Raw genomic sequence first — 72089 nt, 5'->3', positions numbered from 1 at the left:
TCCTACCGGTAGGAATGGACCAAGTGGGGGAAGTTTCTCCTTGAAAATTTAAAATTACTATACCTTTTAGACTTTTGGTACTAATAATCTATTGAAAATTTATTTTTACCTCTTAGAGTTTTGTAAGTTCAACCATTCCTAAAATTTAAAATCTCTTCCTCATAATATAAATTCCTATGTCTGCCCGTCTTTTGTTGACACAAAGACGATGCTCAACTTTCAGCACCGACCATGTAAGTGTACAAGATCCCAGTGCCTAACTCATCCCATGCTTTGTATTGTCTGCAACAAATTCTTGCACTCGTCCACGAGGACCCTTTACTCTAGAGAAGAGCTTAGAGTACTTGAGCCTTAACCTCAAATTCTAAAGCCCTAGCCATGCACAAAATGTAAACTTTTGGAATCATAGAAGCCAACATACTTGAACTCATCTAGCAAAATTCCCATATTCAGTAACTTCAGTTTTAATGATTGCCAAAGATAGCACAGCCGAGAGGAAAAGTGGTGTAGCCTGTTCATACTCCATAGCTACACTCCATAGCAAAATTCCACGAGGACCCTTTACTCTAGAAAAGAGCTTAGAGTACTTGAGCCTTAACCTCAAATTCTAAAGCCCTAGCCATGCACAAAATGTAAACTTTCGGAATCATGGATGCCAACATACTTGAACTCATCTAGCAAAATTCCCATATTCAGTAACTTCAGTTTTAATGTTTACCAAAGATAGCACAGCCGAGTGGAAAAGTGGTGTAGCCTGTTCATACTCCATAGCTACACTACATTACTTCTACAAAGACAATCTGTTTTTGAAATTTATCCCTAAACCCAATTTTCCGTATATATGAAACAATTGTCTCTGTATTGGGCTATTGCACATCAACTGAAATCGAGCTTCCTACTGGTTGTGACAGCGATTTAAATTGTGATACGGTTGCATAACGTTTACCGTTATTACGGTCATTACAGGTATCACGGTCAAGTAATAGCCATTTTAGACGGGACCTTTACCATTATATAACGAACACTGTTCCGATATCAAACCACTGTTTAAATTCTAGGTTGTGGCTCATAGGTAGGCAGGCGTGGGCAGTAGAGTTGTCTTTCGCCAAGTTTGGGGTTTGTATTGCATGATATGGTTGCCACTTTGCAGTTATCAAGGTTTGGTGAAGTGAAATTCACTTCACCACCACACGTTAGAAATGAGAAAATGTTTCTTCCAAAGAAAGGGACACTGAAAACATACATCTTTCAATGCTTCCAGGATCATGCCTTGAAAGCTTTCCAGGTTTTTTTATTAGTTTACAACCAACATTGGAAAGTTTATGAATTCTCAGGTTATTGCGTTTGCCCACTATCACAAGCAACTTCCATACCCTCTCCCAATATATAAATAGGTAAACTACATATTTGGTCACCCACATATCACTTAGTTTCTATTTGGTTACTCGACTATTACTTTTTTAAAAGAAACCATATCAAACTTTATGTTTTGATCACCCGCTGTTAAAAAATTAACGGTGATGTTGACATTATATATATATATATATATATATATATATATATTAATATTAATTTATGGTGACACGTTAACATCACCATTAATTTTTTAAAGGAAAAAGACCAAAACATAAACTAAGTAATAAGTGGATGACCAAATAAATAGTTTACCCTATATAGATATACATTTTGGTATAAAAATTTGAGGTCAATATAATTTAGATATTTTTTTAATTGATAGATCAATTCAATTGATAAATATTGTAGGATGTTGTTATTGTATTTTAAGAAAACTATTTTTGAATTATTTTATAAAACATTTTAAAGGTAAAAATTTTTAATTTTATTTTAGAATAATGAGATTAAGATGATTATAAAATAATACATGTTTCTATTTTTTTTATTCCTTAATAATGTATACACATTATAAATACAACTCTTTAAGTCTAAGATCTTAAAAGGAATAATATTTTTTTATCCACTAACACCGCTTAATAAATTTTATTTTATTTGTACTCATGAATCACGTCAAACTGATATGCATATTCGATCAATCGACAATTTAGAAAAGGAAAAAGAAAAAACCAAAATAAGTAATTAAGCAGCGCATGTTAATCATGACTAAAAACAGTGAAGATGTGACATGTAAATTAACATATTCCAAACACCTTTTAACAAGTCATTTCAATATTCAATTTCGTCTTTAAAAGTAATTGGGTTTTGAGTTGTATTACTGGGCATATAAACATTTATATTATTAACTTTTGTTTCCTATTAAAGGGTATTAATAAAATATTTTTAATCACTTCAAATTATTTAAAAAATATTAATCAAATGTTTATTCACACTTGTAGTTTAGGTGAACAACTGCTCAGGTTTCAATCCCCACAAACTATCCTCCAATCAAATGCATGAAGAGTGGATTTTGATGCTCTCATAAGTCGTATGCAAAGTATTCATGATTTGGGCTGCATCTAATATTTGTGTTTAAAATATGTTTTTTTAAAATAACGATCAGGTTCATAAACTCTAATGTCTTACTCATCTAAAATTAAAATTTATAAATAAAAGTTAAACAATAAATCTTTAAATTATAATTCGGATTAGTCCAACTTATTAAGGGTAAATTACTTTTAATTGAATTTTGTTTGTGTTTGTGTTTTGGTTACTCAACTTTAATTTTTTTTAATTTCATCACTAATTCTTTTAATTTCTCTCTTTTTGAACACTTGACAGTTTATTTATAATTTTTTTCCTTAAATTTTAACCTTCTTCTTTCTCATGGCTAGAATGCTTTATTGTTCGGCCGTTGTCGATTATCATCTGTGACGCAATTGGTATTAAAATATTTGTCTCTCTCTTCTCTTTCTTCTTATCAGTATTGTTTTTTTTCTTGAAATCCAAAAAACCAATCAAATGTTCGACCTTATCTTGGTTTGATGTGCAATCTCCATTATCTGTTAGCATGGAAACGATATATATTTCTTTACTTCTCATTTACCTTCCTATCGTTGAGATATAGAAGAAAATATTGTAGCGCCAGTGAATCAAATGCAACCTATAAATTTGGATTTGAGATGAATGTTTAAGGTTTTTTTTTCTTTTTTTTGCATAATGTTATCAAAAATAAAAAAAGACTTAATGGAAGAGTGTTCAGAACATGTAAAAATTAAAAGTTCAGTAATAAAATTTAATGCTTTTAAAATTGAATGATCAAAGTATAAACACAAACAAATTTGAATAACCAAAATTGTAATTTACGTTTGTTGAATATCTTGTTCAAACTCTAATTATTGTATGCATATATTGTTTTTTAATCTAAATATAAATATGTGAATTCAACTATTGATATAGTGGCAAGAGATTATGATTGCTTTCAAATTTAAACTTACATCTATTGCGATATTTAAATTTTGATCTCTCTTGTTATTGTCTTGTTGCTAGCTATGAAATATCAGTTTTGATCGCGTATGTCGGGGATATTAACTGGGGGTGTTAAAGAATATTTGATTCGGATAATTTGATCCGCCAACCCGATCAAAAAAATTCGGATATATATATATTTTTTAAATTTCAAGTTCCGAGATAGGCCTGGGTCACAAAATTAAATTTTTTTAGATACCCGGTTACATTTATTTATATATATGGTATCACATATTTAATTAGTAATAATTTTATAAATTAAATTAAAGTAATAAAATTAAAAAAACTCCCACAGAAAAAAAAATCACTTTTAAATTATATATTTGGATGTTGGAGTATGCAATTCAAACATTTAAATTTGTGTATGTTTTTTAAAATTAATAATTTGAAAATGATAAAAATCGGGTACCCGATTACAAGAATTATGGGTATCCGCAACATCCGGGTCGGGACACGGGCCGGTTAATCAACTACTCGAAGACCTGAGTACCGGAACTTCAGGTACATGAAAACTCGGGTATCTGGATTTGAACACCCCTAATATTAACGTTTATTGTTAAAGGGTTAATTTTTTTAAAACATATACTATCTTGTATTCACTTCAGATTTATCAAAAAAAAAAAAAACATTGGAGGTTTAATATTAACTTTATTGTTAAAGGGTTAATTTTTTTAAAACATATACTATCTTGTATTCACTTCAGATTTATCAAAAAAAAAAAAAACATTGGAGGTTTTCCATGAAAGTGAATGAAAGAAATATATATTTCTTGATAAATTATAAATTTAATCTTAATTATACTTAGAGAGGAAAGGAAAGAGGGACTCTAGGGGAAGAAAGTGGAGTGTTCCTAATAAGTCTAGAACACATAACCTAAGAGAATATGAGAGAACAAAGATGAGCAATTTAATCAACCGAAGAAATGTGCTTGCCCGGATGAAAGAAACACACAGACACGCATACACACACATACATATATAAAGCATAGTTATTTAGTCAAAGCATTAATAATTAGAAAATGATATTTCTATTTAGATTGACCTTTGATCCTAAGCAAATATTGACGCAAGATTTTATGTTAAGAGGTAAAAATAAATTATCAATAGAAAATAAAGAGAAACTATTCAATATATATATATGAATTTAAAATTTTGTAGAAGTATGACCACTTTCGGTCTCTCCCCCTTCCATGCATCCTTCATCTAATTATTTAATAAACTAATCACTTGAGGCAATGCTATATTAGGTTTTAAGTAATGAAGTTAAAAGTGTCACATTGTGTAACAATGTAACACCCTAATCCAGTTTGACCCGAAGTTCCATGGATTACAATGTTACACAGGACTACCGAAATAGTAACCAAATTTTTTTTCTTTAAAACTAATTCAAAACCACTTTATAAATGCGTCCATAATAAGTAAGATAAAACATAATAAGAATGTGTTTACAAAATATGGGGAGCTCCCAAAAATATATATTCCCAAAATAATACAATACTGAGTACAAATCAAAGATACAACTGATTACACATAAGGGTTCATAGATAGTACATGCCCTCTAAGAATGACTTAAGACGTACTCTGATAGTCTCTGATGATCTGATCCATTGCATTGGAATGTCTGTGAAGATAACTCCCCACAAACAGCCTCCTAAGAACCTGTGTACGAAAATACATTTTGAACACTAAGCTTACGAGCTCAATGCCTCACTAATAACTGTACTATACTACATGCATTCACTAAATGAGCTGGCTAGTGGCACATGTGTGAAACATGCAAAGCACTGATCTACTAAGTTGTGGCTGGTATCATGGTATGACTAAGGGTTCTACATCTCGGAGCTCTTGCACCCCTTTAGCCTATCGAAATACTCTTGGGTACTATGGGGTGAGATCCGAAATTTGAGTCGAAAACGTGTACCCGCCAACTTACTCTATTGAGTCTTGGGGTATCTACACCTAGTCTACTGTTGAAATACCTTAGCACTAACTGAATATCCACTGAATGTCGTATTCTGCTAAAGTGAAACTCAAGTATCCTGACTGTTTCTCGAGTGCCAAACAGGGCTAGTTTTATGTAATCATAGTTGTTACTATTTCTACTGTTTTGATATTATTTAATGCTCTCACTTGTAGTCTTATTTGCTTTTATATTGATTTATTTGGGCCCCTTGAGTCTAAACCATTAACCCCTAGATTACTTATCTAAAATTGCTTGTGGATATCGATATTGAACCCTGAGTATCGATATTCACCTATTGGTATTGATATTGACTTCTTAGTAAAGGTTGATAATGAATGTAGTATTGGTACTCATGTCTGAGTATCGATACTCTCAAGCTCGGGTATCGATATTGGTCTGAGTATCGATACCGACCTGAGTATCAATACCAAAATTAGGTTTGATGTTTTAAAAAGTAGCTCAGTATCGATACTCATATAGGGAGTATCGATACTCTACCCTTGGTATCGATACACCCTTGAGTATCGATACCAAAAATGGCTACTGGAATCTCATTTATGATCCTGGTATCGATACCACCATGTAAATATCGAAATCGACCCTGTAGTATCGATACTTCCCTCCTAAAATAAGGAAATTTTTACCCTACCGAAGAATAGTATCAGTATTGTTCTTCTAGTACCCGATACCCCAGCTCGAAAATACCATATTTGCCACAAAAGATGCCAACTTTTACCCCAAAACATCCCATTGAGGGTATCAACTGATATTTAAGTCTTATGTAGGTTTAATGGGATCATAAAGAGGTATTACAACATGCTGAAAATCAAAAGATGCAATCTACCATGAATATGCTTCAAAGCTAATGCAACATAACAAAACACACTTAATGATCGACATGTGGTAGAGATGAGTTAGAAGTGATTTATCTTACTAATCTAGGCTGCTGAAAATGTCCAAGGTTCAACCTAAGTTAAGTTTATGCTTCCCTAGTTTTGGAGTTCTCTCCAGCTTCCCTCACTAAACAAGAATTAAATGATGAATTACTAACTTAATTTAAAGGTTAGGAAAGGTTTAGAACACTTCATAAGACCTAAACTTTGTGAAAACCAAATTAAATCCTCTAGGTTTCTTAAACCCCATAAAATTCATTTTTAGATCCCATGGTTAAATGGTGAAGTTAAGGGCTTAAATGAAAGCTATCAAGATGTTGATTTCTGTTCTTACCTTGATATTGATGGAAAAGCTTGAAGGAAAATAAAGTTCTCACCTTTAACCAAGAATGATATGGAAGAAATGGAGGTTTGGGAGAGAAAAAAGGAAAAACTTGTAAAGATAAAGATATGAGAATGCTTCAGATGTGAGATCACCAAATTTCAATGGTTTTCAGCTTTAATTTTGAGTAATGGCCTAGTTACTCCTTTGGTCTCCTGATTTTGGTTGCAAACTAAAAATAACATTTTTCTCTCTATTGGGCTTAATCCAAGCCCAAAACAATTTCAATTTGGGTCAAAGCTTTCTATAAGCTAAGTAATACTTCAAAGCCCGTCTCGAGTTAGCCCAAAACTCCTAACCCATGATATGGGGCGTTACAACTCTCCTCTCCTAATTAAAACTTTCATAGTCATAATTTATCTGGATAGAATGATACTGAAGCTGCATGTCCTTATTGCTTTCCTAAGTTACTTCCTCCGCGCCATGGTTCCTCCACATCACCTTTACTAAAGGAATCCTTTTGTCCCTTAATTCTCTTGCATCCATCGCTAGGATTCTGACTGGATCATCTGTATAGGTCATATCTAGGCTGACCTCTATCTACTCTAAGTGTATGACATGAGAAGGATTGAAACAATATCTATTGAGCATGGATACATGGAACACATTGTGGATGCGATCCAATTATGAGGGGCAGAGCTAACCTGTAAGCCACTGGTCTGACTCTCTTAAGTATCTCATAGGGGATAATAAAACTTAGAGTCAACTTTCCCTTACGCCCAAAGTAGAGTACTTTATTCCAAGGGGAAACCTTGAGGAATACCTTATCCCCAACTGCGAACTCAATGTCCTTACACTTCAAGTCCACATAAGACATATGCCTATCTAAAGCTTCTTTTAGTCGATTCTTAACCAACCAAACTTTTTTATTTATCTTTCTGATTAAGTCTGAGCCTACTATCTAACCCTCACCGACCTCTGTCCAACATAGCAAAGTCCTACACTTGCACCCATTCAAGGCTTCATACGGAGCCACCAAAATGGTCGACTAAAAATTATTGTTGTAGGGAAACCCCACTAAAAAAAAGTGATCATTCCAACTACCCTCTAGATCAATAAAAGTATACATGAGCATGTCCTCTAGAATCTGGATAACTCGCTCTGACTGGCCATTTGTGTAAGGATAGTAAGATGTGCTGAAGTGTAATTTGGTACCTCAAGATTCATGGAGGGCTTTCCAAAAATGAGAATTAAATCGAGGGACTCTATATGATATAATGGAACTCGACACATCGTGTAACCTCACTATCTCACGGATGTACAACTGAGATAAACTCTCTAAGGTATAATTCATCCTAACTAGGAGAAAATAAGTTGATTTGGTTAAACAATCTACTAAGACCCGAACTGTGTTTTGTCTTTGTCTAGTCATTGGTAACCCGGTCACAAAGTCCATGGTCACCCTATCCCATTTCTATTAAGGAATCTGAATGGGCTGAAGTTGATTAAATTATTCGAATATCAAAAATATTACTCCAAGTTTTTCAAAGGTCATGTTTAATCGCTACTTAAGTGTAAAATTGTGCTTGAAACTTAAAATATTTTTGAAACAATTTTTACAAAGTATTTCGAACCATAATTGAGCCAAAAATCAATTTTACAAAGGGATGTATCGATACACTCTTGGATGTATGGATGCACACCCTAATTCAAATGCATTTTGTGTACCGATGCAAAGCCATGCATCGATGCACTCCTAATTTTATTGAAACATCGAATGCATTTTATGTACCGATGCATAGACCATGCATCGATACGCTCCTGGCTCTTTTGAAACATCGAATGTTATTAGTGTATCGATGCACCCCAAGTGTACCTGTTGAAAACATTTTGATGTTTCGATATAACAAATTAAGTTAAATAAATTTTAAGATTTTACAAAAGATTTTCTAAGTATATTCAATATAATTATTAGAATATCAAAAATTACTCCAAGTCTTTCAAAGTTCATTTTAATCCTTACTAAAGTGTAAAAATATGTTTTAATCTTTTAAACAAATTTACAAAATATTTCGAGCCTTAATCGAGCCAAAAATCATTTGTTAATAAAAATCAAACCAAAATGGGCAGATTGCCCAGAGGGAACCGATTCCCCCCAAGGGGGTACCGATTCCCCTTGAATGGTTTGGCTCCGAGAAAATTAAAGAATGCACGGAGGGAACCGATTCCCCCCAGGGGGTACCGATTCCTCCCTGTGTAACAGTTGAAATATTTGAATTTTACACTACAGGAACCGATTCCCTATGAGGGGGTACCTATTCCCCCCATGCTCCAAGCAATTTTATTAATTATTTTCACACTTAAATGGCTCCATTGACTCCACTATTCATCTTCAACGTTCAGAATCAATTGAAGGAGTATTTAAACAAGCTTAGAAGCCATTGATCAACAACAAGAAATAACAATCAACAAGAATCAAGAGAGAATCAAAGAGAAAGAATCAGACCTCAAGTTTGAGCACTTTCAAGCCTATTTCATTCAATATTTATTTTTGCTTTCAAGAACACTCATTGTGCCCAATTGTATTATTCTTGAGTGTTCTTTCTTTGTTCTAGAATTGTTCAAACACATTTGCCTTGTGAGGTTTTTCATTAAGTTTACAAATTTGTAATATTCTCTTTGAGAAAGAGTGTTCTCAAGAATTGGGGTATATTCTTAAGGGAGTTGTAAGGTTATCTCTTTGGCCTCAAAAGAAAGAACAAATTAGTGAATTTGTTGGAAAATCCTTATTGTGGATAGCTAATATAGTGGACGTAGACTTTGTTTGAGAAAGTCGAACCACTCTAAATCGCTGTGCAATTACTTTCAATTTTCTGCAAAAACTTCCACCAAATTTTTAATTGCCAATTCACCCCCTCTTGGCCAATTCCATCGATCGGTTAACTCAACAGTACCAATGCACTAGGTCAACTAACGATCGAAATATTTTAATTTTACATAGTGTACCGATAGACCCTTGAGAGTGTACCGATGCACCTACGCTCCCAACTAGTTTTTTAATTGATAATTATACAATAACAGCTCTATTGACTTCACCAATGATCCCCAACATTCAAAAGTGATTCAAGGTGTATATAAACAAGTTCTGAAGCCATTGATCAACAACAATTGTGAGAGAAACAAAGAGTAAGCCTTAAACATCAAGTTTAAGCAATTCAATCCAATTTTCATTTTACTTTCAAGAATACCATTTTGCTCAATTGTATTCATTCTTGAGTGTTCTTTCTTTGTTCTATAATTGTGCAAACATCTTACCTTGAAAGATTTCCTGTAAGTTTGCGAAATTTGTAATTTTCTCTTTGGGAGAGAGTGTTCTCAAGAATTTGGGGTATAATTCTTGAGGGAGTTGTAAGGTTACTCTTTGTCCTCAAAAGAAAGACAAATTAGTGAATTTGTGGAAAATCCTTAGTGTGGATAGCTAAGGTAGTGGACGTAGACTTCGGTTGAGAAAGTCAAACCACTCTAAATCGTTGTGCAAATATTTTCAATTTTCTGCAAAAGCCTCCACCAAAATTTTTATTTCCAATTCACCCCCTCTTGGCCGATTCATCTATCGATTAACTAAATAATTGGTATTATAGCTACACTCATTTGAAGGTTTAACCACCTCTTGATTCAATTCGGGAAGAGTTATATCGATATTCAAGTCATCAATGGCCTCTACTTCAAACGTTGACTTCGGTCTTGATTCAATGCCCGTCAACAAGCCTCCTTTCTTCAATGGAGCTAATTATACTTATTGGAAGAATAGAATGAGGTTATTCATTCAAGTAAGTGACATGGGATCATGGAATATCATAGAAGACGGATACATCATACCTTCCACTCACTCAAGATTATGGAGTGAATGAGAGACAAGAATGTTCCAGCTCAACTCAACGGTTATCCATATTATATTTTGTGCTCTTGGACCAGATGAATACGGGAGAGTTTCATCTTGTACAACCGCCAAGAAGATATGGGATAAACTCACTCATGAACGTAAAAACGAGGTAAAAGAATCTAAAATTAGTCTTCTAACTCATAGCTATGAAAATTTAAGGATGAAACCGGATGAAGACATCAAAGCTATGATGGATAGATTTTCCGTGATTATTAATGGTCTCAAATCATATGGAGAGATCATTCTAAATGATAAGCTCATGAGGAAGTTAGTTTACTCTCTTCCTAAAGCTTGGCAATCAAAGAAGATGACAATTATCGAGGCTAAAAATTTAAAATATTTAACCCTTGATGAGCTTATTGGTTATCTCCTCACTCATAAAATGATGCTTTAAGATGAGGTAGACCTCGAGAAAAGGGATAAGACAAAGAAGGAGATAGAGGAGAAGAAAAACGTTGGAATTGCTCTCAAATCCACAAAAGATAAGAGTGATTCGGATGAAGATGACGATGACGAGGAAATGACATTATTTGCCAAACAGTTCAAAAAATTAATGAAGCCCAACAGAGAAAGAAAATTCAAAAGAAATGAAGGCTTCAAAAATGAATCAAATGAGAAGGACCCGATCATTTCTTACGAATGCAAAAAGCCAGGGAATGTCAAATACGATTGCTCGTAATTAAAGAAAAATGGTCAATCTAAGAAGAAGCACAAGGCACACGTGGCTACTTGGAGTGATGATGAATCATCAAATGAAGAGGAACAAGAAGTAGTAAACTTGTGCTTGATGGCCACCGGGGAAGATTCTCAGGTAACCTCTAACTCATTTGATTTCGAAGATTATTCTTTTGATTAGTTAATAGAGAAATATACTGGGTTGACTTCGGATTATGAGAAATTATTTTTGAAACACAAAAATGACATTTCAAAATTAAAAAACGAAAATGATCTCATATCCAAGACCAACAATGATCTTGAAAGTAAAATTAAAGAATTGCAAATCAAAATAAAAAATTTTGAAAAGAAAAATATTGATTTGCATAACTTACTTTCAAGAGTTCATGACAATCATCAAAAAGAAATTGATGATCTTAAAGCTTCTTTCAGTAAAGTTGGAAAAAACGTTTTGAAAATGGAGAAAGTTCAGAATCCAACTTTGTTAGAAAAAGTTTTAAAAACTACAATCATAGGGGTCCCCAAAGAACCTCTAATGGTAAACTCGTTAGAAGTATATGGGTTCCTAAAGAACTCATTTCTACTAAAGATAAGAATATCTTACACAAATGGATATCCAAGGGGACTAGGATTTTATAAACTAATGAATATGGACCCAAAACAAATTGGGTACCAAAAATAAAAAATTAAACTATGTTTGTAGGAAAAGGAGCATGACTACAAGGCGCAAAATACAAGTTTAAATACATGGTTCCTTAATAGTGGATGCTCAAGACATATGATCGGAGACAAGAGTCGGTTTGTAGAGCTTAACGACAAAAATGGAGGAGTGGTAACCTTTGGTGACAACTCAAAAGGTTACATTGAAGGTATAGGTACTATAGGTAATACCTCTTCCGTACAAATAGAAAAAGTATTATATGTGAATGAGTTAAAGCATAATCTATTGATTATTAGTCAATTATGCGATAAATGATACAATGTCTTATTTGAAACAAATGGTTATAAAATTGTTGACATTGCATCTAATCGGATTATGCTTGTTGGTCATAGAATATGAAACATTTACATGGTGCATTTAGATTCAATAAATATGACTAATTTGTGCCTAGTTACTAAAGATGAACATGATAGATGGTTATGGCATAGGAGACTAGGACATACTAGCATGAGTGTTTTACAAAGACTAATTCAAGGAGATTTAGTAAGAGGGCCGCCAAAGCTAAAATTTGATAAAGATAAAATATGGGATGCTTGTGCTAAAGGAAAACATCAAAGAGCTTCCTTTAAATCTATTAATGACGTATAAACTAGTAGAGTATTACAATTGATCCACATAAATCTTTTTGAGCCAATTAGAACTATTAGCTTGGGTGGAAAATAATATTGTTTTGTATTGATAGATGACTATTCTAGATATACTTGGGTTCGATTTTTAAGTACTAAAGATGAAGCATTAGAAAAATTCATCACGTTTTCAAAAGTAATCCAAAACAAAAAAAGTTACTCCATAACTAGTGTTAGGAGTGATCATGGTACTGAATTTGATAATCTTGGATTTATTGAATTTTGTAATTCTAATGGTATTAGCCATAATTTTTCAGCACCAAGAACCCCTAAAAAAATAGAGTTGTTGAGAGGAAAAATCGAACTTTAGAAGAAATGGTTGAACCATGCTTTGTGAAAATAATTTGCCAAAATATTTTTGGGCGAAAGCCACAAATACCACTTGTTATGTTATAAATCGAGTAATGATTAGGCCAATTTTAAAGAAAACTCCATATGAACTTTTCAAAAATAAAAAGCCTAACATTAGTTATTTTCATCCTTTTGGATGTAAATGTTTTATTTTAAACAATAGTAAAGAAAATCTTGGCAAATTTGACGCTAAAAGTGATTAAGGAATTTTTCTGGATTATTCCTTAAATTCTAAAGCTTATCGGGTATTTAATAAAAGAACTTTAGTGGTAGAAGAGTCTATACATGTTTTTGATGATAGTCCCCTTCCGAGGAAGGATTCTTGTGTTGATGATGACGTAGGCATTGTAAAAGCAAATGATGTTAAACATGATGTTGGAGAACCATCATCAAAGGAAGAAACAAAAGATGAGGAAACTCGCGATATCCTCGAGAATCCAACCATTGAAGAAAGGAAAGTCTATTACCCAAGGGAATACAACTATGTCAATGATGGTGAGATAATAGCTGATCCATCCAAAGGGGTAACAACTCGATCTTCTCTTAGAAATATATGTAATTATGTTGCATTTATCTCATTCATAGAGCCTAAAAATATTACAGAAACATTAAATGATGAACATTGGATTATGGCTATGCAAGAAGAGTTAAATCAATTTGAGAGAAGTAAAGTATGAACATTAGTTCAAAGGCCTAGTAATAAATCTACTGTATGTACTAGATGGGAATTTAGGAATAAACTTGATGAAAGTGGTAATATAGTGAGAAACAAGGCTAGACTTGTTGCTCAAGGCTATACTCAAGAAGAGGGCATAGACTATGATGAAACATACGCTCCTGTAGCTAGGATGAAAGCAATAAGAATGTTACTAGCATTTGCATGTTTCAATGAATTTAAATTATATCAAATGGTTGTTAAAAGTGCATTTTTAAATGGTTTTATAAAAGAAAAAGTGTATGTAGAACAACCTCCTGGTTTTGAAGATTCAAAATTTTAGATCATGTTTTTAAATTGACAAAAGTGCTTTATGGTTTAAAACAAGCTCCTGGAGCTTGGTATGAAAGATTGTCAAAATTTTTAATTGAAAAAGGGTTTTCAAAAGGAAAGATTGACACTACATTGTTTTTAAAACATAAAGGTAAAGATTTATTAGTAGTTCAAATTCATGTTGATGATATAATATTTGGTTCTACTAATGATGATCTTTGCCAAGAATTTTCTAAGCTAATGCAGAGTGAATTCAAGATGAGCATGATGGGGGAGCTCTCATTTTTCTTGGGACTCCAAACCAAGCAAAGAAAAGATGACATCTTCATCAATCAAGCAAAATTCGTCAAGGATATGCTCAAGAAATTTGGATTGGAAAATGGGAAACCTCATGCCACTCCAATGAGCTCATCTACAAAGCTTGACAAAGATGAAGGAGGTAAATGTGTGGATATTAAATTGTATAGGTCAATGATTGACTTTTTGCTTTATCTAACCGCAAGTAGACTGGGCATTATGTTTAGTGTTTGCTTATGTGCTAGATTTCAATCATGCCCTAAGGAATCACATTTATTAGCCGTTAAGAGAATCTTTAGATACCTTAAGGACACTCATAGTTTAGGACTTTGGTATCATAGAGACTTTAGCTTGCATACTTTCTCTGATGTGGATTATGGAGGATGCAAAATAGATAGAAAAAGCACCTGCGATACTTTCCAATTCCTAGGAAATATGTTGATTTCATGGTTTTCAAAGAAACAAAATTGTGTTGCATTATCTACCACTAAAGCAGAATACATTTCAGTCAGTAGTTGTTGTGCACAAGTTTTATGGATGAAGAAACAACTTTTAGATTATGGAATTGAAGTTAGTACCATACCTATCATGTGTGACAATACTAGTACTATTTGTCTCACTAAAAATCCCATCCAACACTCTAGAACTAAGCACATTGAAATTAGACATCATTTCATTAGAGATTATGTTACTAAAGGAGATGTAGTTCTAGAATATGTTGATACTTTGCATCAATTAGCGGATATATTTTACAAAACCTTTAGATAAAGAGATATTTTGGACATTTACAAGAGAATTAGGTTTAACTAACCTACCTTGACATAGTGTTTAAAATAATTGTAGCACTTTTAATTAGTTTTGAAAAATGCTTATAAAAATAATGTTTTTGATTGTATTCTTTGCTAATAGTTAGGGGGAGTTTATGATTCTTAGTGAAAATTAATTGTATGTTCAAATAAAATTTAATGAAAGATTTGATTGATTGAACATTGTTAATTTTCGATATATGAGTTGCCAATACCACCAGAGCTAATTAATTTAGCATTTTTAAGTGTTTAAAATGGATTTTTAACATTTTTGTGAACAATGCATTAATACACTATGAAAGTGTACCGATGCATTCCTTGAATATGCATCGATACACTATGAATGTGCATCGATGCATGCCTTGAATGTGCATCGATGCATGCCTTGAATGTGCATCGATACACTATGAAGGTGCATCGATGCATGCCTTAAATGTGCATCGGTACACTATGCAGTGTACCGATACACTATGCAGTGTACCGATACACTCGTCGGGTTTTAGGCTTAAATCCCTAAAAATCTCTCATTTTCTCAAAATTCCTAAAACCATAAACACCCTCCGTTCTTATGCTCTCAACCTCCTCTCTCTAAAATTGCTCAAAATCATCGTTTCAATCGGAATCTACTTGATTTTCAACTCCTAAACCTTCTACTATCAACAAATTCATGCAAACAACATCACATTCTCACACAATCCGAATTTTCAAGGTAATATTTCAAAAATCCATGTTTTATTGATTTTTGGACTTAGAACTAGATTTGATTAGTTCTAGGTTGAACTATATATTGGGCATTGATTATATGATGTTTCTAAACTACATTCTACAACTAATTTCATCAAAAACACAAGATTTTATCAAATTTTTCAAAAATTTAAAAAAAAATGTTTGTTTTGATTTTAAAATTGTTGTTTTTTATTTAATTATGTTGTTTTGAAAACTCCATATTGATTTTCAAACATAGTTTTCAAAATTTCCCATTAGGATTTATTTTAGAGAACCTTGAAATATTGATGACTCATTTGAGTTTTGGGATTGATATTGTTGCATACATATATTTTAAGATTGCAGGTATCTATCCTATTCCGATTTTTTGAACCATATCTCACTCTAAATGCCCTAGGATGTCATCTAGTCGTTCAAACTAAAACCGACCTCCTATTCCACCTTCACCTCAAAATCCAAATCCAAACGACCCGGATATGACCATTTTAAACTCCTATTTTAATACGCCTGGTCGTAGACAAGATCTCTACCATAAGTAACATAATTATTTTGAGTCATATAAAATCCGGGAAGAGCGTATTCCCTCTATGCAAGCAATGGTTGATATGAATTTTCAATATCTTTCTACCCTTACATCCTAGAAATTTGATAAACTCTTTTACCTTAAACCGATTGTCTATCACCAGTTAGTCCGCATTTTTTATTCTAATGCGGTGTATGTCCAAAACGAGCGTCGAACTGAAACCATAGGAATTTGATCCTATCTTTTAGGTCAATTCATTTATATTGACTCCGACACTATCGCTAACATCTTTGGACTAGACAATGAAGGTTTAGATAATGAGAAAGAGATGGTGGCTACGCCTTATAAAGCCAAAGCTAGTGCTAGTACCTTACAAACGTTTCATGAGTGTTTTCTTCATCTAATTATCTCTTGGTGGTTTAGACCATCCGGAGGTAGATTTTCTACGCTTAGAGTACTAGACCTTTGGTGGATACATTGTATCCAACATGAGAAAAAATAAATTTGCCACAGATCATTTTCAGTGAATTAGTAGATACCGTAAACACTGTCCCATCCAAAAATGTAGAAACTTTAGTTTACGGTTATTTCCTTAGTAATCTGTTTATCAAAACCGGTCTTAGGGTCACGCTTGATATTCCCATCCCTCTCAAGAACCAAATAAATTTCACATCATTAAAGAAATCGGGATGGATCGGTACCGGGAGCTAGCTCTTCACGAGCTCCTTTGGCACCGGCAGATGATGATGATCTAGAGCTTCAAGTGCTTATGCGAGATATTGACGATCACGTACCCGACGATGAGCCGACACATCAAGAAAGTCAGATGCCTCCATATTTTTGATCTTTTATGGAGAATCTTGACATGAGGTTTGCTTCCATCGAGTCACATTTAACTACTAACAATGAAGCGATGAATCATCGTTTCAATGATAACGAGAAGGTCGATGCATTTACTCGTGATGTGGCCAATATATGGGCACATTTATCACCTCCTGCTCCATCGATGGACGATTAAACCTACTCTTGCTTTGTTTTCTTGGACTGAACTTAGGATTTATTGTTAAAACATTTTGGATGTTTTTTGGATTGATTTATGTTTTGGATGTTTAGACTAAGTGCTTATATTTATATATTTGATTTGGTTGAATTTTTAATTTGAGCTTAATGTTTATTAGTTTTTGCATCATTTACATATTAGTTGATATATGACCAATTACCATTGCATATAATTTATGAATATTGATTTATGAAACTAATGGCTAAGTTTTCTCTTGATTATGATCTTAGCAGCTTAAGCTTTATCTAAATATCAATTGACTAATTTTTCAAAACTTTGTTTAAAAATGTTTTATAGAGTCTTTTTGATTTAACAAAAAGGGGGAGAATAAAGTAAGGGAGAGTAATTTCAAAAATTGATTTCAAAAATGATTTTCAAAGAAAATCTTAATATTACTTAAATGTTTTGTTATATCAAAAAAGGGTAGATTGTTGAAAACATTTTGATGTTTCGATATAACAAATTAAGTGTTATTGAATTTTAAGATTGTATAATCATTTTTTTGAAGTATATTTGATTAAATTATTCGAATATAAAAAATATTACTCCAAGTTTTTCAAAGGTCATTTTAATCCCTATTTGAGTGTAAAATTGTGTTTGAAACTTAAAATATTTTTGAAATAATTTTTACAAAGTATTTCTAACCATAATCGAGCCAAAAATCAATTTTACAAAGGGATGTACCGATACACTCTTCGATGTATAGATGCACACCCTAATTCGAATGCATTTTGTGTATCGATGCACAACCATGCATCGATGCACTCTTGATTTTATTGAAACATCGAATGCATTTTATGTACCGCTGCACAGACCATGCATTGATACACTTATGGCTCTTTTGAAACATCGAATGTAATTAGTGTACCGATGCACTAGGTCAACTAACGGTCAAAATATTTGAATTTTACATAGTGTACCGATACACCCTTGAGAGTGTACCGATGCTCCTACGCTCCCAACTAGATTTTTAAATGATAATTATACAATAACGGCTCTATTGACTTCACCAATGATCGCCAACGTTCAGAAGTGATTCAAGGTGTATATAAACAAGTTATGAAGCCATCGATCAACAATAATTGTGAGAGAAACAAAGAAAAAGCCTTAAACATCAAGTTTGAACAATTCAAGTCAATTTTCATTCAATATTCATTTTGCTTTCAAGAACACCATTTGTTCTCAATTGTATTCATTCTTGAGTGTTCTTTCTTTTTCTAGAATTATTCAAACAACTTTCCTTGTGAGGTTTTTTTGTAAGTTTGCGAAATTTGTAATTTTCTCTTTGGGAGAGAGTTCTCAAGAATTTGGTGTATAATTCTAGAGGGAGTTGTAAGGTTACTCTTTGTCCTAAAAAGAAAGACAAATTAGTGAATTTGTGGAAAATCCTTAGTGTGGATAGCTAAGGTAGTGGACGTAGACTTTGGTTGAGAAAGTCGAACCACTCTAAATCGATGTACAAATATTTTCAATTTTATGAAAAAACCTCCACCAAAACATTTATTGCCAATTCACCCCCTCTTGGGCGATTCATCGATCGATTAACTCAATAACTTCCCTATTCATTCTCGACCACAAAAATAATTGGTAAAGCTTCTGGTACATCTTGTTATTGCATATGTGTACTGAGAGTGGACTGTAATGTGCCTAGAGAAGAATCTTACTGTTTAACTGAGCTTTTACGAGTACACACAAATGACCCCTGAAATATAACACATCTCATTCGCACAACTTAAAGCCTAGGGCTTCACCTTGACGAACTTGCTCAATCTGAGTTCTCAACTGATCATTTGAGTTTTGAAACCTCTTGGCTTCATCTACCAACTCTGGATCAACTCATAATTCGGCTAACAACCCACAATCACTGGTTATACCTAAATGTGCTAGGAGGGCTCAAACTCTATCATTGACTTTCTGCTCAAGGTGTTTACTACAAAATTAGCCTTTCCTGGGTGGTAGTATATTACAATTGTAGTCCTTAAGCAACTCAACCCATATGTGTTATCTGAGGTTTAACTCCCTCTAGGATGAGATACTTGAGGCTCTTCTGATCAGTGAAGATGTGGTATTTCTCACCTAAGAGGTAATGTCACCAAATCTTCAATGTAAAAACCACTACTGCTAGCTTAAGGTCATGGGTGGGGTAATTTCACTCATGAAGTTTAAGCTATCAGGACGCGTAAGCTATAACCTTGCCCTCCTATTTCAAAACACATCCAAGACCATTCAACGAGGCATCATTGGGCTTGGGTCAAGATGACCTTCAATTGTTCAAAGCTCTTTTGTCACTTCTCATTCCAATCAAAGGGAACTCATTTCTGAAGTAGTTTGGTTAGTGGGTCAGCTATCATTTAGAAGCCTTAAATGAATCGAAGATAGTACTCGACTAATCCAAGGAAACTGCGCACCTTTGACATATTCTTAGGTGTCTCATACTCGACTATGGCTTGAATCTTTTGGGGGTAAACTCTGATATCGTCTACTGACACGACATGTTCCAAGAATGATGCTTCTGATAGCTAAAACTAACACTTTCCAAATTTGGCATACTACTATCTATTTTTTAGTGTCTGAAAGACTATACGGAGATACTGATCATACTCCTCCTCTGATTGGGAGTACACTAGGATGTAATCTATAAGCACCACCATAAACTGATCTGAGTATGGGTGGAAGACTCGGTTATCAACTCCATGAATACCGTCGGGGCTTTGGTGAGTCTGAATGGTATTACTAGGAACTTATAATGATCATATCTTATCCTAAAAGCTATTTTTCCACATCAACATCCTTTACTTTCTACTGGTAGTAGCATGACCGCAAATTGATCTTTGAGAAAATGCACGCTCCTCTAAGCTGATCGAAGAGGATGTCTATCATGGGAAATGGGTAATGATTCTTAATGGTTTACTTGTTCAATAGTATATAGTCGATGCACAACCTCATCGACCTATCATTCTGTTTAACAAATAAGATCGACGCTCCCCATGGAGAAAAGCTGAATTGAATGAACCCCTTCTCTAGTAACTCTTAAATTTGAATTTTTAAGTCCTTTAATTTTATCAGTGACATGCAATAGGGAGTAATAGCAACCGGTGTCGAACTCGACATCACCTCAATGCCAAACTCCAGTTTATGCTCAGGTGGTAAACCTGACAATTCTTCTGGAAACACTTTAAGAAAATCTAGCACTACTAAGATGTTCTCGAGTGTTGGAACTAAAATTCGGGTGTTAACTACATGAACCATGAAGGCTTCATACCCACAGTCGATCATCCTCAGGGACTTTAAGCCTGACACTATCCTTAACTGGCTGGATTTATTACTAGTCATCACCAACTTGTTCCCATTGATTATTTTGAGCTTAAGCCGCCTGACTTTTCACCTCAAATTGGCATCGTGCTCGGTTAGCCAATTCATTCCTAAGATAATGTCAAACTCTCTTAAGGGTAATTCCATTATATCTGCTGGGAATGTCTGATTCTGAATTCCAACTAGGAATTATCTAAAAATTTTGTCCACAAAGACGTCTAGACCTAAGGGGCTTAATACTCAGACATCTACTTCTAGGTTCTCTATTGGGATTTCTATTTCTTGTACTAGGTCAGTGCAGATGTAAGAGTGGGTGGTAAGTGGAATGAAAAAGACTGTAAAGGTATCTGATATCACATCTACCACATTGTACTCCTTCCTGGATCGCACTACATACTGTCTTGAGGCTACCCTTAGCGCTGCACTAGCCACTGATCTAGGTAGCCCTTGGCCTCTGTTCACTGACGGAACTGATCTCTTAGTTAACGTGGGTACTGCTCCTTGAACTCTTGGGCAGTCTCTGAAAAATTTATTTAAGTATTCACAACTGTAGCAACCCTTGAATTCTGTTGGCATGTCCCTGGGTGCCTCATCCCATACTGAGAACAAACAGGATGAGTGAAACCTCTGGTCAACTCACTGGCACTAGCTCTGAAGGCTAAGTTTAACGATCTCCTCCTGAAATTATATTTACCCCCTCTGTCCAAACTCTGCCCAGTCCTCCTCGACTATACTATTGGGGATCTCGACAAAATCTGATTGTCTTTGGCCCTCTTGGCTGGAGTCTAAGATAATCGTACTAGCTTTGGAGCTCTATTGGTCTGTCTTAAAATCTCATTGGACTACCTAGTCTACATATTGAGAACCCTCTTGATCGCCTTGCCTAATGGGTTAGTTAAGTAAAGACCCAAGGAGGAACGAACGTAAGGTGTGACAAAAAATGAAGCGGATACCCTTTCTGAATCTATGGTAGCGATAGCCCTCTGTGGGGATCAAATATGTACTATACATGCCAAGTATGAGAAACTCTTGCTCATACTCCATTACCGAGTGGTTCTCATGAGTCAAGTGTATAAAATTCTCGATGTAATTCTACCTGAACTCGTCTAACAAATGGTCCCACGTTGGCCTCTCCGGCTCCATAACCATCTCAATAGTCTCCCACCAATTTATCGCGTTACTCTTGAGTAGGGAGGTGGCACATTCTAGCTTACCTTTTGGGTAAGATACATGTTTTTGAGGGTGCAGAGAGTCTCTCTCTGAGCCACTGATCAACTATTATAGGATCATCATCATCCCATAAACTAAAAAACTTAGTGATCTTATATATGCAGAGTTGCTCTTCTGGGGACTCATGGGCTAAGGTCAGTGGTTGAACTTGTGGTATTGGTGGGGCAGGTAGGGCATCTATAAAATTGGGCAGGGACCTAGCTATATGTATAAGTACGGAGGTGAGGTCCCTAAAAGGTCACCTCCTCAATCGTTGTATTTACTGGTGCCTTTTGTTCATAAATATCCGGGATGAACCCCTCACTAATGTCTGTTGGTGGTGAGACATGACTCAAGTCTCTGCCATCCTGACTATAAGTTGGGTTGTCTACAATAGGTTATATATGAAATTATAAAGAAAAATGGGGTCATTATCATTACTAACCTGTTGGTATTGATACTGACTTCTTAGTAATGGCTGATAGGGAAGGGTAGTATTGATACTCCTGTCTAAGTATCGATACTCTCATGTTAAGGTATCGATATTGGACTAAGTATCGATACCAAAATTAGGTTCGATGTTTTGAAAAAATAGCTCGATATTGATACCCTTATAATGAATATCGATATTATACCCTTGGTATCAATACTCCCTTGGGTATCGATACCAAAAATGGCTACTGGAATCTGATTTATGATATCGGTATCGATACCACCCTATGGGTATCGAAATCGACCCTATAGTATTGATACTTCCTAATTTAGTATCGATACTTACCTCCCAAAATAAGGATATTTTTACCCTTACCAAAGAATAACATCGATATTGTTCTTCCAATACCAATACCCTACTCGAAAATACCCTATTTTGGCCACGAAAGATGCCAATTTTCACCCCAAAACATCCCATTGAGGGTTTTAACTGATATTTAAGTCTTATGTAGGTTTAATGGGGTAATAAAGAGGTCTTATAAAATGTTGAAACATCAAAAGATGCAATCTACCAAAACACATTTAATGACCTACATGTGGTAGGGATAAGTTAGAAGTGAGTTACCTTGCTAATCTAGGCTGCTAAAAATGTCCAAGGTTCAACCCAAGGTGATTTTCTCCTTCCCCTTAGCTTTGGAGGTCTCTCCAACTTCCCTCACTAAGCAAGAATCAAAGGATTAATTACTAACTGAATTTAAAGGTTAGGAAGGGTTTAGAAACACTTCCTAAGACATAAGCTTTTTGAAAAACGAATTAAATCCTCTACGTTTCGTAAACTCCATAAAACCTATTTTTGGTTCCCATGGTGAAATGTTGAAGTTGAGGGCTTAAATGAAAGCTCTGAAGATGTTGATTTAAGTTCTTACATTGATATTGCTGGAAAAGATTGAAGGAAAATAGAGCTCCCACTTTTAACCAAGAATGCTATGGAAGAAATGGAGGTTTGGGACATGAAAGAAGACAAACTTGTGAAGAAAAAGATATGACGATGCTTTAGATGTGAGATCACCAAATTTTAATGGTTTTCAGCTTTAATTTTGAACAATGGTCTAATTACTCCTTTAGTCCTCATAGTTTTGGTTGCAAACTAAAAATACCCTTTTTCTCTCTATTGCGCTTAATCCAAGACCAAAACCCTTTCAATTTGGGTTAAAGCTTCCTATAAGATAAGGAATTACTTAAAATCCCATCTCGGTGTAGCCCAAAACTCCTAACCTGGGATATAGGGTGTTAAACATTGATCGTCAAGCAAATGAAAGCAGACAAGACCCATATCAAGTTTTCTTTTCCATTGTTAAGGTCATTTAAATTATGCATGTTGATGTAGAACGTTTATTTCCTCGCCATCTTACCTTGCATTAGATTGAGAGCAGAGATGATAATAGGTTGAGTTAGGTTAGATTTTTTGTTAAACTAATTTGATACAAAAGAAATATATCTTCCTCTTGAATTGATTCGACCAGAGAATCTTATACTCTTCATCCGATCTAGCTCGACCTAAATAACATATTTTCTGTATCTTAATTCGATTCAATATGATACTGTTGAAGTATAAATCCAATTTGGTTCGTCTAGATATAAAATAGGGACCTAATTAAAAAATATAGAGAAATGAATTATTATAATAATTATCTTAATTTTAGATGTTCTAATCTCATTTAAAAATGATTGATAACGACTCTCATATTTTTACAAAATTTTTCTAAAGTCCATCAAACTCGACCCTAAAAATCATTATGATAGTAATCTAAATTTGAAATAACCCGACTCAAACTCGATCTGAATGAACTGTTTGTGACTTCTATTGGTACCGAAATAATATGACATACATGGTGTTAATACCTGCCATCAACATGAAAAACGTCATAAGCCACATAGGCTAATAATGATCTGTTTGGCCCTGCATAATTATTATCTCCAAAAATAAGGATTAATACAATGTATAAAACCAATGAAGGCTTTAGTGATGAAGTTTGGCACACAAATATATATTTATATAGAGAGAGGACAGTACAAAAGGAAGTAAGTGGTGCTTTGCCAAACAGGTATGAAGGGAAATTGTAATTGGATGACTAACTGCTGCCTGCTTTTTTCTGATTTGATTTGTTTTGCTTCTCCAACCCCACCCTTTGCTTTCTCATAAAGAAGCTCCAATGTTATTCATGCCTTCATTTATCCTTACTTCACCTTAAAGCTTTTATATTTTTAAACATAATATAAAGAAAAATTAATTCCACAAACTAAACTATATATTATTTCTTAAAATATATAAATTATAATTGTCTAAATTCACTTAGACCCACATTTTTAAGACTTTGGCACATTGAAATCATGATCGAATTAAGACTTATTGTTGATAGGAACAATTTAGCTTCATTAGTCATTGATGGTTTATTCTTTTTTATTTGAGCGGAGAAACACGACTAGTCGAAGGTCAACCATTGGCCGAAGGCTTTTTGTGAGAAGAATAGTGAAAAGATCGTCGATGTAGCTAAAGGAGAAGGAAAAAGTCTCCTCTTCTTCGTGACTAAGGGGAATTTATAGTGACTATATACAATAATGTATGGTATGTAAACTATTATGACTACTTATAGGTTAGCATGTTAAATAAATCTGAACATTAAATATTGAATTTCATCTTAGTGGATTGACCTAATATATCAGAAGTGTTCTCTAGAGGGCTTGTTCATCTATTTTATCTGATTTGACGGCTTGCATCTTACAGGTACGAGACTATTGAAAAAATTTTAGTAAGTGAGGATGTCTATTCGGAGTTTCTAAGAAACTAAAAGATGATGGTCTTCGGAGATATAACATTTATCAATATGAAGTGTTATATGTATTTATAAATTTATAATAATCATTGAGAGATAACTTAAAAATAAGATTAAAAAAACTAAAAATTATTAATCGATATTTGAAAAAATAATAACCGAAATACAAATTAAATTCTTGAAGTCCAATATTATGATTTTAGGTATAAAATAAAAAACTCACTCATAATTGATGATCACATGACCAATTAAGGGACAACCTTTGACAATAATGAAGTCGAAAACTTGCTTATTACGAACAATTAACCGACAAGGTTTTGGAAAAATATATATTACAAAGCAAATAGTTGAAAATGACCTTAATATTTTACACGAGTTGTTACTTGTTATATATATAGAGAGAGAGAGCCTTAATTGAGTGAAAAATCATAATCGATCATTAATATAGTGTGTAAACTACTGACGTTTCTTTCCCGTGACATGAGTGAATTAATTACTATTTTATTCAAAATAAAATTGGAATTAAAAAATATTGAATCAATATTATGGCAAGTGAAAATCCAACTCGTCACATATCGTTGTCATATTTACATCTAATCCAATAGTAGTATAATATCTTAATTTTAATTACAGAATTAAAATTAAAATCAAATAACAGTTAACAAAATAAAACTAAATTTAATCATTATACGTTCCAATCCATTCCCTTTAATGAAAAATATTTTATATTTCTTTAAAAAGGAATTCTATAATACTTGCAACATTTTTCCTAATCAACTCCGTAGTTAAGAAATAATTGTTATTTTTTGAAAACCCGAATTCGAGTATTATACATACCAAGGATGTGAACGGTCTATATCAAAAGATTAAGAATTATCTTTAAACAGATACTATTATATACTTACCCTAAATTATTCATAAAATAAAATAAAATAAAAATCCAACTAATTAAAAAATATTTGAACAGAAAATCCAAGACGACAAACTCTCAACCCTACATTAAAGTTGTGAAATATGTGGAGGACCAAACCCAATTTAGAGAGTGCCACGTGTATGACAGCAGATGCATGATATAAGCATGATATAGGATGATCGTGTATAAATCTCTCTCTTTCACCTCCCATTCGCATACATCTTATTAGAAAATAACAGACAGCGTTAATTGGAAGCAGGCGAAGCGTTCCCGTTAACCGCCGCCTATATATAGCCTGCCCTAGTTGGGTTTTCATAGAGTGAAGTGAAGTGAGCACCCAAAGAAGGGGTAAAGTACTCAAATGACCCCCCCGACTGTAGAGTAATAATCTGTTTAGTCCTCTAATTATTAAATATTACATAATGATCTCTCAATTATAAGATGTTATTTCTTTGAGTCCACCGACTATTAAAAGTTATAAAATGATCACCTTACTTTTCATATGTTTCAAACTCATGTTTTTTTCGTTAAAAAAGTAGCTATTATCTGAGCTGAATATTAACATATTAATTGAAATATGATAAAATCTAATCACATAACCGATTGAGTTATATTTTTGGGTTGACTTTCTATTTATATTATGTCATCTAGTCACTGCTATAAATATTATGTCGTCGAGCCAATGCTTGGAGCAACAACAATGCTAGTAGACATCATTAAAATATGATTTTATCATATCCCAATCAACAGATGACCGTCAAGCTCAGACGACCATCAATTTTTAATGAAAAATGATGAGTTTAGAACATATGAATAGTTGGGTGATCATTTTATAACTTTTAATCATCGGAGAACTCAACAAAACATATCCATATAATCGTTGAATTATTTTGTAACTTTTAGTAATCAAAACACTCAACAAATCAATGTCCTATAGTTAGGTGAGCATTTTAAACTTTTCTCTAAAAAAATCATCGATTTCCCTTTGGTCTTTTTGCCATTTAACCCCACCTTCTTTCTCACGTAAATACAATATACCCCACCTTCTTTCTCACGTAAATACAATATATATAACACACACCATAGTACTAAATTGCGGCCGCAACGTAGCGTAACGCCCGCATCGTAACGTTTTTTAAGGTTACCGCGACGCAATATCGGCGCAACGTAATAAAGAAACTGCATCACGATTGTTGCGGTCAAAAACTATTACGTAACATCACAACACGTTATAAATTGCACCCAACAAACTTTAAATTATCTGAAATATAAAATTACATAGATAAATTGTTCTAATTTAATTCTTAAAACTGGATTATAAATATATATAATTAATAATATCTTAATAGTTATGTCTAAAATTAATTACTTAAATTTGAATTAATTAAAATATTTATTAATGTTATTTTAAAATTAAATTAATTTAAATTGAATTGTTCTCATATCTAAAATTGATGTGATTAATTTTAAATTAAATTTTATATTAACATTAAGTATCATAATTATATGTTTATTTATTATTATATAAATTTTGTATAAGAGAGGAATTCAATTTATAATACTATAATAGTATATATATTTTATCTATTTACTATAAAACTATAAAATTTTATTTAATCTATTTACTATAAAATTTTATCATACAACATGTTTCCTACCAATGATGTATCTTATGATTCACATAATGTGATGTTTTCTTCACATGGAATAAGAAGAAATCAAAACCAAGACAATGACGGAGATCGAAATGCTTTAGATCTGCCACACCATTCATTTTGGTGGTGAACTATAAGATATAGAATTTTTATATTTATATTTATGTATTTTTTTTCTTTCTAAGTTATGTAAAATGGACATTTTTATGTTATAATATAAAAAATTTGATATGATTTTAGTGATATTGTTTATATGTTATTAATTAACATTATAATTGTTATTACCCATTATCCAGTATGATATCACTTTTATGATTTATATTTGTTTTTAATAAATTTTTATCTATGAAATTAAATTTTTTATTTTCAAAATAAAATATTAAAATAGTATATTAATATTACCATATTAAAAGATAACTGTAAAATCTATAAATATAATATTTTAGACATATTGTGATTTTTGAGGAAGAGATTACGTCCGCGATAGTCGCAACACGTTACGTAACATCTGCATCATCTGTAACGGCGAAACTGCAACCGCATCCGCAACCACAATTTGATACTATGATACACACATGCATACATCTCTCTCCCACTCACTCACACTATAAATATCACCTCAGTACAAACCCTTATTCTTCACTATTCTTCTTTGTTATCCTTTTGGAGAGATATGGGAGAAAATAGCAATGTTAAGCTACCCCCTGGGTTCAGATTTGATCCTACGGATGAAGAGCTGGTGGTTCACTTCCTTCAACGTAAGGCCGCTCTCATGCCTTGCCATCCTGATGTCATCCCTGATCTTGAACTCTATCCCCATGATCCCTGGGAACTTGATGGTATTTACTTTATAAACATCAACTGAAAATTTTTAACTGTTTTCCCTTTTTAAAATGGTTAAAGTTTGAATATTTTTTATAGGCAAAGCTTTGTGTGAGGACAACCAGTGGTACTTTTACAGTAGGAGGATTCCAATCAGGAGTGCGAGCAATGGATATTGGGAGCCAATGGGAATAGATGAGCCTGTTGTTAATAGCATCAACAAAAGAGTTGGCATGAAAAGGTATTTGGTTTTCTACATCGGAGAAGGTCCGGCTGCCTTCAAAACCAATTGGATAATGCAAGAATATAGTCTCTCCGTTTCTGATTCCGGCACCGGCAAATTATCCAAACGCAGTGGACATTCCAAAATAGTCAGTATAATTGCATACGATTCTTAGTTTGATTTTTTGGTTGACATCATCTTCGATATTGACTGGTCTTGTTGATTTTTTGGTGACATTTTAGGATTATAGCAAATGGGTTGTCTGCCGAGTTTATGAAAGAAATTGTAGTGAAGACGAAGACGATGATGAAACAGAACTATCGTGCTTGGATGAAGTGTTTCTATCGTTGGATGATATGGATGAAATAAGCTTGCCATTAAACGAGCTATGATGGGGAAGCAAAATATTTCTCAAGATCATAGCTACTAGCTAGGGTTAATTCCATTTTCCATTATAAATGCTTTATCCAAGTGTAGAATGTTGGCATTAATGTGTTTCTAGGGGAATGATAATATATAGACTTACAAATTACTCCTTGATATATATATATATATATATATATATATATCCAAATAGTTAATGACCAAAACATAATAAAAATAATATTTAACTTACTAAACGTGTAGTTTGCCCAATATATATATATATCTGTCACAATAATATAATTCCACGGTATCACTGAAATGAATTTTAAAATTCAATAGTAGGTGATCAAAATAAAACAAAAACATAATGTTATGTTTGATTTTAAAACAAAAAATAATTAAATGATCAAAATAAAACAAAAATAATAATTTAAATACTATACGTGTATAGTAAAGTCATATATATTTATGGATTTCCCCGCTTGTATAATTGATTTCTGAAACATGCAAACATTCTGCAAGGACCACAGACAAATTATTTTGGAAAAGGAGTTGAGGTAAATGGCCAGGTAAATGTACGTTTTTCGAAAAGTAATTGTACGTATAAAATAGCGTAAAGCCTGGGTTTGCAATAATATGAGTATGTGTTTTAGGTGAGATAGTCACGTGCAAATGTGGAGCCCAAACAGCACTGCTGAGGCTTGGTAGGGCAAGGAACAATTTATATATTTGGGGCAGTGTAGCCTTTTAATAGCTTTGTCCATCTTTGATGGCTGTTTGGTAGTTGTCTTGTGTCGCAATGCTAAGGAACAAAAAAAAATTTTGGGTGCCCACTTAGACAAGCATTCAGTCATAAATGATGCAAGCACTCGCACGCTTTCCAATTTTCCCACACGTGTATATATATATATATATACCTCACATAAAACTAAAAAAAATTACATTATTCTAAGATCGTTGGATGAGAATAAATCAAATACTGAGATTAACAGTATAAAATAAGAATATATTTATTAAAAAAAATTAATATCGGACTTTGATTTCTCTCAATACAACGGTCGTAAAAAAGTGTAAAATTTTTAATTTTACACTTTTTTAGGATAGTTCTATGAGAGAAAATTAAAGGTCAAAATTAACTTATTGTTTTTTAGTGAATATTTTTTTATTTTCTATTGTTAATCTCAATCTTTAATTTCTCTTATCCAATTGTCTTAAAAAAAGTGTAAAACACTTAGTTTTATAACAGGTGTAAACAAATATATATAATTGCAATTATTGAATAATAAAAATTATTTCTTTAATATTTTTTAATTTTTCTGTTACTTTTAATAATCTATTTTCACTCATTTAATAATTTTAAAGAAATATAAAACTAATATATATATATATACACTCTCACTTCCAAAGTTTATGATCTCAATTACATATAATAATAGATTGTTTTAGCCACAAACAGATTACCTTTATAGTATTCCTAATCCTAGGAACCATGAACATACAACATTCGTAGGACTGAGGTGAGAAACTATGAAAATTAAAATCCAATCAAGATTATAGTGTTTGACGATATATAAGTTGAAAAATTATAGTTAATCGAACCTAAAATATCAAAATTTTTATTTAATATATAATTATTTTTATAATTTAAAAGAAAATATTTTATATTTAAAATAATAAATATAACAATAAAATATATAAATAGTCCCTGAACTTTTAAGGTGCTTGCAATTTGGTCACCCAACGTTTGAAACTTGTAACCCAGTCATCGAACTTTTATTTCATTTGCAATACGATCCCTGCCGTTACCGCCCATAATCTATCGTTAGCAGAGAATGACATGACACGTTAGTATCCCGTGTTCAGGTATAAAAATAAAATAAAAATTCCCAAACAATGTCTTATTACATTTGGGAAAAGTTAAATGGGTTTTAAACCTATTCACTGATCAAGTAAAAAAAATCCCAAACACAAAATTAGGTTTAATTTGGGGTTCTTAGAGTTAGGATTTTTTTTAAAGATTATTGATTGTCGGTGGATGAAAATAAGGAAGAGAAGGACTCGATTGAAGGTTTGTTCAATTGTGGCGAACGATAAGTTGTTTTTTATTTATTTATTTGACAATTTTTTGATGTTTTGATTCATAAGTTGTTAAGGCGTAACTTTTATTTTTTTGATATTCTATTTTTTTTAAATTTAGGTTTAAATCTTTTGAAATCTGAAATTGAGTTATTGTTACTTTTCATAAATTTAGGTTTAAATCTTTTGAAATCCTAAATATGAAATTGTTTCATAAGCTATTTGATTGAGTTGTAACTTCTCATAAGTTATTGTATTGTTTGATTAAGATGTTGTGTAATTGCATGGGTATTGGTTGTATATGATTTTGGATTTATAGCTAGGATATGCATCCATTATTGTTGTTCAATCATATTGGACATTTGTTTGAATATCAAATCCTTTGATTTTGGATTGTTGTATGACATTTTTTTATTGATTTTTCAGATTGAATTGCATGTGTATTGGACAATGTGTTTCAATATAATATGGAAAAAATTGATGTTATATAAATATTGGTTGTTGGGTCCGGTTTATGCATGCTATTGTTTTGTTGTTGGAACTTTTATGGATTTGCGGTCCATAAGGTGTAGCATAAATTTTTTTGTCCTATTGTGCATAACTTATTTTTTTTTATTTTCCTTTTCATTTATATTTCTTTTCCTTTTACTTCACTTTGTCAAAAATTAGTGAAAATAAAACTGAAGAATCTGAAGGTTCTAATTATTACCCATCTGAGCATGAAACTTTAGAATATGAATTTGTAGATAGTGAAAATGATGTTTTTGATACAGCTGAAGAGGTTTGTGATATATTTGTGACTGTTAATGTATAAGAGAACCTAGGGTTTGTGCGTAACCATACTGCTTGTATTAGTTTGTCTTCTGATAGTGATGATGATGATGCAAAGTCATTGCATAGTTCTTCTTCTTGTGATAAAATTGGTGGTAGTAAAAAAAAAGATTTCCTGAGTTTTAAACTGAGTTAGATATGACATGCCCTACTTTAAAGAAAAATCTCATATTTGATGTTAAGGAAGTCTTGAAAGATACTATTAGACAATATGGTAGGGTTGAAAGGTTTAGCATGTCGTTCAAGAAGAATGATAATCGAAGAGTGCAATTTACGTGTAGTAAAGAAACTTTTTATTGGGTATTATAAGCATTATGGAACTAAGTTGAACCCTAGGTATCCTAATGATGACACATGGTATATTAAAACAATTAATGATGAACATAATTTTCAAAGAGGAATAAGAAATCAAAGGTTGATATCTGCAAGATAGATTGCCAAAACATTTTTAGCCAAATTTAAAATCGACCTCAAGTATTCAATTGTCGCACTGCATCAAGATATTAGAGAAGCTTATGAAACTTATGTGTGTTTAGGAAAATGATCTAAGGTTAGGAAATTAGTTGTACAAAAGGTCTTAGGTTCTTTTAAAGAACAATATAACAAAATCTATAAATACCTAAGAGAATTGAGACACCCAAATCCTGGTCAAACCTCAATATGTAAGTTAGATAACAAACTATTTGTTAGGTTATACATACGTTTGGAGGGTTGCAATCTATGATTTAAGAACCACTATAACCCCTTCTTTCTTTGGATGGGTGTTTTCTGAAAGGCTATTATCAGGGTTCCATATTGGCTGCTGTGGGAATTGATGTAAATGAGTGTATTTGTCCCATAGCAATGGAAGTTATGGAAACTGAAAATCGTGATAGTTGGCAATGGTTCCTACAATTATTGGGAGCGAACTTAGACAGAGTTAACTCTCTTCATGTGACATTTATGTCGATAAACAAAAGGTAAAAGTTAAAGTTTGATATTTATTTGCTACTGTTTTTACATCTAATATATATTTATTTGATGATGTTTTTGCTTTAATGTTAAAGGGACTTGTTGAGTCTATTCTTGAATTGTTTCCCAATAGTGAACACAGAACTTGTGTCAGGCATTTATATTCAAATTTCAAGAATGTTGAGGGCTATAAAGGAAAAAAATTGAAAGATACTTTGTGGAAAGCTGAAAGGGAAACCACTGTGAAGGATTTTGATAGAGCAATGTCAGAAATGAGAGGGCTGTCAAAGGATACTTATAACTGGTTAAAGTCGAATGATCTTTCCATATGGTAAAAGTCTCATTTTCCACAAGGTCAAACTGTGACATCTTATTAAACAAGTGCTCAAAATATTTCAATAAGGTAAATATAATTTCAATAATTTATTTACTTTTTTTTAATAATTTATTTACTATTTTCAATAATTTTAATCTTGCTAATGTTTATTTGTCATTTTATATTACCATGTAACCATGGTTAGTGTTAAAATATTTTTGTAGAGATCTATAATGCTTCATCCCTTGAGTCTTGATAAAATATTTGTTCATATCCTTGATTCACTGCTTACCAGAATATAGGTCCAATACTGCTTCATCCTTTGAGTCTTGCAAAAATAGATAACTATCATGACATATACAATTAATGCAACATGCATTAGCTGAAATATTTGCATAGTGAATAATATCTCTTCATTATCTCTTCATTCCCAAAATATTTTCTGTGTATTCAATATCATTTTGATCTTGCTGATATATGTTTTCCATTTTATATTACAAGATGATTCTCGAGGCAAGGGACAAGCCCATCCTGACCATGATGGAGATTATTCGTACGAAGATGATGCACATAATTTCAAAAAAATGGAGAAACTATTCAAAAGTATACTAGTTTTCTGTGTCCTAAGATTCAAAAGAATGTAGCGTTAGAGATTGTTCTTGTATGAAATGGGGTCTTACATGTATAATATGTCATTTAAGAAGAATTTCATTACTTGCTGTAACATTTGTAGAACTATGTTGACAATTGCACATGTTGTTAGGAAATGGTGGATTTAATACATTCATGTTTCTCAACAGGGATCCCATGTGCACATCCTTGGTAGGGGAAAAGGACCCTAGAAATTAAGTGCAAGAAATGTGATAAAGCAAGCCACAATATAAGGACTTGTAGAGGCCAGGTCAGAGGCAATTCTAGGCTTAACACACCACTTTTTGCCACACATGTATCAAGTGCAGCTCCAAAACCTTCAACAATAGTAAATCAAACAACTTCAACTACAGCACCTCCAAGGTTTCGATTATCTTCAATTGGTGCACCTCCAGGGTTTCAGTCATCTTCAACTGGTGTACCTCAAGGTTTTAATCTTCTTTAACAGGTGCACCTGCAACTGCTCCACATTTCACTCTATATCCATCAGTTGCCAGAGTACCAAAAATACCTGTGAGTATTTAATTGTCCACCTTTCACTATATTATTCCTTTTTCCTTTAACTTACAATTGATACATGTTTTTATTATGGTTTAGGAGGCATGCTGCAACAACTGCCCAAATTCCAAGTCAGTCCGCATCTACTGAGCAAAGGAAGAAGATCAAAATGATAACATGAAGGCAAATCCCACCACCACAACAAAAACCAACTGCATATAAGGTTGTTAGATGGATGTTTCAATCACCTTCTCCCTCTAAAAACATGGTTATGCATAATTCACAAGAATAAAATTCCAATTTTAAACCAAAGAGCAATTGATGTTGCATTCACTTTATTTTGTGGCAGTTTCAAACCATTGCTATATTGAATGTTGATGAATGTTAAGTGTCATATTTTGTTTAATATTTTATATATGGCTTAGTCAATAAGGTATAGCTGCAAAAAACATATACCATGATAAATGGTAACATTTTGATATATTTTGAGAAAGAATGGTAAAAGGTACAACATTACATATGTAATGTAACTTATACCATTTTTCTCTTGTTAATGGTTTATCAATGAAAGAAGTTATTTGGCGTATTACTTAGCCATGTTAATTGAAATATTACATTTTTTTCAAGCTATGTTGTTATGGATCTATTTGGTATAGATTTATGTGGTTGTTGATAAACTGATTGTTGATTAACTTCTTTTTTCTAGTTAAAGAAAAAGGGAAAAAGTAGAAGCCACTTATGTAATTGATTTTCAATTCATATTTTTTGGTTCGTAAAACAACATTCAATGTAACACCTATGACACGTATACTTATGCCAATATAGGTTATAGATGTCACATGAATTACTTAAAACATTTTCCAAATCAGAAGTGATTAAAATAAATTTCTCCAAATGTAGTTATTATTATAAAATAATAAATCACATAAAACTGTCACATAATATTTAAAACATATATTAATATAAAATACATCCCTTTATAGTAATAGTACTGATTCATACTATCCATAGTGAAATAGAGTAAAATAGTTTAGTTAAGCCATTACAAACCAGTTCCAAAATAGTTCAACAGAGCAACTAGGACATTCATAAGTACATGTCACTAACTAAGTCAAAATCACATCAAAGGATGTCTTACTGATATTGTAATATACTCCTCGATGCTTGGTGTTGCTCAGTACTCCTTATTCCTACTCCTGGTCTTTACCTATACGTGAAAATCATCACATGCTAAGTATATACTTAGTGAGGCAATTAAAATAATAAACAGTGCAATATAACTCATGCGTGAAATTAAATGTCTTTTTCCAATGCAATAAGATCACCTTAATTGCATGCCAAATATTTTACCATAATCACATGATAATAATATCATTATAATTATTTATACCAATAACCATAGCCCAAATGTAAACCTATGTATTCGAGTTAAATATATACTACGTAGTGCTAAACATGTACTAAGCTTACGCTCAAGTGTTAATCCATATATGACACATAAGGTCGTGTCCACCACCTGCACTTAGTGTCCATACACACTAGTGCTAATCTTAACCTGCAACTGCTGTACTCTATGGCATGCCAACTATACCCTGTCCTTCAACGATTTACTTGGGCATATAGTATAATTTATTTCATCCATGGCATTGTATAACCATATAATTAACATTGGGAAAGTTCATACCTGAAATAACATTCATGGTAAAATATCATATTTATCAGTGATCAATGCTTTATAATTTCACACTTTGACATATCAAGGTCATGTCAATTTTATGATAAATGACATAATATCATGCTGATACAAACAAGGCAGGCTCATCGCAAGTCTTCCTGATGATGTATAACATATCTATGTACTATATCATGCATGCATTGCACTCACATTGACACTTTATATAATTCAAACGATTTGCCTGACTATGCTCCAAACTTAATCCTTTTTATACTTGATTTGCTTTGATCACAGAATCAATCAAGATCTGTACAAAAATCACAAATTGATATCGATACATATGTTAGTATTATATTAGCATAAATACATTTCCAAAGCAAAATCCATAATTATACTTGAAACTTATTCACTACCAAAATACTTCAACGCTTATTATTTCTTTTAATATTGGAACCAACTTTTCAAAATTATATAAAATGGTCATTCACCATTTTACCACTTAAATTTTAAATACCAAAATTCCATAACTGAAATAATTACCACCCAAGTACATTTACAAAGGCATAATTACATATGAACATCCCAAACTATTCAAATATTGCATATAATTCACTAAACTTTGCAAATTTCCATAATGATCCAATTTCGCATCCTAACACTCATTTCAAATCTCAAACAACAATTTCCAACATAGTACATCAACTATTAAACAATTATATAAAAAGCCCACCATATTTCTAAAATTACTGATTTGGTCCCCCAACTTTTCAAAAATTACCAAATGGTCCCCAAATTTTATTAGGCTTGTATAATATTTCCTACATCATTTCAACCCTTACATAATTTTTCCATAATTTTTCTCATCCATTTAAGCCATGGTTGAATACTTCAAAGTTCCAAAACTAGGGCTTTCATGATTTTTCTTGTTTTTGATTCGATTCAAGCATGAAATCAACCTCCATCCAACCTTATATAATTTCTAAAATCAAATCCATAATCAAATTTCATCAAAAACACAAAGTTCCCCAACTTTATAGTTTGGTTGAATCTTAAGGAAACATTTCTAAGAGGATTAAACATGTTTTAATCATCAAGCAAGCTTGAAAATGAATCTTCAACCTCAAAAACATCAATATTTATCATCAATTCTATAAACCCTAATATGAAAATAAACCTTACAATTTGGGATCTTTGAAATCAAGCAAGATTAGCAAGCATAAATGGTATCAAAAGATAGCGTTTCTTGCGTAGAATAATTTTCTATTTCAGAGCATAACCCAAAATTCAAAGGAAATTGCTCAAAAATTGAAACCAAATTTTTTTCTCACCTTTTGAGGGGTTTATTGCTTTGAGAAGAAAGATGAACAAGATGACATGAAATTTTTGATTAATTTACCCTTAATGAAACTTCATATTTACCATCAAACTAAGACACATCAACCTTATCATCTTCCAAAAGTCAAAGATGAACAAGATATTTCACACTTTACTAATTTGTCCATGCAACTTTCCAAAAATTGTGATCTTGCCACTTTAATCCAACAGTCCAGATTTAACATGGAATTAAATCCTCAAATCAAATGGTTTATATTATTTTATATCATTTTAAAATTTGGAAATAATATTTTTAAGTTTAATTTATCATCCTTTAATTCTTCCCAAAATTTCTAATCGATCCGATTTACCAAATTTTTCTCAACTTTTATCGCTTTATAGCTTTTAATACAAAATCCGTAAAAAAAATTTATTCCCATGGAAATGTCATTATTGAGGTAAACTATTCATTTACGAAGCCGGATTGTAAATTTTTAAAATTACTATTTTAGTCCCTAAACTTTTCTAAAGTTTATACTTTAGCCATTTAACTTTCAAATTTTATATTTTGGTCACTAACCAAATTGTAGGGTATTACATTCAATCAATAATGATGTGGCTATTACATTTGCTTTAGTTTTTGGCAAATTCATATAGAACATTGAAAGATGCACAATGGGAAAATGATAAACCTCAAATTTATTTTCATACACATTTCAATTACATTCTAAACCCACAATTGACAAGCTCATCAATACTTCAATTACATGGTGAATCCCAAATTTCTAATTCATTTTTTTAAAATCTAGCTTATCAAAATGAACTTGAAGTAGCAAATTTTTGGTAAAAAAATAGAACTCTAAATCCTAAATTACCCTTTCATTAACCCAACGTAATCAACAACAACAAAATCCCCAAACAAGCAACCCAAATCACTCGCTCAAGCCTTCTTCCTCTCTCCATGGTTTTAATCTTCCTTAGTAAACCAACAATAATAGTGCGTGAACATGGATTCAATGAGGGATCATACCAAACAATTTTTAAAAGTTCGATGATTGTGTTGCAAGTTTCAATAGTTAGGTAACCAAAATAAAAATGCCATTAAAGTTTGGGGACTATTTAGATACTTAACCCTAAAAATAAGTTTAAAATAATATAAAACTATTAAATACTTTTTGGCATAATAAGGGGAGGACCTTAAATCTCACGACTTAACAAGCCAAAAGTTTTGCAGACTATTTATATCATTCTCAAGCAACTTGATAATAGCAACTTGACAATCAACTTGTAGCCAATGATGTTATCACATCCCAACATTTAGGTTAGTTAGTTCGGGTTATTAATCATTTGGTCCATTCAAATTTCATAATTTTCTAGAAAAAACTTTTAAGTTAAAATGGATTCTAGTAAGTTAGAATAATCATTATGTTCGGGTCAAATATTGGTTAAAGTGAAATTTTTATCTTTTAGAATCGCCATCAATATTTGAATTGAATAGGATTGGATGCCTAAAAGTCATCTTTCTAAAGATTGAAAAATATTTTAAAAGAAATAAGTGATATATGTCTTACTCAAGGATGGACTGGGGGCAGCTGCCCCATAGAAATTTAAAATTATCATATATTTTAGATTTTTTATATATATTTTCTATTGAAAATCTATTTTTGCCCCTGGAATTTTATAAGTTCATAATTTTTTAAAATTTTAGAAGTTATTCCCTAACATAAAATTCTGCGTCATTTTCTGGTCTTACTAGAGATTCACTTGATAGAATTTGGGAGTCGATAACGTGAAGGGAAGGATGAGCACCCCTACAATGCTTGAAATTCATACCATATCAGTTAAAAGTTGTTTTAATAGTGAAATTTGTGACTTCTAACCAAAATTTAAAAGATGATCTAGTTAATTACTTTTGAATATATTGTCAAAAGTAAATAAAATAAATTAAAACATTAAAAGAATAAAAATATACAAAATAATATTAGAACTAATATGCAATAAACAAGTAGATATTGTGGCCAAAATGTAACATACATACATACATACATACATACATACATACATACATACATACATACATACATACATACATACATACATACATACATACATACATACATACATACATACATACATACATACATACATACATACATACATACATACATACATACATACATACATACATACATACATACATACATACATACATACATACATACATACATACATACATACATACATACATACATACATACATACATACATACATACATACATACATACATACATACATACATACATACATACATACATACATACATACATACATACATACATACATACATACATACATACATACATACATACATACATACATACATACATACATACATACATACATACATACATACATACATACATACATACATACATACATACATACATACATACATACATACATACATACATACATACATACATACATACATACATACATACATACATACATACATACATACATACATACATACATACATACATACATACATACATACATACATACATACATACATACATACATACATACATACATACATACATACATACATACATACATACATACATACATACATACATACATACATACATACATACATACATACATACATACATACATACATACATACATACATACATACATACATACATACATACATACATACATACATACATACATACATACATACATACATACATACATACATACATACATACATACATACATACATACATACATACATACATACATACATACATACATACATACATACATACATACATACATACATACATACATACATACATACATACATACATACATACATACATACATACATACATACATACATACATACATACATACATACATACATACATACATACATACATACATACATACATACATACATACATACATACATACATACATACATACATACATACATACATACATACATACATACATACATACATACATACATACATACATACATACATACATACATACATACATACATACATACATACATACATACATACATACATACATACATACATACATACATACATACATACATACATACATACATACATACATACATACATACATACATACATACATACATACATACATACATACATACATACATACATACATACATACATACATACATACATACATACATACATACATACATACATACATACATACATACATACATACATACATACATACATACATACATACATACATACATACATACATACATACATACATACATACATACATACATACATACATACATACATACATACATACATACATACATACATACATACATACATACATACATACATACATACATACATACATACATACATACATACATACATACATACATACATACATACATACATACATACATACATACATACATACATACATACATACATACATACATACATACATACATACATACATACATACATACATACATACATACATACATACATACATACATACATACATACATACATACATACATACATACATACATACATACATACATACATACATACATACATACATACATACATACATACATACATACATACATACATACATACATACATACATACATACATACATACATACATACATACATACATACATACATACATACATACATACATACATACATACATACATACATACATACATACATACATACATACATACATACATACATACATACATACATACATACATACATACATGCATGCATGCATGCATATGTATACATACATACATACATACATACAACATACATACATACATACATACATACATACATACATACATACATACATACATACATACATACATACATACATACATACATACATACATACATACATACATACATACATTCATACATACATACATAAATAAAGGGGTTAAATTAAATCAAAACCATAATTAAGAGGAACAAATAAAGTAAATAACTAAAATTAATATATAAATAAATGAATAAACTGTATTAAATCAAAATATGAAGACGCAACAACTAGAATCAAAATCAATTTACTAAAAAAGGACTAAATTTAATTTTTATTGAAATTTAGTTTATTGAAAGTTAGAACACCATGAAAAACATTTTCCTAAGGAGTTAAAAAAAGGTGCTAGTCATAATTGGGTTGGCCCAACCCATCTATTTGAGCATAAAAGCTAAAATTTTGGCTTATTTTCACTTTCTCCTTAAAACATTTAGAGAGATGATCTCTCATTTTCCTCTAGATTTTCTTCCTATCGTCGTTATATGTGATCATTGTCGGTCACCGTCCAACATCATCATTGGTGGTTGTTTGAGCATAAATTGCATGGGTAGCCCTATATCATTACCTAGAGTTTGAATCTGACCTTTATTTTCTTGAAAGGTGCCTCTAATGGCGTAGATCTATGCTAAAAAAGTACAATAGCTTACTCATTGATATTTATTCTTCATCGTTAGATCAGGTCAATTTTAAAGTATACGACTCTCCTCTTTGTAGACACCCATTTTCGTCCGGGGCTTATTTAGTATATATATTAATATTATATTTTATCTTTGTATTTTAGTTTAAATATATGTTAGTATTTCAATTAGAATTTAAGATATTATTTTATTTTATCTTTGTTTTAGGTATTTTAGTTTAAATAGTTTTAAGTGTTTTAATTAGGATAAAAGATATTATTTTAGGAATTATCTTTAGCTTGTTTTTAAGAATTTGAAGGCTATAATACCCTCTCAGGGTAAGCCTAAGAGGAAACATCTGAGCTCAAACACATATATGAGAATAAAACCTTCTTTTTCTCTCTAGTTTTCGCATATTCATTTATTTTCCTTTAAATTTCGTTTTCAAATATGCTAAGTATGACATTGATCATGCTTAGCTAATTTTCTTTTAAGCCGAGGGAAAAAGCGAAGGCTCAATTCCAAACGTGAGAATTGTAAGAAGGATTGGCTTATTAAAGAACATTAGACTTCCTAAGAACACACTTAGCAAATTTGTTTGCTAAGAGGAAACTGAGATCGGAATTAGTTATTGTTGAAACAACATAATCCGAGTCGGCAGCGAAGAATTGTCCTTGTAAGCCGACGTGAATTTTGAAGTAAAGATTTGTTTCGATGAACCGAGGAATTTGAGGTAAAGCTGAAATATGTGGTTGCTTTCACTATAAGTTTCTCTTTATCTCAATCTCTTTAGATTATTTATTTAAATATTTTCTTTTATTTAATTCTTATCTTTTATTTTAAAAACAACTTTTTAAAAACCCCTTTTTATCTTTACTATTATTATTTATTATTTTATTATATTTTCCTTTTATTTATTATTTATTATGTATTATTTTTATTTTCTCTTTAAATATTTTTTTATATTTTTTTTCTTTTCTGAAATTTAATATTTTATTTATTTATTTTATATTTTCTTTTAACATTTTTATATAACATATTTTTTAAAATTTAATATTTCCATCTTTAATTTATTTTTTAATTTAATTTTTTCTTTTCTTTTATAATCTAATGTTTTCAACTTTTTAGAGGTAATTTCAATCGATCAAAGGTATGTAATTTTAATGGAGTCTTTTAATTTTAATTTTCGCAATTAAGACAACTGACAAATTAAAATGGTACCGAAAGGGTAGTTCAAGGGTGCTAATCCTTCCTTGACTGTAACCGACTCCCGAATCTGACATATTTCTGGTAAAACACAGATTAGGTAAGAAGGTGTCCAATCAATCTAATTTTTTATTTTAAAAATAAATGATCGGTGGCTCTAACCCATTTATTTAAGCTAAAGTCTAATTCCGGGCCCACCCTGAAAGACGACCGCGACAGCTTGGCGACTCCGTTGGGGAAAGGTAAGTGAGTCAGGCTAAGGTTAATTTCCAGTTGCCTTCTTAAGTGAAAAGTGTAAGTTTAAATTTTAAGTTAATTTTTTTATCCTTATTACTTACCTTTGATTATTTTTCAAATAAATAGTTGTATTGATGTTTTTGTTGATGATTTCAGCTTATTAAAACTTTTTTTTATCGAATGCCCTATACCCGAGCTCTGAACCCTTTTTAAGTGGAGGTGAAAGTGATACATTCGTGGGAATTTATTCTCCGTGTAGGCCTAGCAAGTAGCCTTCGGGATTCATATACCTTATGTCTTCGTGTGAATTTATTCTCCGTGTAGACATAAGGGAATGAATCCTTTCGAGTTTAACTTAGTCCACATAAGCTTGTAATAGGCTTAGGACTAAGGGTCTGGTAATCCCAAGGGGGCACTGACAAGGAGAACTCGGGTACCTTCTTTAGAAACTAAATTGGGAGACTACAGGGAATTAGAGATTACCCCGAAACTCCATTTCAAAACCTAGGATGTTTTTACTTTTATCATGTAATTTATCATTTTTTACTTTTATCATTATTATTTCTATCTTACTAACTATTTTTTCTTTCATGTTTGTTTTTATTACTTGCATCATAAAAAAGAGGTAATTGATCCACAAAAAGTGTTCGTTACACACAAATAATCTGCATGAATGGACAGAGGGGTTGTAATGCAAGAGGTGAAAAATGCTGAGGTACGACTGTAGTCCGAAAAGACTTAGAAAGAAAAGGGAGACAGTCTGCAAGAAAACTATGTGTCAGATTTGGTTGTTTATGCTTCTGTCAACCTAAAGCAGAACGATGTTCAAGAACTACAGAGCATTTGGAATAGCTGGAAAAATGAGTATAAAATGAAGTTCTGCCAGCAGTATGGTGATATTGTACTTTTACTCTATGTCAAAACAGATGAGCCCCTAATCAGAGCCCTAGTATAATTCTAGAATTCGGGGTACAACTACTTCACATTTAACCAAGAAGACATGGTACCCACAATCAAGGAATATACTTCTTTGTTGCATTATGAAGGAATCAAAATAGATCGCGTTTATATCAAACACATCAAGAGTCAGGCTTTCAAGAACGGATTGGCAAAACTGGTGGGGATAGATGAGAAATGGGTAATTAATTGGATTCAACATAAAGATAGTGGGAAGGAATTACTTGGACCCATATCAAGCAAGTAATGAAGAATCACCCCGATGAATGGAAGGCAATGAACCTTTTTGCACTGGGCATTTATGGTTTGGTTATATTCCCAAAGGCTTTGGGATACATTAAGGCAACTGTGGTGGAACTATTAGAATAAAGCTTGAAACGAGTAAATCCAGCACCAACAATTTTAGCTGAAACTTTTTGTTCTCTCAACCACTACAGAAAAACTGGCGGAGGAAGATCTATAGAGTGTGCATAGCTTCTCCAAGTTTGGATCCATAGTCGTTTTTTCCCTTACTGCCAATTCAACACCACTTATTCTCCTTTGGGGGAATTCCTCACCCTAAAATGGCAAAAAGGTGTCCCAAAAGAAAAATTGATAAAGGTATTCACACACCTTCAGGATAGGGATATTGTCTAGAGAGCCCCTTTGTTAATCCATGGTGACATTCTTTTCCAATGTAGAGACTCAAAAACTATGACATTATTTGGATTATGGGGAGGAGTCGGGTACTCTCTACTTTTGCCACTTCGACAGTATGGGGGCATGCCAGTTTATGGAATATCCGAATCGAAATTTGCATATCATGGGGACAACTACAAGAAAAAGGTCAAAGAATTAGCTGAGTCATGGAAGAAAGTGTTTTGAATGGATTTCATGGCTGCCAAGGACATGCTTACTCCAAACTATTTGGAATGACGAAGGTTAAAGAAAAATGACACTATCCCCGTGCCAGATCATGAAGATACTCAAACCATGGAAGAACATCTTAAGTCTATTCCTTCCAAGCTAGAGATAGCAAGGAAAGAATTTGTAGCTGTAAAGAATGAGCTGAAACAAAGGCTAAGGGAACTCGAGGCTGAAAGGTTCCAGTGGAAATTAGATGATGATACTCAGAAGGATCGAGCAGACAAGTTAGAGAAGGAACAAAAGAAAACATGTTTTGAGCTTGAAGATTTGAGAAAAGGATATCAAGAATAAGTTCAAAGCAATTCCAATCTGAAAAGGTCTTCTGAGTACTACAAATGCGAAGCTAGCAGCCTGAAAAGGAAGTTTGAAGGGCATGATGAAAGAGAGACCTTGAAAGAATTGTTAAAGAATTCTCAGAGACGTTTGATAGACAACCAGCACCAGAATAAGCATTTGAGGATTCAGGTAGCTGATTTAGAGAAGTCTCCTTAGAAACAACAAGAACGGGATGGCAAACCCATAGCTGAGTTAGAGGCCATTGTGGAAAGATTCAAGAAACAAGTAAGCAAGCTTCAGATAGTGCCCTTTGATGGAGGGTTGCAGTGGCGTTTTCTTTGGGAATAGGCTCAGCAAAGGGTAAAAACTAAAGATGCAGTCATCCGAGATTTCTTGGAGCAAGTAAAAAAGGCAGCTCGTCATTTGTATGGGTTAGCAAGAGAAGTTGGAGTGGTTCGACAAGGCCTTTAACCAGTGACAAATGAAGAAATAAGACTTGTTAACCTGTTAGAAGTTGTTCAGAGTTTAGAGGATTTAGTCAGAATGTACCTTTAATATATTTTTATCTCTTAAAAAATAAAACACCTTTGTCTCAATAAATATTATTTATAATAACAGTCACGTTTCTGGATCAATGCCTCTAATTCTCATACATCATGCATTTCATACTTTGCATTTTTATTTTCCATGTTTTTTTAAATTCACATTAACTAACAGAAAATGTCTAATCAGAAGAGGGAACAAACATAGAGTTTATCTCCACAAGCTTTGGACACACATCATCCTTACAACACCCGCACAAAGAAAAGACAAATGGAAGGCAAAATTGTTCAACTTGAAGAGAACATGTTGAGGTTGCAAAGGGAGTTGGAAGAAAAGATAAGCTAGAATAACCAAAGCATTCTGGAAACAATCACTAAAAGCCAAGAGATTTTGAATGACTAAATTATTGCCAGGCTATCTGGCCTGAATCAGGCAAGCGTACCCAGAGTAGGGTCATCTAAAGGAGTAGTTATGCCACATACCCCGCAAGTGGTTATCTCACCAGGACTACAAGGGGACTCATCCGCTATAAAAGTGAAAACCTCATCTACTGTGAAGGTACATACTTCTGTATATAACCATAAGAATAATCCGGGTGATTATCATATATCAGATTTTGATGAAGAAGACAAGGAAAAAAAGATAGAAGAAAAAATCAAGCTACTAGAAGACCAAATGAAGATGGTCAAAGGGGACCATGATTATTATGGAGTTGATGCCTTAGAACTCAATTTAGTTCCAGATTTGGTTATTCCACAAAAATTCAAAGTCCTCGAGTTCAAGAAGCTTGATGGGAACAATTGCCCTTCAGCTCACATTATCATGTTCTGCCAGAAGATGACAAGAGGAAATGATCAACTCTTAATTCATTACTTCCAGGAAAATCTATCTAGTTTAGCCATCAGATGGTACAATCCGCTAAATCGATCTCATATCAAAACTTAGAAAGATCTAGCCAAGCCATTATTGGAACAATACAAACACATAAATGATATGAGACCAAATCGAGTCATGCTACAAAGCATGGAGAAGAAGCCTAACGAGAGTTTCAGACAATATGCACAGTGATGGAAAGATTTAGTTGTGCAAGTTCATCCACCCTTGGATGAGAAGGAAACTAGAAAGCTCTTCGTACAAACCCTGAAAACTCCTTACTTCGAGCACCTGGTTGTAATCACGTCAGTAAATTTCTCTGACTTAGTTATGGTCGGAGAGATAATTGAAATGACCATAAAACAAGGCAAGATTGAGGGAGGGGAATCAAGCAAGAAACCTCTTATAAAGAAGAAAGATGGAGAGATTAATAACATCAACACCTACAATGCCAACAAAGGTGTTACAATCTCCAACTCAAAAACAACTGCCACTATGCCATCAGGTACTTCTAGTCAGAACCCAAGGGAACCTAGGAAAGAAAGAGAAAATGAGTATTTCGATCCTATTCCCATGAAGTACAAAGAATTGTATCAACAAATCTTTGACACTCATGTAGTGTCGCCATACCCGATGGAACCTATGAAGTCTCTATACCCCAAATGGTATGATGAGAACGCTCATTGCGAATATCATGATGGTGTATCGGGGCATACTATTGAGAATTGCTTCGCATTTAAGAGGATTGTGCAAAGAATATGTAACAAGAATTAGATCCACTATGACTCAAGAGCACCAAACATTGCACAAAATCCTTTGCCTAATCATCAAGAGACTGGGATTAATGCAATTACTACAGATAAAAACAGGAAAGTTAAGACTTGTATTTCTGAAATAACGTCTCCTTTGGCTTGAGTATGGAGATAAATGAAGAAAGAAGGGTTTCTTGCACCGTATTTTGATACATCAAGGAGTAGAGTTGGTAACCGATGTTGTTACCACAATGAAGAAGGGCATGAAGTGCAAGATTGCACGGAGTTTAAAGTTCTGATCCAACTCATCATGCATAGGAAAGAGCTAGAACTCTATAAAGAAATTAATGACTCTTCAGAAGTGGATGTTTGTGTGACTAAAGAGTCATCCGAAAGCGGATATGGCAAGGTTCGTCCTTTGGTAATTATCCATAAAGTAAAGATAACAGAGAAAGCACAAGCAAAGGTGGTGATCACAGTACCCAAACCTTTTTTCTACAAGGACAACAAGCAAGTGCCTTTGAAGTATGAATTCCAGGTAAGCACCCTGAAGGAGGATGACAACAAAGTGGGGTATGGCGTGGGGAAACACTACTTCCAAGAGGCTAAGTCCCCCCAGAGATCACTTGAGCCCTTTAAAGGGGATGTGCTGAATATAAATGAGCCAGTAAAGGAGGAAGAAGCTATAGAGTTCCTGAAATTTTTAAAGCACAATGAGTACAACATCATACACCAATTACGTAGCCTGCCGACACGTGTTTCAATGTTGGCACTGATGTTAAGTTCAAAGGCACACAGAAAAATACTTTTGAAGGTCTTAAATCTGACGTTCGTGCCACAAGACATACCGGTTAGTAAGATGGATCGACTGGTTAACAATATCCAAACTGATAATCTCATTTCATTTTCTGATGATGAGATTCCATCTGGAGGAAGAGGTGTACGCCTTACCAAGTGTATTAATTAACAATGGTTCAGCCCTTAATGTGATGCCTTTGGTTAGTGTGAAAAGGCTACCAATGGACACTTCCCATATGAGAACATGCCAGAGCGTGGTCTGAGCATTTGACGGGACCAAGAGGGAGGTAATCGACAAGATTGAGGTGCCTTTAACCATCGGACCTACTATTTACAATGTTGAATTCTTGGTAATTGATATCATGTCTTCCTACAACTGCCTCTTTTGAAGGCCTTGGATCCATCAAGTTGGAGTAATGTAGTCTACGTTGTACCATATAGTTAAGTTTGTCATTAATGGGGCTCTGGTAATTATTAATGTTGAAGAAGATATCGTGGAGAGTGTGACCACTGATGCTTCATACATAGAAGTATACGAGGAAGAGATAGAATGTTCGTTCCACTCCTTAGAGTTTGTGAATACCACATTTGTGGCTAAATGAGGAAAGATTTTCAAACCTCGCTCTTCGATTGCACTAAAATGTAGATCAAACAGACCTTCGGAAGAGGTGACGAGGTTGGAAAAGGTGCCAAGGTGGGAAGAGGATTTGGGAGTCTGTTGCAAGGAAGAATCAATCCTGTCATTCCTATAATAAAGCTAGACCAGTTCGGGCTTGGTTTTCGGCCCAGTCAACAACAGAAGAGGAAGGAAATTTAGAAAAACCGATAAAGAAGATTGGACAGATTAAATGAGAGTGAATTTCGATGGGAACCCATGGTTTTTCACCTTTTTATGAAACATTTAAATATGGTGATTATGAGTTTGGGATGACTTCACCAGATTTAGAGGCTACTTTGAAAGATTAGAGTATTAACGCTATAACTGTAGAGAATGCCGAAAATATGGACGGGTCAGGAATCCTCCCTTTGCCACCTGGATCGGTGCTTAGCAACTAGACAACTAAAGAATTACCTGTGGTGTTCAAATTTCTTTCAGAGTAATACTCAAACTATCCCTATTCACCTACACCAGGGCAATAGGTGATCTTTTGTAAGGGTTCCAAGATAATGATAATGCAGGTGCTTATGATACTGACATGGAAGTGGATTTTGAACATTTCGTTTGTCCTGGGGAGGTTGAAGAATATGACAATGAAGACGAATATAATTTACCCTTCGAATTGTTAAGGATGGTAGAAAAAGAATACAAGCAAATATTGCCACATGAAGAGAAAATTGAAGTCCTGAATCTAGGTATAGAAGAAGAAAGAAATGGAAATGCCATATCGGATTTCTTGGTAAACAGAACTGTTGAAAATTACGAGCCACTAAACTTTGACTTCCCAAATGAAGATTAGCATGACCCCTGCGCAAGGATGACATGCACAAATCAAAAAATGGTCCAAAATATTTTGCCACTATATTGGGGAGTATTCTTTTTCTCTCTCTTTGTTTTTAAATTTGACATACGTTTTTTGACAAAACAGATTAAGTGAGTGGGGAATGATAAGCTTGTCAAAAATTTTCATTGACTTAATTGATTGTTTGAAATTGAGATATTCTGATATTGATGTGTTGGGATCGTTGGTTTCTAGTCATGAATTTCACTTTATACTCTTGTTTCCTTTTGGATTATGAACATGTTTTGATCGAATTTAATTTGCATGATTGGTGATTGATACAACTGGTGAATTTTTTGTTTAGTATTGATATTTCATGCTTTTGTCGATAGAGAAGAACTTGACTTAGTGCATATAAACTTTTCTTGTGAGATTTGAGCCTAACGAGCATACATTTTCTTTCTTGCTCATTGTTTGACTTGTGTGTGTCGGACTAATTAGGATGTTCTAGAACTTGTAATCATAATGCATATCAAGAATACATATTGAATGTAATGTTTTCATGTGATAGGGGCACATAGGATAAACCCATTTTTCCCAAAAAGCCTACCCATTTACATATCCAATAGTGAACCACATTTGAACCTATTTTCCTTTCTCTGTTTTACACCTCAATTAAATCTGAAGCCATTCTTTTTATTTTTCCTCTTTTTTCACACCGTTACCGAGATTTGAGATCTTGTATCACTCTTGTTCCACGAAAAAAAGAAAAGAAAAAATAACTGTTTCAAAAAAAAGCAAGCTGTTCACTGCTTCGAACATAAAAAAAACCCTTTGTTCGAAAAAAAAGAAAGGAAAAATTGATCGTTTCAATCATCTTTCATCTATTCTTTTTCCTTGTTTTGTTTTTCATTACGCTTCATATTAATTTGTGGATTGTTCTTAATTATTTTGATATCTTGTTTTGGTATTTTAAACCTTCCTTTATGGCATTTTCCTTAACCTAAGCCCTGTTACACCTTGTTTAAAGACCCCTTGATTATTACATTATGTTCATTTTTCGTAGTGGAGACTTGATTGGATTCCAAGCCTATGGTAATGTTTTGGTTAGTTTTGGTTTGAGCGATTTCATTCACGCCAAACACTTTGAGCGGATATTTGTGAATCTTTGTGAGGTATTGAGTCATGTTTCATTGAAATTGGCAATTAATTAGGATGTCTTGCTTACTTTAAATTTTCCTAGTTGTGTCTTTGCTTGATTGTAACTTGAATTCGACAAATGTCATGGACATAGTTCGATTGTAAGTTTGAGGAATAAATTGAAATTGAAGATGACAACTTGTGATTTTGATATGTTAATTGAGGAATGCTTGAGGACAAACATTAAATAAGTGGGGGGGAATTTGATAAGTGCTTAATTTAGTAAATATTTTGCTTTTAAAATACTCCTTAATCATTGGTTTTTTATGGCTTATTTGTTTTCTTTAATTCATTTTCTGTACAGGACATCAGATTCTGGAAATTACACTAAAAAGAAGGCATTCTACAATTTTTATTATTATTTGGTCACGGCTGGAGACATGGGCACGACTCTTGGCATGACACGGTTTGACGTGGCAGTTTCTAGAAGATATTCAGAAGCCGATCAAGGCTTATACACCATACCCGAGGTAACTGAAAGGCATTGCCCAAACCAAGACTAGAAATAAAATTCTATACATCGGATTTAAACATGGTGGAGAATCCAAGATCAAGATCAAAAATTCATGATTCTAGAATCAAGAGTCATCATGACTGACAACCAGAGATTGAAGATTTCCCTCTAAATTATTCTTTTTAGAGTCAATGTCAACTTCACAGCGAAGGATATTAACCTCGAACCAATGCAATTTTCAAGATTGGATTTCAACTTCACAACGAAGGACATCCAATACAAATCTCAACTTCACAGCGAATGAGCCATCCACAATTTCAACTTCATAGTGAAAGATATTAATCTCAAAGCGATTCAATTTAGAAGATTATGATATCCAATTTAAAGCTCAACTTTACAACGAATGAGCCACCAACGATTTCGACTTCACAACGAAGGATATCGTACCCAAAAGATTGAGTCATATGTAACACAACAAAGTCTTCAGGTCAAATTTCAGCTTCACGACGAAGAATATTATTCTAGAAGACGATCCAGGAGTGACTTTCCAATGCTTTGAGCCCATTTTCAACTTCACAATGAAGGATATCGTGCTAAAGATTTTTCAATTTAAAGCTCAACTTCACAACGAATGAGCCACCTATGATTTCGACTTCACAACAAAGGAAAGCGTACCCAAAATATTAACCCAACTTCACGAAGAATGAGTCATCTGTAACACAAAAAAGTAATCAAATCAAATTTCAGCTTCACGACGAAGTATATTGGCCTAGAAGTTGATCCAGGAGCGACTTTCCAATGCTTTGAGCCCGGTTTCAACTTCACAACGAAGGATATCGTGCTCATGATTTTTCAGTTCAAAGCTCAACTTCATAGAGAAGGAGCCATTCACGATTTCAACTTCACGAAAAAGGATATCATGCCCAATGGATCGACTCAATTCCACAACAAATGAGTCATCTGCAACAACAAGGAACTATTTCCTAACGTAAGTCACAGCATAGCTCAAGGCGAGAAGGGTTATCTGTCAACAAAAACCTTCGAGTTTGATTCCATTCAGCTCGAGGGCATATCAGTCGCATAGTATATCGAGGAACTACTTTCCAGTTGAATTTGCAAACCGAGGTCTTTAAAACGAGAAGAAGACCAAGGTTGACTACAATTTGGACACAAGAAGCCACCTTCCTATTCAAATTCTAAACTACATGAAGAAGGATATCCTTTCAAGAATGGCCCAAATTCGCGACGGAGAAGTCATCCGCAACTACCGAACGAAAATTTGTGTCATTTTATCTTTGTCCTATTTTTCGTTACACGAAAAAGGACAAAGAGGGGTAGCTGTAGACACCCATTTTCATCATGGGCTTATTTAGTATATATATATTAATATTATATTTTATCTTTGTATTTTAGTTTAAATAGATGTTAGTATTTCAATTAGGATTTAGGATATTATTTTATTTTATCTTTGTTTTAGGTATTTTAGTTTAAATAGTTTTAGGTGTTTTAATTAGGATAAAATATTTTATTTTAGGAATTATATTTAACTTGTTTTTAGGAATTTGAGGGATATAAATACCCTCTCAGGGTAAGCCTAAGAGGACACATCTAAGTTCAGACATAGTTATGAGAATAAAACCTTTTTTCTCTCTCTAGTTTTTTCTCTATTTTTGCATATTCCTTTATTTTCCTTTAAATTTCATTTTCAAATATGCTAAGTATGCCATTGAGCATGCTTAGCTAATTTTCTTTTAAGCCGAGGGCTAAAGTGAAGGTTCAATTCCAAACGTGAGAATTGTAAGAAGGACTGGCTTATTGAAGAACATTTGACTTCCTAATAACACACTTACCAAAATTGTTTGCTAAGAATAAACTGAGATCAGAATCAGTTATTGTTGAAACAACATAATCCGAGTCGGTAACGAAGAATTGTCCTTGTAAGCCGATGTGAATTTTCAAGAAAAGATTTGTTTCGATGGGCTGAGGAATTTGAGACAAAGCTGAAGTCTGAAGTTGCTTTCACTATAAGTTTCTCTTTAGATTATTTATTTAATTATTTTCTTTTATTTAATTCTTATCTTTTATTATAAAAAAACTTTTTAAAAACCCTTTTTTATCTTTACTACTATTATTTATTATTTTATTATATTTCCCTTTTATTTATTATTATTATATTTTGTTTTTTTTATTTTCTCTTTAATTATTTTTTATATTTTATTTTTTAAAATTTAGTATTTTCTTCATTTATTTTGATTTTTAGTTTAACATTTTTATATAACATTTTTTTTAAATTTAATTTTTCCTTCTTTGATTTATTTTTTAATTTAATTTTTCTTTTATTTTATAGTCTAACGTTTTCAACATTTTATAGGTAATTTCAATCAATCAAAGGTAAGTAATTCGAATCGAGTCTTTAAATTTTAATTTTAATTTTTGCAACTAAGACAACTGACAAATAAAAATGGTACCGAAAGGGCAGTTCAAGGGTGTTAATCCTTCCTCGACTCTAACCGACTCACAAATCTGAAATATTTCTGGTAAAACGTAGATCAGGTAAGAAGGTGTCCGATCAACCTAATTTTTATTTTAAAAATAAATGATCGATGGCGACTCTAACCCATTTATTTAAGTCAAAGCCCAATTTTGGGCCAACCCGAAAGACGGCCGCGACACTCTTACTGATAAATCCTTCCACTAATCAAATCTTTGAATGGATTCTCTAGTCGCCAAAAATCATTGCAAGCCATGGGAAGAGTCCCCCATTTTTCTTACTTTTCTTCATGTTTTTGATTCTAAGATTTCTCTTATTTCTTATATTAATCATCATCCCTTGTTCTAAATCTAGTAGGGATTTTCATAACTCGAAGAAAATTACTACATATTAAATCAAAAGGAGATTTTGAAATCACTTTTTTGAATTTATTTTTATGAGGTTCTTCTGAAGAAAGATCTTCCCAAAAGAAAACTTTTTCAAAAAGACTGCTAGAGAGACTCTTGTGTAAAAGGATCCACCGGCACGTGAAATCCAACATTTTGATGTTGAAGTAGTTGGATGGTTTTCTTGTGAACAAAACATGTGCTAGCTGGCAACCACTATTTTGAGAAGGTTCTAAAATAACTACAGTGCTAAAGACCTTTTTCTGATAGGGTTTTGGGTATCTTTAATGTGTTGGGCTTTGGATTGTAGATACGAGTTTGGTGTATTTAGGTTTTAATTTAAGGTTTGTCATAAAAATGGTTTTAGGTGTAGATGTTTAAGCTTTTATCTTTTTAATTGTATATTTAAACTTCAATATGAACAAAATTGCGATTAGAATATTGCTACCAGTAGTTAACCCGAGTCAATTACTAGGCTAGTTGGTGTTACAACTAGTGAACAACAAACATATTAATCATCGTAAAATCACGAAACACATAGAGATTCTCTAGAGATAGAAACGACTAAAATGTCCTTAAGTAACGAACAACCAGAATAAAGCCGCTTAATAACTAACAACAGTAATAGACTAATAGCATAAATTTCTAGATGAGAGAGTGAGTTAGATTGGAGATAGTGAGGGTTGACCTCATTTTAGTACGTCGAACTACACTAGTGTGTAGTTAGGCTACCTCAGTTGCCCTAGTGGGGCGTTGTTCGTGTTGTATGGCCTTTGTACCCTTAGATATGTATGTATAGGTGTATCAGTCCAATACAATAGATATCCTTAGAGCTTGGCTTGAAAGATGTATGAGATCAAGCTAATGCTTCAGTTGAACGGGATTTGTACCGATGCTATATGACACCGGGTTCCCCCTCCATGATCCACCTGATTATGTGAGACCAGATGATCATCCAATAACTTAATAGAAATTTTACTGATGCTTTGTGACACTGGGTTCCCTCATTTAATTAGTGTATAATGGCTATCTAAGACCATATACTAGTTAGTGTTGCATTTAGATAATGCACAGTAGTGTTAGTGTCCCATTTAGAGAATGCATAGTAGTTACAATCCATGTGGGCAGAGACCCAATAGAGGTGTATTCATGATGAGGCCCTTAGTAGGGGATTAAAGGAAGCATGAGACCCTACTTCAGTGATAGAACAATTAAGTAGGTAGCACTTGATTAAGATCATGCATGTACCTACTACTTAGTATCATGTATTTAGCATGTTTATCCATATGAGGCACATGATGTTTCTCTAGATTAGTTTATATTGTTGGATTTTGTAAGCTCAACGCTTAGATGTTTTCTGTCCGCATATTATTAGCTTAAGTTGTTCAAGGAGTACCGTCGTAGCAAGACTTCCAGCATCTCCCTCAGAGTACTATAATGTAGCTTTAGTGCGTATATGTATTCATAGAACCTTACTCTTGTAATTGATTTATCAAATTTATTTGTTTATAATATTTTTATTTAAAACCACATGTCACAGAGCTTTGATTTATAAAATATTTTCATAACTGTTGTATGTTTATTTTAATACCATGTAGTACTTTTTGAAATGAATGAACATTTTTCAAAATCAAGGCTTGTTTAGGTAGTCCAATGTGGCACTTTAGGCCCAATTAGGTTTAGGGTGTTACATTCATTAAAATATTTGCTTAGCCCATTCCACTTTGACCATTATTCACATCATATAAACAAACTTGGAATTAGGTTTTCGCTTTGAACCTGAATCTTGAGACATCCATAATCTTTGGAATATCCAATCAAATATCCAACTAGCATCAGAGTATCCTTCTAAGGCAGTAAGATCTTTAAAATATTGCAATCCATAATATGGAGTATATCTAAGATATATTAGTGACCTTGTTAGGGTTTATGGCTTAAGGTTTATTGTATCGGCTAATCCCATATCTTTCATGTCAAATCTTGAATTTAACATTTCTTTGGTATGTTTTACCATTTTATTGTTACTTCTGACAATGAGTATCTCATCGACATATAAACATAGAATGTCAAATCCAATGTTCATAGTTTTAACATATATGCACTTATTATACTCATTTATCTTGAAGTTATTTGTCATCATGATATTATCGAATTTCTCATGACATTGTTTTGGTGCTTGCGTAAGTCCATACAAAGACTTCACCAACCTACAGACTTTTCTTTCTTAGCCTAGAACTACATGACATGTAGGTTGTTCCATGTAAATTTCGTCATCAATATCTTTATTTAGGAAAGTTGTTTTAATATCCGTTTGAGGTACTTCTAAATTTACCAATAATTACGAGTATCATTCTTATGGATGTTATTCTTGATATAGGAAAATATGTATCAAAGTAGTCAAGACATTCATTTTTTCAGTATCCTTTTATTACCAATCTAGCCTTGTACTTATCAATTGTTCCATATGCCTTTATTTTTTGTTTGAAAATCCATTTAGAATTTAGTGGTTTGATCCCTAGAGGAAGATCCACTAGTTCATATGTATGGTTATGCATGATGAAATCTATTTCGCTTTTAATAGGATTATTCCATAAGGTAACTTTAGATGATCGTATAGCATCACTATACGTTTGAGGTTTAGCCTCTAACAGAAGGGTTAAGAAGTCTGGTCCAAAAGATCTTTTCATCCTTGCTCGTTTTCTTATACAAGGCTCTATTTCAGTTTCAACCTATTGTTGATCATATAGACTATCTTCGTTGTTAGTCTCTAAAGTTCATTTTGTTGAACTTTGATTAACCTCCCTAGATTTATAAGGGTAAACATGTTCAAAGAATGATGTATTTTTTGATTTCATTATCATATTCTTGTGAATCTCAGGATTCTTTGATTCATACACAAGAAATCGATACTCATTGAAATGTTTTGCAGAGCCAATAAAAATGTAATTAACTATTTTAGGACTTTCATTTGTTTTGTGTAATGGGGTCATTACCTTGATAAGACATCCCTATATTTTCAAATTTGTGTATGAATGTTTATGACCTTTTAATAATTTATATGGTATTTTTCCTTTCAAGGTACCTTATTTAAAAAGTAATTAGTTGAAAGGACATGTTCCCCCACATTTTTTGTAATAACCTAGAGCTTCCTAACAAGGCATTCAGCATTTCTTTTAGAGCCAGATTCTTCCTCTTGGATAATCCATTTGATTGAGGAGAATATGGTGGTGTTACTTCATGAATAATACCATCTTGTGAACAAAATTCACCACCACTATTACTTTTCACCATCTTAATCCTTTTATTAATTTGGTTCTCAACTTCCTAATTATAAAGCATAAATTTTTTTGTTGCTTTATCTCTACTCTTAAGAAAATGCACATAACAGTACTTTGTGATATCGTCAGTGAAGGTAATAAAATATTTATTCTCTCCCCTCTATTGAACAAATTTCAAGTCATAAAAGTGTCTATGAATTAAAACTAGGGATTCAATATTTCTTTAAATAGTTTGAAAGAATACCTTGCTAATATTGTCTCAACACACGTTTCAAATTTATGATTATAATTAATATGATATGAATGGATGTGTTCTAAATTAATTAATCTTTGTAGCGGATCATAATTAGCATGTTCAAGCCTACTATGCCAAATTAAATGACTTAAGTATATAAATGGAAGAAGAAATGTTATTCTTATTCATTCCTTTGGCTTTTAAGGAGATAGAATTGAGTTTTCACATATCATTCAATATGTATCCTCTACGTACGAACATTCCCCCTTTAGACAAAATCAAATTTTAGGATTCAAATATCATTTTAAAGTCGTGAACACTTAAGAGCATTCCAAAACCAAGTTTTTTTCGTATGTAAGCACATACAACACATTTTGCAACTTGAGTTCTTTGCCAAAAGTCATTTTCAAGACCATAATACATTTTCCCTTTATTTTGGAAGTCACAACATTGCACATGTAGAGAGCTTTTCTCCATTGTCGCAAGGTATCAATTTAAAAAGGGAGTCTTTATGGTAATAATATGATGCATTTCTCTAGTATCAATCAACCATTCTCTTTGGTTAAATTCAATTTGGTTGACTTCAGAGATCATAACACATAGGTTTATGTCCTCCACATTCATAAGGATTCTTTATATAGTATTAGCCTCATGAGTTTTGACTTTCTTTACATGTCTGCTCTCAAAAGACTTATGCCCCATCTTTCCACAGTTAAAGCAATTTCCTTCGAGATTCTCTTTCTTGAAAATTACATATTTAGGTCTTAGTTTTGACTTATTTTTGGGTTGTTTTCCCTTTGTGAAGTCTATAACTTTCATCAAATTTGTCTTTTCCTCTTTGAAGGTTTCGTTGTTGAGCTTCTTGGATTAACTTTATGTTCCTCTTATATTCGAAGTCTAACAATCAGTTCTTCAAGATTCATTTATTTCCTTTTTTGCTTTAGATAATTATTGAAGTCACTCAACTCGGGAGGTAATTTTTCAATAATAGCACCTACCATGGAAGGATTCACCTATGATCATTCTTTCATCAAGAATTCCATTAATAATTAGTTGGAGTTTCTCTACTTGTTTTACTATTGGTTTAGAGTTAACCATAGTAAAATTCAAGAACTTGGCAATTTTTTTTAGCTCCAATATCTTTTGCTTTATATTTATGGTCTAATGTCTCCCACAATTTCTTAGTTGTTTCATAATCAACATTTATTAGATAAAGTGAGTCTTGTAAACTAGTAGAACTATATTACAACATATATAATTAGTATGCTTCTAAGCATCAATAATATTATGGGTTGTAATGATGTCTACTCTCATTCTTCCTCTTTAAAATTGAAAAGATCTTCATCCAAGAAGTTTGAGAGGTTAATTCTGGCCAGATAGAAAAATATCTTTTGTATCCACATCTTGATATTATCATCATAGAATTTTGTCAACTTCTCATTGTGGTTAACTACCACTACTGATTGATTCATATTCAGATTTGGATTATGAACTGGTACCATCATTTTAGCATCCAAGCTGGGTAAACTGGTAAAGTTTTTTGTCCCTATTTTTTTTGTAAAAGAAACAAAAATGGAATTAGTAAAAATTCCAATAAATAGAAATTAATTCCCATTTTTTTCAATTTTGTTATTGTACAGAATCAACAATCTAAAATAAAATCCGTAACCAATATTACATTCACGATAATCTCTATTAACTAGCTTTGTCCACTTTGAGATTTAAGTAAAGACGTTAAGATGGAAGGATAAATCTTGTAACAAATTTGTTTGCTATCTCTATTTTCCCATAATTTCTGAACCATCTCGGATTAAAGAAAGGTAGAATATATAATTTAATTTGTCTCAAGATTCTTATCTAAAATAACAATACAATACAAAATCAAACCTGAGAAAATAAAATAAAAAATTAATCTTCTTAAAAATTAAATAAAATATATAGAAAGAAGAAATACTTTTTTATTTATTGATCAGAAAATGAGTTGAGGCTTGCTACATGGTTTTCTTAACATAAATTTTCAGCCACTCTTTGGTGCTCTAAATCTTTTGGTCGTCTGTCTGCCGTGATAGAACAGCTAGATTATCAATGAATAGTAGTAAAAACTATTGAGATCACGAACTATTTATTACCTTTTCCTATCACTGGAAAACTAAAGAATAAGAGAAAATAGTTTTCAATATTTTAGAAGTTCTTGAATTCTAAGATGTGTTTAACTTAGCAAGTTATCTCATAATTTATAGGGAATTTTCAAGACATATTTACTCAAAATATGTAACACCCCTTTTCTCGTATTCATACCCAAATACGAGACAGAGATGTCACATCAAACATTTAAAACATTTTTTATTTGAAAATCGAAAAATTTTTGATTCTTTTGAAATTATCAAATTTAACTTCAATCGTTAAAAAATATTTAATCGCGTAAAACTAAAAAATATTATCTAAACACTCAAATCAAGTTCAATTTCAGGCAGCAACATGGCAGTTCAATATTGCATCATATCCTAAATGAAAATACCTAAAATCTACCTAAATAAAAATTTATCTTTAAGCCATAAAATTATAATTTAATCATAACATATAATTAAAATACACACACACACACACACACATATATATATATATATATATATATATATATATATATATATATATTGCCTACTATAGTCCACGCTTATATTTTATAACAACCCTTTTAAGCATTTTATACATATCATAGAGCTTTTCTAATCCATTATGAAATATAACCATATTAAATATTATAGACACTTACCACATGTATACATGTCAACTAGAAAATAAAAAATAACAGTAGGATGTCATTACTGATACAGGTAAGTAGCCTTTGATCGTTGATGTTTAACTCAGCTTCTTTCTCCACTCCTTTCATTTACCTATGCGTGAAAATATCACACGCTAAGTATGCACTTAGTAAGGCATTATCATATATATATATATATATATATATCATATAAACCATTATGCATAAAATATCATATAGTAACATATAAATATATAAAACATACTTGTCAAAGTCTTTTCTTTATTCAATAACCTGTAAAAACAACAATTCACACATGTAGCACATGTAACCAATTAGAGTAATCAATGAAAGATTTACTCTCAATTGAATCGATCACCTGCACTTTTCATTTTCATTTCATGTAAACTATAGTCCAATGTATATCAAATGAGAATGCATGGTACGTTAATCAGACGAGTGTACGCAATATGCACTCAAAAGTGCTAAACAAGAGTATAGGTACTGTAGAACACAATATCACTATACTAATAATCAAGATGGTAGTTCATAACGTTAAAACATCATGAACCCCTTAATTGCACAAATAGTGTTAGGAGTACACGAATGTATTAAATACAAGAGTACACAATGTTACTAATACGACAACGCATGAATACACTAATACAAGAGTGCATAAATGCACTAATACATGATCAATCGATAAACAGTCCACCTCATAGCACACCAATTGTACCAATAACTCTCAATGCACATACAATTGGCTTTCATATCAAAATCATATACCATTCATTTCTTAGGTGCATCCGTAGATACTAACATATCGAAATATTATATAAAAGTGCATTGGGCAGTTCATACCCGAAATCATCCATAAACTATTTCAAAAATCATTATACAATTTTATCATAAGTATCAAAATTGATACTTATATTAAAATCATATATATATGAATTGTTTATCAAAAGTATCCATAGACACATATATATAAAAATATCATAATACGATTTAAATATTTTTCTTACCAAAATAATCGAGGTTGACTCGTCGCAAATCTTCCTCACATCTAATAATATAAGTAAGAATGCACTTATATGTAATGTCTCACTAGCAAACCTTTACTTTTAATATAAACTTCTCTTTTGCACATTTTTCTTAACTTTAAGCTTGCTTCGATCTCGATTTCGATTATGATCTATACAAATATCATTTACAAAACATACACATTTCAAAGCACTTGCTAGTACCTTACTAACATAGGTGCATAATAGGAAATAAATTCCTAAAAAATTCTTTTGATACTTATTTAATACTAATTCCATTTCATAAATCAATGCCAACTTTAACACTTCCAAAATAACACTTCAATTCCTTAACTATTTGTATCCATCAATGGTTCATATGAAATTTTTAAACTTCACATTTCAACCATTAAAATGAATTCTTTTAGAATTCACCTCAACATTCCAAAAATATTCAAAATGGTCCCTTGCCATTTAACTTCAAATTCAAGCATTAAATGGCATAATTAAGCATTCCAACATTTAATTCCAACATAGTACATCAACTCTTGAACAATTTTCATTTAATTCCCAATTTTTCAACATTTTTTATTTGATCTTTATAATTTTACAAACTTTCAAATTAATCCAATCAACATTCTAAAGTATGTAGAATCATTCATACATTATTTCTAGCCTTATGAATTTTTTTATATATTTTCCCCTATTTTCCCTTCATGGCTAAATATTATAGGTCATTTTGGGCATGATTTTCAACTTGATTCAAGCATGGGTTCAATATCTAAACATCATTTCCATGTAATTTCAATCAATTCCATATGAATCTCAATTCATCTTCAACTTTCCATAAAAACGTTAAATAAAAAAACTTTGATTTAATCATTTCTAATTGTTTTCAATCATCATACAAGCATGGAAATGATTCTACAATATCAACAACAGAAAATTTTATCCTTAAAACTTCAAAATCAAACCTCGCCTTCATCCACCATATTCATGAACTTATGATTTCAATCAAGGAAAACATGTACAATTTATACCAAATGATAGAGAGTTTCATGTAGGTAAATTTTTTATTTCATGATTCCATCAAAAAACCTAACAAAATGGCTTAAAATGAAAAATAAAATTTTTCTTACCTTCCTATGAAGGTCACGACAATAGAGTGAAATGAGGAAGAAGGAGTCTAGAAAATTCTTTAAAAATATCTTAATTCACTAGGTTTTTAACTAATTAAAATGAATTAAAATTTATTTAATGTCAAAAGACCTTTTTACCCTTAAAATCTCTTGATAATTACCATGTCACATAACCATATATCATCTTTACAACATCAAGTCAAATATGAACAAATATATTCATATTTTCCAACTTTTCCCTTTTAGTTTTCTCGAAATTACAATCTTGCCATTTTCATCCAACTGTCCTGATTTAACATGGAAAAATCAATCTTAAATCCAATGATCCATGTTAAATTCTACCAATTTAAAATATGGAAATGACATTTTTAAATTTTCTCTATCATCCTTCAAAATTTCTTAAAAATCTGATTTGATATATTTATTTGAATTTTCCCATACTTTACGCTTTATAGCTTTTAATACAAATTCCTGATCAAAAATATAATTCCCACGAAAATATCATTTTTGGGGGTGAACAATTCATTTAGGGAAAAAATTTTCTTTTGGGGAAATTATCATTTTGGTTCTTAATCTTTTCTCAAATTTATACTTTAGCCACTAAACTTTAAAAAATCTCATTTGGTCGCTAGCCATAATTTTTGATATTATAAAATAGATATATTTTATTATTAATATTTATACAAATAACAATATCTTTTAAATTGAAATATTCAAAAATATAAATACCTTTTACTATTCAAACTTAAATAGATATTATTTAAATTTAAGGTATTCAAAAACACATAATTATCTTTTAATATTCAAAGTTAAATAGATAATAAATAAATTTTAATTTGATATATCCAAAATAATAATTATCCTATTAATATTCAAATTAAAGAGATAAATTTCTTTTAATTTGTAATATTAAAAAAGAATATGAATTTAATTTAAATATTAAATCCATAAATGGAATTACCTCTTTTTGTCACACCCCAAATTTATTTTAAAACTAATAAATAATTAACTTAATTTAATTAAAGGGCAAAAATGGAAGTTTCTAAAATTTTGGGGTTAATTTCAAAAGTTTGGGGAATTCATGGACTAACTCATAATTTTCTTATACTCTACTGACACCAAAAATAAAAAATATGGGATTAGGTGACCAAGGGGTTTCGAACCCCTGTCACCTAGCTTAGCCACACACACTTAGCCATTAAGCTAAGGCATTGTTATAGTTTTATTTTAATAATATATATGTTGAGTTAATCGATTGACGAAATCGGCCAAGAGTCGGGTGAATTGGCAATTAAAATTTTGGTGGAAGCTTTTGTAGAAAATTGAAAAAAAAATTGCACATCGATTTAGAGTGGTTTGACTTTCTTAACCAAAGTCTACGTCCACTACCTTAGCTATCCACACTAAGGATTTTCCAATAAATTCACTAATTTGTTCTTTCTTTTGAGGACAAAGAGTAACCTTACAACTCCCTCAAGAATTATACCCCAATTCTTGAGCACACTCTTTTTCAAAGAGAAATACACAAATTTGCAAACTTACAAGGAAAACCTCACAAGGCAATATGTTTGCACAATTCTAGAACAAGATAAGAACACTCAAAGATAATTACAACTGAGCACAAATTGTGTTCATGAAAGCAAAATGTATATTGAAAGGAAATTTGGCTTGAATTGCACAAACTTGATGTTTGATGCTTTCTCTCTTGTTTCTCAATGATTTATTCTTTCTTGTTTTTGATCAATGGCTTCAGAACTTGTTTAAATACACCTTCAAATGATTCTGAATGTTGGGGATGATTAGTGGAGTCAATAGAGCCGTTTCAGTGTGAAAACAATTAATTAAAGCAGTTGGGAGCGTCAGTGCATCGATGCATACCATAGGTTCATCAGTGTAAAATTCAAATATTTTGACCGTTTGACTCCCAGTGCATCGGTGCACTAAGAGTGCATCGATGCATCAAGTGCATTCGATGTTTCAAAATAGCCAGAGTGCATCGATGCATAGTCTTGTGCATCGATGCATCAAATACACTGAGTGCATCGATGCATGGTATGTCCATCGATGCATAAAATGCATTCGATGTTCAAGAAATTAATTGATGCATCGATGCATGGATTGGTGCATCGGTGCATGCCCTTGAAAAATTGATTTTAGGCTTGATTTTGGTTCAAAATACTTTGTGAAAATTATTTCAAAAATATATTAAGTATAAAACACAATTTTACACATTTAGTAAGGTTTGAAATTGATCTTAAAAGACTTGGAGTAATAATTTGATATTCGATTAATTAAATCGAATACACTTAGAAAATCATTTGTAAAATCTTAAAATTCATTTAAACTAATTTGTTATATCAAAACACAAAAATGTTTTCAACAATATATAATTCGGTTTTGGAAATACTCATTTTCAAAAGCACCCCCCATGTGTGTTAGTGAACCAGACATCCCCGTGATACCCCAAACCAAACCATCCTCGTCGCTCTATCTGATTACCATTTAGCACGTCGTAACGTCGTTCGACTCACCAGCAGCCGATGACCAAAACCCCTCAACCCTCATTCTCGGATTGACCACCAAACGTCATAAAAAAGTCAAAGAAACTTTGTTGAATCCCTAGCTATGCTATTTGATTTTTTTGACGACTCCGGTCACCTCGACCATTTTCTCTCCTCACCATCGGTATAATTTAACTCCTCATCGCAGTGCACTCAAAACCCGACAGACGATGTCATCGGTTTCGTTCGACAGTCGGTGTGGGTAAGCGTTTCGACCCTTTTGTTTTATATTCCAGTGGTTTTGGCTGAATTTTGAGTTGGTTTGGCTTGATCATGGTGTTTAGCTGCTTGTGGTGTACTCAACCCTTACCCCCAATCTCTGTCGATGTCGTACGCACCGCCACGTGCCATCGAGTACGCGTGGGTTTCTTTCCCTGCCCTAAAACCTTCTAGAACCGGTCCAGAAGAACCAAACCACCTTAACCGGCCCGACCTAGTCTGAGTTGACTCAGACTAAACCGAGTCAACTCGCTGAGTCAACTTGTTGATTTGAACTGACCATTAACTTTGACCAGAGTTAACTGTTGAATTTTCTCGGAGTTTACCGTTAACTTTGACCAAAAAAGTTAAACTTTCTAAAAAGTTATTTTATGTTTTTGATGTACTGAGTCTAAATATGATGTTTGTTTTTCCAAATTTGAACCCGAAAACCTCTAAATTGACCGTTAAACCCGAATGTGCATATGTAAATTAAGTACTTATTTTACCGTGTCTAATTTAACTGAAGGGTCAATGACTAATTAATGTTATCGTATATTTAAGGTACACGTGGATCTTTTGATCGTTTGACTGCTGACTTGGTTCCTCTCGATCTACTCGTCCATGATAGCAATGATTTCTCGTATAGCTCTGTAACCTTGTTAAATATTCAGTTTAGTATACTACTCCGATAATAACTCTGTATTGTTATGATCTAGGTTTCCGTACCGTTGAAGAGCGTAGTGAAGACAGTGCTCAGTAGATCTTCCAGATTGATTCTTTTTGCGAGGTGTGTTTCTTGTGTGCCATATACCTGTTTTAAATATGATTTTGAAATATCATGTGTACATGATTGTTTTATTTTATTTGAAATGTGTCTATATGTTTGACTTGATTCCGTATGATTTATCTGATTTACAGTCTAATTTTTTTTACTAAAGTTTAAGCCTGATTGTCTGATTCCTGTTCACTGATTATTTATTTTACTGAATTGATATCTGTTTGAACTCTGATTTTCTACTACCACTGGTTACTGTCTGAAAAATATTTTTCTCTGGTGTACTCTGGGATTTAGTATGAAGTCTCTGCAAGTTCAACTCGATCAAAACTAGTAATTCCTTATATAGGTTCAGACTGATCAAACTGGTAATTCCTTGTGTACCTAAGGCGACTCTTGGGTGGGCTCCTGGGCCTAATGGACCTAGTGATAAGACCTATAGACCCTAAGGTACTCCCATAGGGTGGCACATCTGCTATGTGCATTGGGTAAGTCCTTATGGGCTTGAAGACACTCCCCTCAGGTAGGCACCTACGCTTCGGCTAGGGTAAGATCTTTTGGACCCAAGGTGCTCCCTTAGGTTGGCACCTATGCCCTTTGGGCCTAAGGTAAGTCCTTATGGATGAAGTTCTGGGGAACTGCATATGATGCTCAGTTGGAGGGTGATTATGTATTTTTAAGCTAAAAACACTATTGGTGTTTTCACAATTTGGAACTGAATTGATTTTGGTACTCTACCGATGTTTCATGATTATAATGTTGAACTAATTTTGAAACCTTAATTATATGTATATTTTTGATGTGTTGGAACACACTGGGCTCCCTAGCTCACTCCCCCAAACTTCTCTCTTTCAGATATTTTGGATAGGCATCCCAGACCTAGCACTTGGAGGATCGACACATTAGTACAATACGTTGTAATGTTTTTATCTTTCGAGTTGCATTATTTTGGGTGACATGTGCCAATATTTTGAATATACTTGTTTATGACGTATGTTGCTATTGTTACTGATGTTATAATTACTTCGATACTGGTTTTGGAATATTTTATTTTATTCAGTTTTACGACTTTAATTATTTGGAATTGAATTTTAATGTTATCAACTATATTTCTAAAGATATTTATTCGTAATTTGGTTTTAAATTATTGAAAAATGTTTTGGAAAATTTTATCGTAATCCACTAGATTTGGTTGTAACGCATGGGCTGAGTCTAGGGGTTACACTTTTACCAACACTTGCTTCACTTGAAGTATACAAGATAATGTTAGGCTGTAAAGCGATTTATCATTTAGCTGGTATGTGAATCTATGTGAGTATGGAAATAAAAGAGAATCGTATAAAATATGTTTATCCTATAAGTAAGTTAACTTATATTTTGTTTGAAAAAAAATGGCAAAAAATCTTATATATTGAACTTGATACTTGATTATGATATGCATGTATATGCACATTTATCTCCGGAGAACATGCTCCCAGCAGCCATTGAGGATGCTTTCACAATAATGAAAAGGCTCCAAGCTCAAGCTCTGACTGATAATCCTGATCTGTGGTTAATTGATGTAGTGAATTTTAGCAAGATGTTCATATCCAATGACTTATCCCGTGGTAATATTGCTCATAACTTAGCGATTCAGCTAGGGGTGGTTCACCTAATTTGGCCCCGGTTTTAGTTCGAGATTTCGTGCTTTTAGCACCTTTCTTTGGCGGGACAATGCTAATCACATCTAAAGATGAAGGTTCAAAAGATGTCTTCCTTAATTTGGAGCTCATTAACAAGTTTTGGAGGCTATTTGTGTCTATCAAAGAAACGATCAATCACCAGATGATTAACTCTATCAACTTGATCATTCGTAGTCTTAAACACTCGACTCTAGACCTTATTCTTGTGGTGGTTGGTGGAAGTGATTTCTTGAAAGATCAAGGAAAGAATTATGCTGATAAGTTGAAGAAGATTAGGAAGAAGATATAATATGTTGAACTTGAACATCGGTTCTTTCTAGGAATCCATACTAAAATATTTATTTATCTACTTATTAAAATATAAATATTATATAATTATAAAATATTTTCATAAACAATATAATATTAAAATTTGTCACATATCTAATATTTGTAAATATTAAAATTTTATAATTAATATTATAAACATAGTAAAAATATAAACAAAAATTTAAATTTAATTGCGATATAGACTTATATTTTTGGTGTCCTTATTTTTAAAGGAACATTAATGATACATTTCTTATTATTGATTTAATTTTAAAGGAAATTAAAATGTCTTACGATATTTTTTTATATTTTGAGTTTGATGCATTTTTCGTTGAAACGAACATCATATTTGCGTTCAAGAGGTTAAAAAAGAGTGAAATAAAAGTTTTAGGGGGCCAATGGTGTTTGGCGGCGAAAATGGTGAGTCATGGCCAGTGATGAAAGACTTTGGTTGAATCAATGGGTCGTATTAATATTTTATTTAAAGTTTAGGTGTTAAAATGATATTTTATCTAAATTTTAGGGTCAAATTAGTATTCCATTTAAAGTTCATGGATCAAATTAAAAGTTAATCCCTTTTGACTAATGATCATGTCATTAAACTTAGGGGTGACCATTTGGTCGAGTTGAGTAAAAAAATTCCGAGTTGTTCGAGTTGACGAGTCGTATTTTACAACTCGAACATAACTTGAAATTTTTCGAGTCGAGACGAGTTTAAGAAATTCGAGTTTTTGTTCTAATTTTATTATAATTATTTACATTATTATGGAAATAATTTGTTCCAATTTTTTGACTATATATATTATAATGTAATTATATCAAATGTAATCTAAAATTATGAAATATATTCATAGTATTATATTTTAAAGAAAGTATTTTGAGGATAAAATATTGATGAGAGTATAAATGAGTCTAGGAATTGATGAGAAGAAAGAATTTGCAACCAATTGTTGTCAAAAGACCAAATCGAGTAAAATGCAAAGTTAAAGGACTAAATAAAAAAAAGAGTACATCTTTAGTAAAAAAATAACAATTGAAGTTACATATGTATTCTATTGTGGTATATGAGCATGTGGTTCAAATTTGACAAAAAAATGACTTAAACTAAATCATATATCGAAGGAATAAGGAGATTATAAAAAATTGAAGGACTAAATTGAAAAATAAAAAATTTGTTATGAAAAAGAGGAATTTAAAGTACACATATATTCTACTATGGTTTAGGAGCATGTGGCTCAAATTTGGTAAAACAAAGGACTTAAAATAAATGACGAATTGAAGAAATAAGGAAATTATGAAAAATTAAAGGACTAAATTGAAAAACAAAAAATTTGTTATCAAAAAGAGGAATTGAAAGTACACATATATTCTACTATGGTTTAGGAGCATGTGGTTCAAATTTGGTAAAACAATGGACTTAAAATGAAGGAGAAATTGAAGAAATAATGAAAAAAATAGATTAAATCGTAAAAGTGTCAAAATACTTAGTCAAATTTTTTATTTTTTGAGTAGCTCAAAAATTCAAAATTTCAAATCGACCCGAACTCAAAAACCGAATTTATAATTTGGGTTGACTTGAATAACTCAAAATTGAAAAAAAAATTGATTTTTTTAGTTGAATCGAGTTTTGCTCACCCCTAATCAAACTAACATGTCCAATGACCAAAATGTAACAATCGATAGCATAAATGATCAAAATATAATAAATTGATAATATAAGTGACCGGAACATAACTTTTTTGATTTTAGTGTACAAAAGTGTACAATTTTAAAATAAAAGTAATCAATCACCCAACTAAAAATAGGGTTGGACTTCTCTAGAATTATACCTCTATTCCCGGGGTTAGTGACGAAAAATAATGTCTTTGGCAATGAATACGAGAGTAGCTTGTGGAGTGAAACAGATAGAGTAATATTATTGGCCAAAAATAGAGAAACAAACACATGAGCTGAGCTGATCATTACTCACTCTGACACTGCAATTGCAAAAAACTTGTTAACTTAAACCAAGAGAAAAAGAGCTCTCGTGGTAGCCATGGTCCCTAGATCGTGGATTACATATCAGGGTTCATATTAGTAGTTCTTCTGTGTAACATTCAAATTTAAGGTTATTTAAAATGGTTTTTAATCTAAAGTTATATTGTGAGATTTACGATTTACAATCGAAAATGTTACAAAAAATAATATTATTAGTTGTAATTCAAAATATTACGACAAGATAACATTTATAATTTCAACTTAAATTGTTACTATATTTAAGATAAAAAGTTATAATCTTGACAAATTTTTTTATTACAACTGATTTGTGCTTTTTTAGCGTTACGGTAACAAGTTGTATTTTAGAATTTCCAATCCGTGGAAAAATTGGCTCGATTGCTTTCTTTTTCCTTTTTGGATTAGTTCAATGTTAGATGAATGATTGTGATGGTCACGTTGCATGTGCATGGATGAAGAAAGATCAAGAAGGTTCCAGTTAGATTCGTGTGCAAAGGATGCACGGTGCTGCAGAGGATTACAATCCCAGTCTATTAGAGAAGGTTGTTAGGAATAGCTCAAGTTGTTAGGAGCAGTTTCATTTGTAATTCTGTTAATAATGTTGCTTGTAGGTTCAGCAACTTAAGCAATATAAGCGCTGTAAATTGTATCAAGCTGATATGAATGAAAATGATTTAGTTTCCTGAATTACTCCTTTACTGTAAGTTCTTAACATGGTATCTCTCGCTAAGGATCCTGGGGTCTTCATTTTCGTTGTTGCTTAGTGTCTTTCTTCTTCAGCATCATGTTTACCAATAAAAAGGTCAATGTGGTGTTGGATGAATCGAATTACCTACTTTGGAAACAGCAGGTTCTTCTCACAGTGCACAGTCATCATTTGGAACGAATTCTCAATGGAACCATGCCTATTCCGCCAGAATTTGTTGTTAATGTTGAAGGTGCATCTGTTGTTAACGAGGTGTATGAAGATTTCTTGGCATAAGACAGTGCCCTTGCTTCATGGCTTCTATCAACGATCAGTGCACACTGCTGCCTCAATTCGTTGGTGTTGAGTCTGCCTCGGCTGTCTGGAGCACGGTTATTCAGTTTTTTGCAAACAAATCGACCACTACAGTGATGAACCTGCATTATAAGCTACAATCGATAAGGAAGGGTGATGATTCCATGCGTGTGTACCTCACTCGCATCAAAGAGGTTTGTGATGCTCTTGCATCCTGTGGAAGTCCGATTTCGCAAGTTGAACACGTCGTAAGTATTCTCAAAGGGCTGCCAAGAGAATATCAGTCCTTCATGGACGTTATTACATCAAGTTCTAAGACTCTATCACTCGATCGGGTTTACTCAATGCTGGTTGACGCAGAAACACAGTTGGCTGGTTTTGATGCACAGTCTGAGAACCTTCCCATGAGTGCAAGTGTGGCCCAAGGACAGTTACATGGTGGATCTACTAGATTTGTAGATTCCCATGACTTCAAACAACAATCTTCAACGATGTGTGGTAGTCGAACTGGTGGTAGAGGTCGTGCACGCCTTCAATGTCAATTGTGTGGTAAAAATGGTCATTCGACTGATCGGTGCTGGTATAGATTCGATCGTGATTTTGCAGGATTCCTTACCACTAGTACTTGGTCACAGTATAAGGATGGATCGAGCAGCGTTAATTATGTTAATCTTGATAACGCTGCTTGTACGTGATGTGCCGACA

At 32.3% G+C, this 72089-nt stretch overlaps 1 protein-coding gene and 2 pseudogenes across 1 annotated transcript; all 3 read left to right on the top strand.

The window, feature by feature from the left end:
• The first annotated feature begins 28329 nt into the window (after positions 1-28329).
• Positions 28330-29227, top strand: LOC120121852 (NAC domain-containing protein 104-like). Its single transcript, XM_039141149.1, has 3 exons — positions 28330-28507; positions 28590-28861; positions 28956-29227. Exons 1-3 carry the CDS (start codon positions 28342-28344, stop codon positions 29103-29105), a joined length of 588 nt encoding a protein of 195 aa, XP_038997080.1. The 5' UTR covers positions 28330-28341; the 3' UTR covers positions 29106-29227.
• Positions 29228-49901: 20674 nt separating this feature from the next.
• On the top strand, positions 49902-49967 carry LOC120121934 (annotated as a pseudogene).
• A 17866-nt stretch (positions 49968-67833) lies between these two features.
• LOC120121920 lies at positions 67834-71366 on the top strand (annotated as a pseudogene).
• The last annotated feature ends 723 nt before the right edge of the window (positions 71367-72089 follow it).

The sequence above is a fragment of the Hibiscus syriacus genome, unplaced genomic scaffold (genome assembly GCF_006381635.1).
Source record: "Hibiscus syriacus cultivar Baekdansim isolate YM2019G1 unplaced genomic scaffold, ASM638163v2 tig00110383_pilon, whole genome shotgun sequence".
In the NCBI taxonomy this organism is placed as follows: domain Eukaryota; kingdom Viridiplantae; phylum Streptophyta; class Magnoliopsida; order Malvales; family Malvaceae; genus Hibiscus; species Hibiscus syriacus.
Note: the sequence above shows the minus strand (reverse complement) of the source record. Positions and strands in the feature narration are given on the sequence as shown.

Excerpts from the sequence above, each read along its gene's own strand:
- LOC120121852 (XM_039141149.1), top strand. The coding sequence starts at position 28,342 with ATGGGAGAAAATAGCAATGTTAAGCTACCCCCTGGGTTCAGATTTGAT. Across the intron at positions 28,508-28,589 it reads TGATCCCTGGGAACTTGATG|GCAAAGCTTTGTGTGAGGAC; the intron begins GTATTTACTTTA and ends TATTTTTTATAG. Across the intron at positions 28,862-28,955 it reads GCAGTGGACATTCCAAAATA|GATTATAGCAAATGGGTTGT; the intron begins GTCAGTATAATT and ends GTGACATTTTAG.